Source organism: Euleptes europaea, chromosome 6 (genome assembly GCF_029931775.1).
Source record: "Euleptes europaea isolate rEulEur1 chromosome 6, rEulEur1.hap1, whole genome shotgun sequence".
Classification (NCBI taxonomy): Eukaryota; Metazoa; Chordata; class Lepidosauria; order Squamata; family Sphaerodactylidae; genus Euleptes; species Euleptes europaea.
In genome coordinates, this window is record NC_079317.1 from 90,096,573 (window position 1) to 90,168,661 (window position 72,089).

A 72,089-nucleotide genomic window follows, 5' to 3' on the forward strand; every position below is an offset into this window, starting at 1 on the left:
CATTATTGGTTGCAATGGTCATAACATATGTACTGTAAAGATGGCCAAAACATAGGTATTAAACAGTGGAAATGCCCTGACCTGGATGGCCCAGGCTAGCCTGATCTCGTCAGATCTCAGAAGCTAAGCAGGGTCAGGGAGACCACTAAGCAGGGAGACCACCAAGGAATACCAAACTTGCTGTACAAAGGAAAATTGCTCAGATCAGTCTTTCTGAAATGAATCTGTACCTACTCCTGTAATGCAGGAAGCTTGTATGGCTCACCATGGGTTAGATCTTATCACTTTATTTTATCTGTGCCCATATGTTCCTCTAACTCAAGCACCGTATTGGTGAAATACGTGGATACCAGTGAAACAAAATGGTACACTCCAACTTGCTCATTAATGTTCAGAAGGATTATTGTACTTGTGTATTAGGAAGTATGTGTTTAGTTCCCACAAAGTGTATATTCTTTTAGTGGATGTTCTGCAAAACATTTAAGAAATGTTATGTGCACTGATGTCTAATTCTGTGTACAATATGTACTACCGTATTTTTAGCTCCTTAGGATGCACCTTTCCATAAGACGCGCCTAGTTTTTAGAGGAGGAAAACAAGAAAAAATCTTGTTTTCCTCCTCTAAAAACTTGTCTCATGGAGTGAATGCCGGCTGGGCGCGTGCGCGTCCGGACGGCGCGAGCCGGCATTCCCCGCCCCGACAACCAGCTGGGAGGCGGGCGGGGCGCACAGAGCCGGCAGGGCGTGTGGGTGTCGGGACGGCACGATCCACATTTTCTGCCCCAACGGCCAGCTCTGTGCGGCCCCGCCCGCCTCCCAGCTGGCCGTCGGGGCGGGGAATGCTGGCTTGCGCCGTCCTGACGCACACACGCCCAGCTGGCATTCGCTCTATAAGACGCACTGACATTTCCCCTCACTTTTGAGGAGGAAAAAAGTGTGTCTTATGGAGCAAAAAATATGGTAATACTGTTGTTTTAAAGTTATTTTTGAGAACTCACCCTGTTAAGTAAAGAGACTACATTTCTCTAAGTTCCTTTAGAATTTTGGCATGCATTTAAAATTACTGCTCATCAGAACATATTTGTTGGAATTGTTATCCTACGTTACAAGGATGATAAATGAAACAAGCATTGTGAGTTACCATGCAATACAACTATTGTTTCTGTATTAATGAATAATGATAGACTAAAAGATTGAACCCTGAGTTCCATCTAAATTTCTTGCTTGCTAGTTTTGTAAGAGTGTGTTAGTTTTTTTTCCTGATGGTGATTTTAGGCAAAATGCCTTTTTAAAAAATTCTGGCCCATAAGGTACTTTGATGGTACAGTAAACTAAGTCTTGTGTGAGCTGTCATAGTTGCTGGAACCTGCCTGCTCTGGTAATAGCCAAAATATTCTTGTCTTCCTCATGCTTGACACCTAGGGTTACATATCATAAGATAGGGAGTAGGTATCCAGAATTGATTCAATTGTTCAAGGTGGGAACTGAGAAATTTCTATAGAAGATCTCCTGACGAAGCAAATTGCGAAACGCGTAGGGATCTAGAAGGGCTAAATAAACTCTCAGCCTTGCACCTTGTTCTTCTTTGTCTTCTCCTGCCCACTGGGGTTGCCTTTTTCTCCTGCCCAAAACAGTGATCCTATTTTAAGTATATTCTCATCACTTACGTCCTTATCCTGTGTGTGTGTGTAAAGTACCTTCAAGTCGCAGCCGACTTATGGCTACCCCTTTTGGGGTTTTCATTGCAAGAGACTAACAGAGGTGGTTTGCCGGTGCCTTCCTCTGCACAGCAACCCTGGTATTCCTTGGTGGTCTCCTATCCAAATACTAACCAGGGCTGACCCTGCTTAGCTTCTGAGATCTGATGAGATCAGGCTAGCCTGGGCTATCCAGGTCAGGGCCCTTATCCTGTAGCATTCAGTTATTACCCTGTTAGCTTTCATAGTTAGTCAGTAATGTGGGGCAAAAAATTTAAGACTATGATGACATCGTGACATGGGATAGATGATTCTGTTAGGTGCCATTTTTGATGGAAGCCCCATGAAGAGTCTTGACATGTAGTTTCAGACTGCTTGCTGCAGATATATTGTTTTTGGTTCTTTTATAAGGTTTTTTTCTGATTGTAACTTGGAAATATCTCAGTGTGTTTATGAAACTGTCAGCTAAACCCACTATTGCTGAACATTATTCTCAAAACAGAAATGTTTCCTCATTTTTTGTGTTCATTCGCTGGTCATGCTGTCAAAAATAGCAATCATTCTGCAGTTCTGTCCTCTTGGCAAACTGAAATCTTCTCGAACTTTAATTTTTTTTAAAGGCTATTATTTAAAAATTGGCTGCTATTTGTATAGCCTTATGTCTAACGTTGTGCAACCTTGCTATCTGATCAGTAAAAGAAATTTGTTTTTTAATAATATTGACTTTATTATTAGATCAACAAAAATATATCTTCGTTAACCACAGTTAATGTATCTTTAAAAATTGTAATGAGTAACTTGATGATATAGGCAGTATACCTATTCCTATACCTATTCGTGCGGGTATCACTGTTGAGTTCTTCTCTTTTGCTGATATCCTGGAACTCGGGGGGTCAGCTGATAGTTTCAGACATTTAAAAAAAACTAAACTATCATTTGCTTTATTTAACAGCAATTATTTCTAAAAAGTCTGTTGATGCAGGCAAAGTAACTGGCTGCTTCCACACACAGGAGCACAAAAAGGTGCTTCTCTCTGCTGTCCCTTCCCCATCTGTTTTTGTCACATCAGCATTGGATGTCATCACATTGTCTCCCTTTCTTCTCTCCAACTGAAACGTGGTATAAAGCTACACAGTGGCTTAGATCGGAAAGTGGAGAGGAACCTTTTAAATGGCAGAGAGGAGTAGAGTTCCACCTTGCCATTTTGAAGGAAGAGCTTAGCTCCCCCCCCCCCAATATTGGCTGCCTGCAATTCCTTGCTTGATTGGGTCAAAGGGGGAAGCCTCAGAAAAAAGCCTCTGGCTTTCTTATGTGTTCTCCTTACTTGTACATCGCAAAATAATTGTTTTCTTCCTAGTTTGGTGTTAGAGAGCCAGTGTGGCATAGTGGTTAAGACCTGCATACTGTAATCTGGAGAACCAGTTTTGATTCCCCACTACTCTACATGAAGCCTGCTGGGTGACATTGGGCCAGTCACAGTTCTCTCAGAACTCTCTCAGCCCACACGGAGGCCTGCAATGGCAAACCACTTCATCTCTTGCCGTGAAAACCCTACGGGGTCGTTATAAGTCAGCTGTGACTTGATGGTACTTTCCACCACCACAGTTTGATGTAACCATAGTAACTACTTCTGGTTAGGCAAACTATGGGGGTTACCGTATTATGTATTCCAGCAATGTATTAAGAGTTTGAAAATGTTATAAAAAATACTGTTCGCATTTTGTTTGGCCCCTTTAGCTGTGAAGACGTCTTCCAACCATTTATAAGCCGTGGTATCCAAAAACCCTTTTAAAGCGATGTTTTTTATAACATTTTCAAACTCTTAATACATCGCTGGGAATACATAATTACCCCTATGGCTTGTGCTTGCTTTACAGGCCAGGATTGCAAGTTGGGGGAAAGATCTGTAGTTTGTTCTCTTGGCCTGTAGGGCAAACATGAACTCAGAGGTTTGTCACAATCTAGTAACTGAGTTCATACTGGAGAGAGATTGCTCAAGGAAACCAACATGTTCACATTACACCAGGCCATGGCCTGTCAGAGCTAGGTCATTGACAGTGCAGTCCTCAGCCAGAATTGCACCCTTTTAAGCCCATTCAGCTTTGTATAAGATTGTACTGCAATTTCTTTATTACTGGTTCAGTTAAAGGTAAGTAATTATTCTTGCATTATTTTTTTCTGCAAAAATCCTAGTTGACTGCTTTCCCATGGAATATTTCAAACATATTCTATAACTCTAGTGTTAGTAGCTCCTATTTAGCTTGATTTGCTTTATATTCCAGAGATTTTGCTAAAGTTAGTACAGTTTTTATTTTTTGGGTTGAATTAATAGTGAAAGGGATCGAAAGAATGTTACCAGCATGCAGTTTCACCAGATAGTTATGTAATCGTAGATGATAAGTCAAGAATGTAAGAATATGAAATACAAGGAATAGATTGTAGGTAAAAAGGAAGGGGAGGTAATTTTTCATTAACTGCTTAGAACTGGAACATTCAGATAATATCTATGGGAAAAGGCTGTTAAAACCTCTTGCAAAGTTATTCAATAGTGGCTTCTGGTGCAAGTGGCTGTTAGTTGGAGAAATAATATGCAAGAGTTATTCTCCAATAATTATTTGGGTATCTTCTATCAGCATGCTTAAACTTTTTTTTCCTAATTATGGGCAATATTGTTTTACAGGTGGATAACCAGTCTTTCAGATGGCAGATAACAGGTAGGTTCTGTACAATCCATTTCTTGAAAGTTGTGTTTTTGCAAGAAGCAGTTACTTTTACAAAAAAAAACTGTTAGTGTATTTGTAGACCATGAACTGTGACTTGTCTCAGCTGAATTTCTGTTTATGTCTTCAGAGCAGTTTTGCTTTAGGACATGATCTCTTTTCCCCCCAGCTCAGAATATTTCTGTTCTGTTGACTGAATTTGCCACTTCTGAAGTGTTTGCATAAATAGTTGAGCATGTTCCAATGCAAAACTGTAGTGCATATTAAAGTGGCACTATACTTTAAACTTGCCTTGGGCATTCTTGCCAAGGAAGTTCGCTGTTACTGTTTTCAGTGTATTTAATCACATGAGGCATCTGTCTCTTCTCAGAGTTTTGAAATTGTTTAGTGAATTTCCCTGTGGAGTAATGATGTGTTGCTCTAAAACAGGCTGATTGTATCTTGTTGCTATACCACATTATGTGCTTGCAGGTAGCTTTAGGGTGTTGAACCATGCCTTTAACATGCTGATTAGTTATTGTTAACTTGGGCAGGTGTTTGCAAATAAGCTGATATGTTCAGTGCTTATATGCTTGGTCATAATTTTTCCAGTTTACATTGTGTTCCAGCTTGAAATTTTACATCTTTTATTGAATTAGAGCAAATGACTCCTGAGAGAGAGTAAATATCCTAAAAGAATAGTGACTGCTTGGAACAAGTTGAATTCAAAATGTAAAAATGCAACACTGTAGTTATGCACTGCTGTTAAATATTTAGCCCCTTTTCCCAGAAATGTTGCGTCTTTAGCTGGAGTGTATTGTACAGAATATATTGCAGAAAAGCATTAGAGAGGCAGACAGATGTGTATTTCTTACTCAATTTTAGTCAGGCTCACTATGCATTCTTGTTCCTGTCATGTTGTGCTGCAAAGTCCTCCTGTCTCTGTCACTTGCTCCATCCATTTCTCTCAATCACTGCTTAAAGAATAGAGTTTATTACAGTGGGGAATTGACAGTGCATGTTAATGTTTCATTTTCATCTGCTGGCATATTTGATCTCTACTGAAAAATTGCAGCAAATAATATTGCTGATTTGCAGAGTACTCTTGCTCTGGTGTGCTTGGAAACGCTAATATTCTTCTCCTGTTAAGTTTTTTTGTTGGAGATTAGGAATTGTGATGTTTGACAAGAAAAATTCCTTCAGCACGTAGTTTGAAAATTAATGTCATAGGAATCTTTTTGGTCAAGGAACACAGTGTAGTGGAACTGATGCTACCTTTATCTCTTTTTTTATGCACAGTGTTGGAGCAAGTAACTTTAAAAGTCAAATCCCCCTCCCTCAACACACACACACAAGAGGTCATCTGGGTGCCATTGGAGAGCCAGCGTGGTGTAGTGGTTAAGAGCGGTGGTTTGGAGTGGTGGAGTCCGATCTGGAGAACCGGGTTTGATTCCCCACTCCTCCACATGAGTGGCGGAGGCTAATCTGGTGAACTGGATTTGTTTCCCCACCCCTATACATGAAGCCAGCTGGGCAAGTCACACTCTCTCAGCCCCACCGACCTCACAGGGTGTCTGTTGTAGGGAGGGGAAGGGAAGGTGATTGTAAGCTGGTTTGGTTCTTTCTTAAGTGGCAGAGAAAGTCGACATATAAAAACCAACTGTTCTTCTTCTTCATTCTAGCAACAAGAGTTTCAGATTAGCAGCAAAATGTGTAAACCTAAATTTATTGTTAATTTTAAAATGTCACATTTATATTTACAAAAGCTTACTTGAGTTCACTAACAACATGCAGCAGTGTACATTGAATATATAATGTTATTGCAGTAAAGCAGAAGATGCTGCCTCAGATTCTGTGGAAGCTGCTAAAGGTACAGGAGACAAAAAAGGTAATTTATTTAAAATATCCTGTCTGTAGATAAAGAATTAATGTAAGTTAGGGCTGCCAGAGATTATCATTGTGTTTTTTTTAAACTATGAAGCAGTGAGAAATTATGTAGCTACTTTGCTCTTTGTACTTTTTTTGCATTTGGGCCCTTTGTGCATTTCTTTGCAGTAGGATAAAATTAAATTTCTCTTTGCTATAATGAAGAGGGAAGAGAGGGGTCAGTAAAGAGGGCTATACGTAGAACATATTGGTCAGAGAGGTGCTATGAATTTTGTTTCTGATTGCATGAAGACTTACTGAATTTTAAGATTTTGAAATAATATGTTAAGAGCCGTTTAGTTTCCTCCATGTATTGCATATGAGCTTCAAGCAGACATGCTTGTAATTTTCAGTGTCTGATTCAGCATACGTATCATATTTGTGCAAAATTGTAAAACAAATCCATGTAATACCTTTTATGAAGGGCATCCAAATTATTAAATGGCTTCTGTTGTTGGATTTTGCTGTGACCAATGCAGCAGATATTTGTATGTTTGGACAAGTATTCAGGGCTTCTTATGAGTTGGGGTATATGTTAGTCCTGGCCATGAGATCTGCTTTGATTATGTGTTTCTGGTACACAGACTCAGCTTAAAAATCTAATGCAGCTTTGATGACTCAGTAGTTTTTGATCATGGATATTTGTACCTTTGAAAACAAGCTACTCTTCAAGTTATCCTTCATAGATATACCAGTTAGAACCAGTGTATGTTGCTTTGGGAGCTCTGTACTGCAGGAATTATAGCCAAAATTATAGCCAGAATAAATGACTGTTAATGGTATAAAATTCAGGATTGTTTTGAACTATTACAGAAAAACTAGCAGACCAGGTGATGCAGAATCCACAAGTCTTGGCAGCTTTGCAGGAACGACTTGACAATGCACCTCACACTCCTTCCAGCTACATTGAAACGTAAGTTTGAGAAGCCCGGCTTGCCACAGGTGTATGTAATCAAGAGCCTTACAAAGGAACTCAGCACTAGCGAGTGAATCTTTTGATTTGAGAGAAACTCCATGTGAAGTTGAGGAGAGCCCCTTTCATCAGGCTTGAGAAGGGTGAGGCTCTCTCTGAGCATCAGAGATGCTTGGAAGACAACCTCGCTGCTTTCTGGGTGCCCAGAAACCCAATAAAATATGATAGACGAGAACCCACCCCATGTTAGGGAGGGTGGGTGAGAAGCAGAGTTTCCTGTGGGTGCTTTTGGAGATTTGTGAAAAGGTGGGGCGGGAACCACAAAGTGGCTGCCAAGGGGAGGGCAGTGACAAAATGTTGCAAGATTCCAAGTCAGACATCCTCCTGTAAAAGGGGGTGGCTCTCTCCAAATGGGTGCTCTCAGCAGATCCATAGGTGATGCTTCCTGAAGTCTTCTGAAGCAGCCCCTGCTCCAAATGAAGTGGAGAAAAGGCAGAATTGGCTGTTTGCTTTGGGGTAGAGGATGCGTTGGTGAAAAAGCAAGTGGGCAGCATAGCACCCACACGCATCACGCTGGGGATCGCTCAAGTGCAAAATCTGTGGTCTCTAGCCAAATTATAACCATAGAGAAACCATACCAAATTTAGTAAGCGATCAAAAGCTATTAGTTTTTTGGTACTGGTTAACAAGCTGTGCGTTGCTGTCTTGCGTTGAATATTTTCCATACAATTGCCCAGTTAGAAGAATGCCTTTACATGTCCTTTGCAGCAAGAACTTAAAACAAGATGGAAGGAAGGATGGAATGGAAAGGGGGGAACAATCGATGCTACTGCTACGTAAATATAAACAATTTTTCAAATTTCTAGCTTACCAAAAGCAGTAAAACGAAGAATTGATGCCTTGAAACAGCTACAGGTGAAATGTGCCCACATAGAAGCTAAATTTTATGAAGAAGTGCATGATTTAGAGAGAAAATACGCAGCCCTTTACCAGCCTCTCTTTGATAAGGTAAGGGTGTGTGTATGTGTACATTTTTCTATAAACCTCTGAGCTAATACTAGTGAAAAGAGTGCCTTATTTTCCATTGAGCTCAGTTCAAAAATCATTAACAAACCTGGTTTATTTCCAAGTTTATCTGCTCTGTCCTCTCAGAGATCTCCCAGTTAGTTGTGGTAATGTCATGTGGCTGCCTTGGTCAATGGAGGTTTGTTTCTCTCCCCCCCCACCCAAAAAAAAAACAGGGTTCCTTTTTTAACTGACCAATAGTATACTGAGAGGAACTGGGCAGAATTAAGGGGTTGTTTTCCTCAACTGTATCATTCGTATAGGCTTGTTTCTGTGGGTGCAAGGATTTCTACTCTTGGAATATGACTTTCTCACCTCCCTACTTCTGCAGCAATCCAAAATGCCCCCTGAAATCCTGTTTGTGAGGGGTAGGGACCCTTAGGACCAGGATGGCGGGGGCAGAGAGATTTTGAGCGTGGGAGGGGGATCATACTTCATGGGCAGAAATCCTTGAGCCTGCCATATTTAGCTCAGTAGCGTGCAGCTCTCTCACAATTGTAAAATTATGTCCAAGCAAGTTTAGGGGGTTTCAAGGCCAGTCCACCAATGAAAAATAAGAAAAGCAGGCAAAGCAGTACCCATATGTCTGAATAGCAAGTCTGCAGAACTGAAATAAATGTTCCTGCTGTTGGTAGTACTGAACAAGTTTTCTGGTTTAGTATTTTGTATAACTTTGCTATAGTTTTCCTGTTTAAGACTTAACAGGATAATCAAATAAAGAATAAACTCGACATATGTTTAGATTATGTATAATGGTATTAATTCATGACAGTTCTTATTCATGCTTAAACTGTTAACCAGTTATACAGCAGTGTCCTGTGATGGCTTTAATTTACACTTTTTCAGAGAGAATGGTTGAGTGAGGCTCAGCACTTCGCGGTACAGTTTTTAAAAGGGGGGGGGTTACAGGAAAAATGTTCTGCTAAGCCACCTGTGAGATTCTTGAGCCTTGGGAGCCTTGGTGACACTATTTATCCAACATGTCAAGTCAAGTCAGTTCTTTTGTCAAATATTGACATGAGAAATGAATTTTGGGATGTTGATTATGTTGCCGGTAAATACATTCTTGTTACTGTGTCTGAATAAATAGCTGATGTAATTGCTTAACCCTCTTGAACACACCTTGAGGCTCGTGCCCAGTTTCATGCAGCCCTGTACATTCCCATCAGGAGTAACTGTATGTTCTCTAATGTTCTACAATTTGTATACCATTTCCACAGAGAAGGGATTTTATCATCGGTGCTACTGAACCTACAGATGCAGAGGCAGAATGGCACAGTGAAAATGAAGAAGAGGAGAAACTAGCTGTAAGTACGAATAATTTGAAGGCTCTTAAAAAGAATTACTACTGTGACAACCTAAGTGATTGCTTAAGTTTCTTATAAACTTGTATAAAAATGATAATAAAGTGATTTGAATAAAGCAATACATCCCTAGACAAAGCATGGTAGAGCTTATGTCAGATGCCTCAAATAGTTTGTGCATGTTCCCTTTCAGAATAAACATAGTTATTTTCTGATGCTTCAGAAGCTTGCTTAATGAAACCGGATGTTTTCTATGTAGCTTTGTTCCAGTCATGTAATCTAGTTGGTAAATCGTCATTATTTGCACTGTTCGTAACCTGTTGGCAGCTTTTCCTGCAAATGGGTTCCATTCCGGTGCTACAGCAACACCCAAAATAAGAAAAAGCTGGCTATTTTTGCCTGTGTCATCTCTGTTTTGGGGAACAATGGTTGATTGTTTTTAAAAGAAACGAAATAATGGAGAGACCAATTACATGTGTAACGCATTATTTTAACCCACTTTTGCAATGGCATAGGTTTGAATCCACAGAGAATTTCTCTGGCTTGAAGGGATTTCTCATCCATCTCTAGAGCGCAACTTACCTGCCTCCCCAGCTTCTGCAATAGCAAAAAATACTCCCTGAAATACTGCTGCTCCGGAGAAGGGGACTTCACTGGGAGGGGGTTGTTAGAGGTTTGTAGTAGGAATCAGAAAATTACCCCCCTTTCTGTTTGCAGAAATCATCTGTGGGATTCAAGCCATGTTCTTTGTACTTTTGTGGCAAATACTCAGAATGTTGCATTTTATCTCTTGTTAACTTGTTGCTTGTGCCCTGATTTAACTGTTCATAAATACTATTGCCAGATCTGTTTTCACACTTCTGCTTTGGCATAAACACAGTGCTAACTCTTTGTTTAATGTTGCAGTCCATTGTTTAGAGAGTATGTGTAGGTCTTTGGTATCTTGAGATAACAGAATTCTTGGGAACAGCTGAGGGATGGACTTGGAATGCGTCTGCTGAAATAATCTTGCTTTCCCAACACTGGGCTTGATCCAAACCCCTGCAAACAAACCAAGTTGTAGAAGTAATTTTTACAGCACACCCCTTCTTCCAGCAGCCCCCTTGAAAAGGGGAAGTTGGCTGAAATATGCTCTCCGCTAGCTTTTGTTCCATTGTAGGACCTTGCTCCACTTGTGTAGTGGTGGTGGGATTTTAGTTTATGGCTCAAATTGGTCTCCTGCCAAGCGTTCTCAAAACTGAAGGATATCCTCTGCTTGACCAGATACCATTGTGGAACTGGTTCCTTCTACAGGGTCATTTGGTCCTTATTCTCCATGGCAACAGAAGAGCTGACAGCATGGGAGCAGAACACCTCTAAGCAGTCACTGACCATTTACTGAGAGCCAGGAGCTCATTACACTGAGCGCATAGCCACGACTTCTGCCTGATAGGCAAATAGCTGTGTATGATTCTGTGCAATACACTGGGAAGCTCCCATTCCCCTCCTGGCTTTCTACCTTCATAACAAGTGTTGTCTTTTAAAGGTTTTTAGCTCAAAGCTAAGGTGTTGGATCCTGTGAGCCACAAGTAGAAGGCACTTGTGGCTGCAGATCTTTCCTGCCTCTTGGAACATCTGAAAAGCTAGTGCTCAGAATCATGGGAATCCCATGGACAAAATGTCACACGATTCCCCCTTTTCAGAGTACTCCCATGCTTGTGACATCACCCCACTTCCTCCTTTCACTGAGTGCACCTTATACATCAGAAACTCCAGTGGTGGAAGAACGATGGCAATGATCCATAGCCATAATTTCCTCACTTTTGCTGATGGGGTTCCCTTGATTCACAGCATCTGCGTTTTGGAGGTTTCTGGAGATTGCTGGGGGAAGGAAGAGAGGGAAAAAGTGTGCTGTTGCAATTTATAGGATTCAACCCATGATATTTGCTTGAAATTATGTAATGGATAAAAGGGTCTGATATTCTGATTTTTCTTGCCTTCTAAACTCACACAGGTGCCAAACTTACTTGCTTCTGATCATTTCCAGATGCTTTGTCACTGGATCACTCTCTTGTTCATAGAAGGGTCCCCCTTTCAATCCATGGCATCTCCTGTTGTAAGAGTAAAAAAGAAGTGCTGATAAAGATGTCTTTGAGATCCTGGAAAGCTGCTGCCAGTCTGAGTAGCCGTGCTAAATGGACTAACTGATTTGAGTATCTCGTTTAGCTGCTCTGGGGGATTATTGCTGACTCCCCAGATGAACAGCAGTAGCACCATTAATTTAAATATTAATATTTAAAAATTCCTACCCCCTGATCTTTTCCCCCGTTTCCAGCCACATCCTTTCTTTTACTCTGTTCCATTATGAGGTACCATTTGAGAGGATAGTGTATCAGTGACATCGGAGAAATAATTGCATTGTGTTTAGTAATCAGTTGATGCTTTCTGTTCAGAATAAGTATAGAAGCATTACTGCTGCAAATGTGACAACTGTTCAGTGTTAATCAAATAAGGTTTTTATTCTGCACAAGAATGTTTTTGAAAAGTTTTTGACCTAAAATTTTATGTCTTGTTTCTAGGGAGACCTGAAAAATAAAGTAGTAATAGAAGAAAAAGAAGCAGGTGCAGCAGAAGAGACAAATCCCAAAGGAATCCCAGATTTTTGGTTCACAATATTTAGAAATGTAGATATGCTGAGTGAATTAGTACAGGTAATGCACTGAAAGGTTGTTGTGTTGGGCTAATATACATAGGCTATGCCATTTCAATTTGAATATCAAAGTGCTGTCTGAGAATAAGAGTAACTATGTTGTAGTAATTCCTTACCTGGAAATAAGTATAGTTTATGCATCTATCTAATCAGATATTATGATTTTTGTATGAGTTGTCCTCAGTTTGCTTGTGAGTTACACAATTTACAGTTTTGCTTATGCTGCTTTGTTCTGCTATATCATTTCTTACTTGACTTTCCTCCTCCTTGTCACTTTCTATTGATCCAACATTGGGTGCTCTTTTCTTGAATCACTAAAAGGCAGATACTCTTATGAAAGTATGTATAGAGCTACAGGGTGGACAAGGGCTCTGTCTGTCTAAACCTGCTGGTTCTCCTGCTTCCACTGGAGAATATCCAACTTTGCAATATCTTGTCTACCTGGTTTTAGGATGGAAAGTTTGCTTTTTGCAAGTCAGGTGAAAGAAACAAGGAAGACAATCTTTTTTTTCTTTAATCAGGATTGAGCCTTTTCTTACCCACAGTTCTAGAGTGTCAATGACTGTAAGCTGACCTCCTAGAAGAAATCATAGTAGGAATAAGTAATACTTTTGGCATTAGTCTTGGCAACTAAATCCTAGGTACCATAGTCACCCTAAGTCTTTCAGATTCCATTCTCGCTCTGAGAGAGAGGGGCATCTTCAGCTTGGGTTATTTACCAATCCATATCTGGGAGGCAGGAACTAAAAAATATCAAGACTTCCTGTCTCCCGGGGGGGGGGGGGAGAATGACCCCTCCCTTCTCAGAGAGTCAGTTTAGTTTCCTGCCTTGTTGGGGAGCAGTTTCTTTCAGTGCTCTGCTAATCCGACTGTAGGAAATTAGTTTGTTCTTTGTTTGTCTTGTTTTCTCGTTGTGCTATACCTCTGACTACTTTGTCCTCCTCTCTGTACTTGTCCTCCCTGCTCCTAGCGTCAGTCAGGCTCTCCTCGCCGCAGGCTTAGGCCAGGCTATAGCCACTGTAGTTTCCTGCCTAAAAAACATGGCGGCCGCGGCTTGTAATGACGAGTACATCTCACCTCAGGATTTAGATCCTAGCCTCTTACTTGCCGCTAATAGCAGTTCTACGGGCCAGCAGATCCAAAAGGAGCCTCAGCCTAGCACCAAACGCAAAACTAACTCTGGTAACTCGGGGAAGGACTCCAAGAAGAAAAGAAGGGAGAGGACAAGAAAAGCGGCGCGGCTCCTAGCCGATCGCAACAACGCATCAGCGCGGCTCCTAGCCATTTAACAGCGCTCCAGGCTACTTCCTCCGCCCAGTCGGAGCAGCCTGCCAATGGCAAAAACACAGCGGTGCAGCTCCTAGCCATTTAACAGCGCCCCGGGCCACTTCCGCCGCCCCCGCAGAGACTTCCACCCTGGCTTCCCTCACAGCTCCGATCGGGGATGCTGCTAAAACCGGCAATGAGGCACCAGAGGGTAACGTACAACCCCGCGCGTCTGAGATTCGGGGGGAGGGAGGTCTGGCAGCTTTAAGGAATGAACTCGATCTAGTAAGGGCTGCAGGCTTTACAGTTCTCCCCACCCGCCTCCATTCAGGGCGACCCGAACAGCAGTCAAACCCCTGGCAGCCACACTCCCTGACAGGATCCGCCCAGAGAGGCTCATTTAGACCCCAGTGTGGGTCAGAGTACGGGGAAAACTCCTTGGCTGACTAAGGCAGCTAGGAAGGCACCTGCACCAGGACCTTCTAATGTTACCATGTCCCCTGACTCGTCTGACGCAGAAGAGGAAAACAGAGAAGCAGGGAGAGTTTCCCTCCGACGAAGAGCCACCCTCCCGTGGAGGAAAAATAGATGAGGCTCTTCCTCCAGGAGGAATACCAGAATTTATTATCCAAGACGCTAGCAGCCTTGGATCTTTCAGAAGACACTGACGCTAAGTCTAAGGAAAAATTAAGGGGCTCTAAGGAGTTTTTTCACAGACACAACGTCCCTGATAGGACTGTTCCTATGCCTGACAATTTCACTTCACTCATTAAAGATGAATGGGGAAAAAAACCTATGGCTGTAAAACATTTCCTGCTGTTGCTAGGAAGTTTTATTCCCTGGCCAAGTCCTCTTCTCAACTCCTCCAACTTCCTCTGGGAGAAGCCCCTGTCATTGCACCCCACTCCTATGATCTGGTGGTGTGGGTTCTCTGAAGGATCTTTTAGATCAGGGGTGTCCAAACTTTTTTCAAAGAGAGCCAGATTTGATGAAGTGAACATGCGTGAGGGCCGACCATTTTGCCTGACATTCTTAATTAAATTAATTAAATGCAAATTAACTATTTTATGCAAAGGGGCTGCATCTCCCCCCCACCCCAGCCTTCTGCAGAGAGGAAGGAGGAGAGCCAGACGGAGCAGCCCCCCCCCACTCCCAGGCTTTTCGGTGTTTGTGTGTGTGTGGGGGGGGTGTCTTTCCTCTCCCGGATTGGGGCCGGCCTCTGACCTCCCTTGCATTTCCCTTCCCCCCCCCGCCACCTTTCCCACCCTCGAGTCCCCCCAACCCATCCTCAGGATCCCCCTTGACCCACTCGGGAGGAGCTGCTGCTGCTTTTCCATGCTTCAGAACAACAAAGGCCGTGTCCCCACTCACGGGCTCTGGGTAGGAAGGAAGTGGCCTCTCTAGGGTTTCAGACTCGCTAGCCTTCATTCCGGGGGGTGGGGCTGAGACAGCCAATCAAGGCAAACCTCCACCCAAGCGTCGCCCCCTCGGTCGGGGATGCAAAGCACAGGCGCAGCCCCCACGCGCCCCCTTTTCTCTCTCTGCAAAACAGGCTGGGGGGCCGTATTAAACCAGCCCAGGGGCCGCAATTGGCCCCCGGGCCGGACTTTGGACATGACTGTTTTAGATTGTTATAAGCACCTCTCGCTCTTCTTCTACTGCCTGTTGCCAGGCAAGAAACACCCACCCTGTAATAAGCACCTCCCTCTAGAGGGCAGTGTTTCCAGGCTAGTGTTGCATAACTTTGCAAGTGAAACAAAGCAATACACTTTTCAACATAAATACAATTTTTAAAAGGCTTACATTCTCCCCCAAGCCAAACATTTGACATCCTGGCAAATTTCTGCAATACCTCCATTTTATACCCATTGTGGTGCTTGTGGAACTTGCACTCTTCCCCTTCTAAATGTGCAGAGGTTGCCCAAAAGATTCACTAACCTATGAGCTATATGAATGGGCTGCTCACTTGCTACACCTGGAGCTGTATAAGTCAGACGTTGCACAGGTTTAATCTCCCTGTCTCTTCTGTTAAGATTGGATGCCTCAGTTCGGCTAGGTAGTGGCTTGTTTACCTCAGGAGGGTGAACTACAGAGGGGTCCTGTTCATCAACTAAAGCAACATCTTCAGTATCTGCCTGGGTTTCCATAGAAGGACTCTGTCCCTCCCCAGGACTATTAGGTGCATGAGACAAAATATCTGATGATGGAGATGGAGGCGACAGGTTTTCTGGCTCAAAAGCTAATGGTGCGAAAGGGGTCTGCTTCTGGGTTTCAGGGTGCTAGAAATCTGATTGGTTTCTCTTAGGCTCTCATTGATCTGTGAGGAATTTCCTTCATTTTCATGAGATTCACCACTACTAGCCATTGAACATTCCTCTTGCAGTCTGGGCATTTCATTTCAATATGCCCAATTATCATCCTCATCCTCTGAATCACTGTCTGAGCCAGTTATTTCAAGCTGTCCGGAAGGGTTGTTCCGTGTTGGAATTCGTTGCTTAACATTGTGGTTCACATGAGATGCTACTGTGGGTTGCATCACAACTAATTCACCAATGGGTAACAGAAGATTTCTATGTACGGTCTTTATTGGGCCCCGGCCTATTTCAGGTTTGATTTTATATACTGGCATATCCCCCATTTTTTCCACCGCATAGTAAGGCATGGCTTTCCATCGGTGTCCTATTTTGCATTTCCCTGCAACACCTACATTCCGCAACAAAACTCTTCTCCTGGCTGAGGTTCCAGGGAACGCACTCTGCCATCATAGCGAACTTTATGCCTGTCAGTATTCTTTCTAGCCGCTGCTGTAGCAATACGGTAGGCTTCCTGCAGTCTCTCACGCAGCTTAGTGGCATACTGATGGTAATTCTGCTGAAATCCCTCTGCTGAAACGCCAAAACATAAATCTATTGGTAGGTGCGGCTCACGCCCGAACATCAAAGAATATGGAGTAGCTCCAGTGGCACATTGATTATCATTCCGGGTAGCATTATATTCAGGCACCAGATATGCAACGTGTTGACTCCAGTGTGTTTTCTGCTCTGGCCGAAGTGTCCCCAGCATATTCAGAAGTGCCCTATTAAAACGCTCTGGCTGTGGGTCTCCTTGTGGATGTTAAGGTGTAGTTCTGGATTTCTTGTTGCCAGCTACTGCAAGGACCTCCTTTAACAGGTTACTCTCAAGTCCCTCCTTGGTCAGTATGTATTCTTGCTAGCAACCCGAAAACGGAAAAGTATTTCTCCCATAAAACTCTAGCAACAGTACTGGCTTTTTGGTCCTTAGTGGGATATGCCTGAGCATATCAAGTAAAATGATCACAACAAGTACATTTCCTATATGTTTTCCGATCTACTTCAAGTGAGAGGAAGTCCATGCACACAGTCCTAAAGGTTTGCTGGTGGAAATTGTTTCTAAATATGCAGACCTAGTAAGTAAAGTCTTTCTCTGAACACACCATGCGCATGTCTCACATTTCTTGTGTACATCTTCTACCTTACGGGGCCAATAAAATCTACTTCTAACAATGTCCAAAGTACGTTCTGATCCCAGATGCCCAAAATCATCATGTAAGGCCCTCATAGCAACAGTCCGATATTTCTGAGGGAGGATCAGCTGTTTTCTTGCTCGGATAATGGCCCCATTGAGATTCGGTGTAACGGACCATTGATTAGTTTAAGTCTCGCAATAATAACTTGGCTTCAGGGGTTGATAGTGAACTTGCAGTTGGAGGTTGGTTATTTCGTTTTGCAACCAGAAAATTACATATATCTTTATCCTTTATAATTTACACCACCTTGGCGCCTCCCAGATCGACACGATCTGCTCCTCCAGGGTCTGATATGCCACCCGGATCCGGCCTGGTACAAGTTGGCCATCTGACCATTGAGAGGGGAAGGCTTCTAGAACGCGGCTACGAACCAGAGGGCATTGAAACGATCCTTGCCTTGCGTCGTCCTTCCACTCTTCATATCTATAACACAACCTGGAAGGCCTTCGCCCGATGGTGCCTCGGCAAACACCTGAACCCATTTAAACCCAAGGCGGCCAACCTTCTCTCCTTCCTTTAGGACGGCCATAAAATGGGTCTTAAGTGTTCCACTAGGAACAGGCAACTGGCCACGATTGCCACTCTAGTCCCCCGCATAGCAGGCTATCCGTTAACCTATTAGGATATCGGACTCCCTCTTCATCACGCTGACAGCCCCAATAAAGGGAAGGCCATGTCTACAGCTGCTATTAGTTGCAACATTAAGAGCTGTATAGCCCAAGCATACAAATCCAGTGGCCTACCCAGGGGATCACGGCTCATTCAGTCAGAAGTGCAGCCACCTCTGAGGCCCTATACCATCAGGCCTCAGTAGAGGAGATATGTAGGGCGGCCACCTGGTCCTCTATCTCCACCTTCGTTCGCCGTTATAAACTTGATCTTATTTCCTTTGCGGATGCTGCCTTTGGCTCTTGTACGTCCCAAGCTGTGGATGCCCCTCTCTCTCAGAGCGAAAATGAGCCTTGATTTACTTACTGTGAAGGCTCCTTCTGCTCTGAAGAGACGAGGGGCATCTTCCCCTCCCGGCTTACTTGCAGCAAAAATATGCAAAAGAGTAGCCAGTGGTGGGTAAAAATATTTATAGTTACTGTCCAATATCAGTTTATTGTCCTAGAACCAAAGACTCCCCTCCGGGGGGGGGGATGCCTTTCTGGTCCACTTACCTGTTACCTTTCCTTTTCCTTTCCTTTCCTTTTATCTCTTAGAAGCTCCTTGATCAATTGATCTTGAGCAGCATATATCTAGTGTTGGAGGGATATAAGGACTGAAACAAATCTTGCCACTAACAATGTAGCCTTGGGGTCCCTGTCGCTTAGTAAAAAAGGCATTATGTCAGTCACAGAGGCATTGGATTTGTATATTAAAAGGGGGGAAATATAGTGCGATCGAAGTTCCTCGTAAAAGCGGCATTCCAAAAGGGCATGGGCTAATGTATCAATAGAGCCAGAAGAGCAAGGGCAGATCCTGTCTGAGTATGGTATATTCAGAATTCTGCCCTGCATTACCATGGAAGGATTAGCATTCAATCTAGCCAAGCAAAAAGCTCTACAGAGACGAGGAGTTGTCAGATAATATGTATAGGCAGGCAGACCACGTGGAGGGGGTATTCCGAAGAACTGGGATGAACAGACGCGACGAGCACGAAAAGTAGTGCTGTTATAATCAAGCTCTTTAATGCGCTTTTTAATTTTGGCAAAAGCTTCAGTTTTCCCAAGATCTGATAACATATCCTGCGAGAAGCCCAGCAATGCCAGTTTCTCATCTAAGATTTTTTGCCATGAGGATTTGAAAGGGTCATGCTTCAGAGAAGCAAAAATTCTTTCCAAAAATTCTTTCCAAAAATTCCTACTGTTCTCCAGTTCTCGCAGAGCCAACTCCGTTCATTTAGTTACGCACCAGTTCTAACCTGTATTTAAAAAAAAAGAAAAGAGTTTTTTCAGGTTAATTGTTATGGTGTACTGGTAAATCTTCCTGTCTAGTTCTATTTGTTTCAGCTTGAAAATTACTGACTCTCTGAGAAGGGAGGGGTCATTTCCCCCCGGGAGACAGGAAGTCTTGATATTTTTTAGTTCCTGCCTCCCAGATATGGATTGGTAAATAACCCAAACTGAAGATGCCCCTCGTCACTTCAGAGCAGAAGGGGCCTTCACGGTAAGTAAATCAAGGCTCATTTTCAAATCTCAGTTGCTGGATCAGATAGTAGAGTGAATCTTGTGGAGCATGACCTTGCCTCCCCTTACTGCTGCTACCCATTGATCCCCAAACTGGGGGTCAAGGGGCCCTCAGTAAAAGTGCAGGGAGGGGCAGTGGAGTAGTCTGCAGTGGGAGAGGGGAATTGCTAATGGAAACGTCATTCCACCAGTGTAATTGTTAACGTGGGCAGAACAGCATCTTGGAATCGAATCTGCTAAATTGGATGTAAAATGGAGATGACTTGTGGGTACTGTAACTGTGACTCACCCATTTCCAGTTGCTTTTATGACTGAAATACGCTGTGGCTGTTGACTCTTCCCAGGATGGAATTATGGAAACCTTTATGACTCATAGAGTTGTGTTGAGTACTTCTCTGAGTATGCTTATCTTGCCTTTGATGCTTAAGGCTTCTACAACAACCATATTAATCTAATTCCAAAGAAGTAGCTGTGTTGGTCTGTTACAGCCAGAGCAATGATGTTTTGTGGTGTCTTAAGTCCTAACATTTTATGGTATCATAAGCTTTTGTGGGTAAGTTGGTAGCATAACACTTCATGTATCTAATGCAGCAAGCTCTCAGTGTAACAAAAATAACACAAAAAGACAGAGAAAGCCAACAGTCACTTTCTGTAGTTGAGCTCAAGTTTGATGGTGTCAAATCTCATATGAATTTCAACTTGTCAATCAGCACCACAATCTGGGTTTGGTTAGTAAGGTAGTCATACGCAAGGCTTTGTCATTTTTGTGCAGTAGTAAATAATCATTTCTACCTCAAATAGGGCCTGTCCTCTTGACTTCCCTGACCCGGAACATTGAGCACTCTTAAAATTTATTTCCATAAGATGAGACTTTGTCGTTACACTTTTTCCCCTTTACTATAACACATGCAAAGTCTGTTACCATATATGGAATGAGAAATGCCTGATGTTCAAGCTGGTTTCAGAATAGGAAGAGGCACTAGAGATCATATTGCAAATATACGCTGGCTACTGGAGCATACGTGAGAATCAGCTTGTGTTTCATAGATTACAGCAAAGCTTTTGACTGTGTGGATCACGAAAAGCTATGGCTCGTTTTAAAGGAAATGGGTGTGCCTCTACATCTGATCGTTTTGATGCGCAACCTGTACTCTGGACAAGAGGCCACAGTTAGAACAGAATATGGAGAAACGGAATGGTTTCCAATTGGCAAAGGTTTCAGACAAGGATGTATTTTATCTCCGTCTCTTCAATCTATATGCAGAACATATAATTAGGAAAGCTGGATTAGATTTAGATGAAGGTGGAGTGAAAATTGGAGGGAGGAACATTAATAATTTGAGATATGCCGTTGACACTACATTATTGGCAGAAAATAGTGAAGATTTGAAACAACTACTGCTGAAAGTTAAAAGAGAAAGTGCCAAAGTAGGACTACAACTGAACATCAAGAAAACAAAAGTAATGACTACAGGAGAATTACACAACTTTAAGGTTGACAATGAAGACATTGAAATTGTTCAAGACTTTCTATTCCTTGGCTCCACCATCAACCAAAAGGGAGACTGTAGCCAAGAAATCAGAAGGAGATTGAGACTAGGAAGGGCAGCCATGAAGGAGCTAGAAAAGATTTTGAAGTGTAAGGATGTGTCACTGGCCACCAAGACTAGATTAATTCATGGCATCGTATTCCCTATTACTATGTATGGGTGTGAAAGCTGGACTGTGAAAAAAGCTGATAGGAAGAAAATAGATTCCTTTGAAATGTGGTGTTGGAGGAGAGTGTTACGGATTCCGTGGACTGCCAAAAAAACAAATCAGTGGGTTATAGATTAAATCAAGCCTGAACTGACCCTAGAAGCTAAAATGACTGAACTGAGGCTATCGTATTTTGGTCACATCATGAGACAACAAGAGTCACTGGAAAAGACAGTCATGCCAGGAAAAGTTGAGGGCAGCAGGAAAAGAGGAAGACCCAACAAGAGATGGACTGACTCAATAAAGGAAGCCACAGCCCTCAATTTGCAAGATCTGAGCAAGGCTAACAAAGATAGGACATTTTGGAGGACTTTCATTCATAGGGTCACCATGAGTCGGAAGCGACTTGACGGCACTTAACACACACACATAACACATGGGGCTAAGGAAGATGAGAAAAGATGAGAAGATGATTTTCCTAACTCATTAATACAAGGTGTTTCTAAAAGAGGTCTACAAAGCCTTGGGCAAGCCACACAACTCGCCAGGGACTGTTGCTTCCAGAGCAATTAGCTGCAGAACGATGAATAAGGAAGTATACTCAGCAGCCACCTTGGTCACCCCTCTCACTGTGTTGCAGAATATTGTTTGTTTTGCCTGACACAATATTTGGTCGGTTTCTTGAGGAGCTGCTGAAGCACTAAGTTCCAGCAACACTGTTGCTGCCTGAATGTGCAAGGTCCCCACCTACAAGGGACTGTTACAACCCATGGTTTTGAACTGTACGAAGTCTGCAAGCAGAAAGAACTCAGTTTGGCTCACCTAAATTCTGTTTGCATGCAGAGCAGTAGTTCACCATGTGTGTGGATCCATTGCTTTGGGTTGTTCTAGTTTTAGTACTAGTAATTTAGTTAAGGTTAGAAATATTGCTATATCAGTAATTGCTGGCTATAGGGAAAAGTGGGAGGTGCTTAGTTGTCCAAATCCTAGTTGAATTGTTCTTCAAAGAATCTGCCTCCTAGTGGTTGGAGAAGAGCACACCCAGTATTCACTAAATAACTAGGAGAAGAATTCCTGGGTAAGGTATGCTGTCTATCTCTCCCTGCCTGCCCCCATCCCCATGTTGGCGCTGCTATTTCTCCAGTTGCTCTATAAAGATAAAGGTCCCCTGTGCAAGCACCGGGTCATTCCTGACCTGTGGGGTGATGTCACATCCCGACGTTTACTAGGCAGACTTTGTTTACTGGGTGGTTTTCCAGTGCCTTCCCCAGTCTTTTTCCCTTCACCCCCAGCAAGCTGGGTACTCATTTTACCGACCTTGGAAGGATGGAAGGCTGAGTCAATTTCTAGCCGACTACCTGAAACCAACTTCCGTCGGGATCGAACTCAGGTTGTGAGCAGAGCTTGGACTGCAGTACTTCAGTTTATCACTCTGCGCCACAGGGCTCTTAGTTGCTCTATAGCAATTTCTTAACACTATCTCTCTCCCTCACCCCCCCAATACTTTATTTAGCTTCTTTTCTGTTGGACTTGTTGCTTCATCTTCAGTTTCTGATTTTCTTGTCCCACCCTCATTGTCCTTCTGCATCTTGAATGGCTGAGACCTGGCAGGGATGATGCATATTATATACTTCAGCGGGGTATAGAATAGCAGGAATTCTGATACAAATAAATTTCATTATACCAGTTCTAAGAATAGCTGTACACTTGTTATGACAGTGATTATAAAAACCAAAGCTTTCCGTTTCTGAAACAGATGCATTTTGGTCAGAATATTATTCTCAGGAGGTGTTGAGGTTAAAGTAACATGACTTGAAAACAGATGGCATACATTTAAACTTGTTCGCGGTTCTGATGAAAGAAATGGCTTATCGGTTTCCCCATTTATGTTTAGGAATATGATGAGCCAATTTTGAAGCATCTGCAGGATATTAAAGTGAAATTTTCTGAGCCAGGGCAGCCTATGGTGAGTACAATTTACATAAGGTTACAGACATGGTGGACATCAGTGGCTTCTCTCTTAGTGTTCAGTAGTACAGCCACAGTAATTGTGCCGCCTACTGACTTAACAAAGTAAACGTGTGATTCTTGCAATCTGGTTCTTGCATTTTAACTGGGGAACTTTTAACTCACTTTAAAATGTGTCCTTTCCTAAAATGTGCCTTTCCTAGCTCCTCATTTGCTGTGTTAGTGACTTTAAAGTGTGTAGTGTTTGGGGTTTTCATTTAGTTGTAATTGGTAGTGTCTTAATAGCTACTTGTAAGGTGCCAAGAGAAAAGGAGGGTATAAATATTTAACATAATAAATAGAACCTGCAGTAAATTGATCTAAAGTGGTGTCAGGTATTCTCTGGGATATATTTCTGTGGGACAGTATGCAAATGAAAGTGTGGTAGAATCATTTCAGAATAAGGGAAGCTATTCAGTAATCTCCCGTTGTTTTTAGTGGACAGGCCTTAGTCTAAAAAATCCAATGTTGTATTGGCTTCGTGTATGGGTCTGGCACACATCTCGGAGGAAATTATGCCGTTTTATCATTGGAGAGGGAATCCCACATTATATGTCTAATTCATGTATGTTTGGATATTTCTGTTAGATTTGATTTTCCTTTGTGATTCTTAAAACTCTTATACAGAAGTGTGAAAAAACCTTGTGTATATGCATTAGCCCAAGCAAAATTCCAATGCATTTTAGGGTAGTAAAATGCCACCAAATAACTATTTGTGGTGGCGGAAGAAAGCACTCATCTTTTTTCTCATATAATTGTGTGTGTTGGCAGAAGACAAAACTTGTTCCTTTTCATTTATCAGTGTATATTAAAAGCATCCCTTAAGTCTGCTCTGGAAACTTCCAGCTGATCCAGAATGCAGTGGCATGGGTCCTTACAGGGACCCCTTGGAAGGCACACATCCAACCAGTGTTTTGCCAGCTGCACTGGCTCTGGATTGAGTACTGGATCAGATGTAAGGTTTTGGTTTTAACCTTTAGAGCCCTAAATGGTCTGGGACCTTTGTACCTGTGGGACCGCCTCTCCCAATACACCCCCCCCCAAAGAGTACTTCGCTCTGCTGGAGAGAATCTACTGGTGATCCTGGCTTGAAAAGTGTTTGGCTGACCTTTTTCAGCCCTGGCCCTGCCTAGTGGAATGTTATGCCTAGTAGGATCAGGGCCCTGTGGGACCTTAAAGAGTTCCACTGGGCCTGGAAGACCGAGTGGTCCACCAGGCATATGGTTTAGGGCAGCAATGGTTTTCCATTCTGCTGGCCTCCCTCTCCCTTCCCTTCTTTTTTGATTAAGGGTTACTTTGTTGGCTGAGATCTCCCCTGGATGGCTGCCTAGACATTGCATTACTGCTGATAGTCCGGTGCCTGTTGTAATTGATGTTTTAATTGTTGCAAATTAATTTTAAATTGCATTTAATTATGTTTTTATCATGATATTTTTGTTGTGAGCCGCCCGGAACCTGACCTAATCAGGAATGGGCAGCATACAAGTCCAATAAATAAATAAATGTGCCATCAAGTCACTTCTGACTTATGGCAACCCTATGAATTAATGACCTCCGAAACCTCCTATCCAAGTCCGTGGCCTTCACATATCATTATTCACTTACTAATGTTTTTGGTATTTGAAGAGTTAATTTTACATCCGAAGCATGTATCTGTCTTTGGTAAGATAAATGTTCTTCAAGGAAGCCCATTGTTTGCAAAAGACAACTGTAACACTTCACTGCTTCCCTGGATCAGCTGTCCTCTGCAAAAACAGGACTTCTTATCTTTGTGGGGTGGGGTCTTTGAAAAATGCAACCCAAAGTCAAAATCAGTAGCTTTGTTGGGTGGTCTCATGCTGTCCGTGCTATTCTGTTTGCACAAAACTACGTGAATATGTTTTGGGGACATTGTTTACTAATGTGCGGTGACAATACTTTGAGCTATTTCTTTATGCATTTTGCCAAAATAAAGAGCAACTGGGATGACTTTTTATCCCATCATTGTTCTTAAGGAAGCCACCTTACTCAGCCCCCTGCTAATAAGTAACTTTTTATGGGTTTGTGCTTTGCTTTAAACTAGTTTTTTTTAAAAGAGGGTGAACAGGATTTCCTCTTCAGTGATAATTTACTGGAGTATTATAAACAGAAATCTGCCTGAATGAGGATGACCAGAATCACTGTATGGTTTAAACTTTATTTGGAATATCTGAGCAGTTTATAGTTAGGATTCTCACAAATTTTATTAGTTCTCTATCAGATTATCTGACAAACATACTTCGGTTATGAACTGGCTTATGGAGCTTGCTTGTATTGCATATCTAATGCAGTGGAGCCCTGCTTCAGATTATTGGTAACACGGTAAAGTTCTAAATCTCTCCTAGATATCTGAGCTGTAAATAGGCTTAAGATAGGCTTACACTAGCAGTTTTGCAATACATTAGCCTTGTAATCCATTGCTTGCCTTGAGCAAATAGGTTTTACTCCCCCTTCCTGGATGGGTACCTGGCTCACATGGGAGCTTTTGCTCTCCTTTGTAGAGGCTTGAAGGGTTAACTGAGCTGTGAAGGAGCATCATGGCAGCCGTGTAAATGGGGTATGTGCTGGGAATCATCTGACACCAACATGCCTCATTAATCTGCTTTTCCTGTTTCGTTCTGCAGCTTCTGCTGATCAAGTCACTTATATATGTCCATTACAAAGTACATAGATATGAGAGTTATATTGGAGTCTACAAAATAGGAGAGGTTTAACACTTCTTACGTAATGGATAATGTGTTCATGACCAATGAAGTGTAATGATTCCTCATCAGTCCTCCTTAAGTGAGGTGCCCATAGCTCTTGTAAAATAGTGAGACAAGCCAGGCATTTAAGTGAAAACTAATTGGTGGGTAGAAATAGGGGACAAGTTATGGTGGGCAAAAGTACTTTGTAGGGTTAGAAGTTAAACTTGGAAGAGAGGGTTTAAGAATGAGTGTGAGTGTGTGGCATGCAGTTAAAGCATATATTGACAACTGGTGATTGATAGGTAGAGTCTGGTCTGTAAAAATCTGCCAGCTGGCCCCAGGCAGGATTGAGAAATAGCAGAAGATGCATTTAAACATTATTCCATTTCCCTTCTCATGCAAATTTGTTTCTGCAGAGATATGCTGCTACTGCTGCCCCCATAAATGTGGCAGTCTGCATGCATGTTTATAAGGGGGGATGATATGTAACTTGGGCAGCTGATACCCTGTTTACCCAGTGTTTTGGGGTGGATTGATATGGCCAACCCAGTTGTGGATAGAGGGCAATAAGCATTAGCTGTTGAGTTCCACTCTTGCTTCACATGTGATGCCATTGCTACAAAAAAGGCACTTAGGAAGGAATGTAATGTAATCTCCATATCAAAACAAACAGTTTTTTTTGTGAGTATGCATTGTAAAATACTAATGTGTTCTTTCCACATGACATCATTTGCATGTAGTATGGGTGTTTTCCTGCATTCCAGTGGTGTGACTCATAAAATTAGTTTAAGATTCAACTGTATGGTCATTGATGACATAATTAGAGAAGCAAATGTAAACAGCGCTTGAATAAACTATCTAGTTCTGTTCAAGTAATATGTAACAAATGCATTGTATATAACACATTTTTCATCTATAGCAAATTGTAGGTGGAACTAATTGTAAATCCTGTTTAGTTTAGTTCTGGATAGAGGAATAACCTTATGCTGGCTAGGTCTTTTTTCTAATCTGGGTTGGATCCAAGGTCACTTTTTGTTGCTGAAAGGATGGGGGTGGGGGTCCTCCTCCTGCAAATTCCCAATGGTATTTCTGAGGATTACCTGGCTTTAATACAAAATCTGTCATGGAAACATGCACATCATAAACATTGGGATCAGCCATATCTAGTGCAGGCAAATCTGCAGTCATGAAATGTGGCAGCCTGCTATGCCATCTCACCCTGAAATCATGCCCTTGGGAATCAGTGGGTCCCCTGGAACAGTGTGTGTGTGTGGGAGGAATCAGTGAAAATCACCTCTCCCCCCCATTTCCCGCAGGCAGAAGTGTGTTCCACAAGCAGAAAATATGACATATCCTTTAGGTTTTAGATTTGTTTTTATTCTGGTTGAGTTAAAATCCAGTAGAACTGTATAAAATGAGATATTGTGGTGTTAGGTATATTGGAGCATATTTGGAAGGTTCTCTTTATACCTAATACAGATGTTCTCAAAGCGATGATAATTGAACACTTTCTTTCTGTCTTCTTATAAATTGCCAGTAACTTCAGACAGTAACGGTCGTTTTTCTTTAGTCTTTCACATTAGAATTCTACTTTGAGCCTAATGACTACTTCACTAATACACTCCTGACAAAAACCTACAAGATGAAATCAGAACCAGACAAGACGGATCCTTTTTCATTTGAAGGCCCTGAAATTGTTGACTGTGAGGGGTAAGGAAATATCCCTAAATTTATGTATTTAGTTATTTAATTTATACCCCACCCTCCCCAGTCAAAGGCCGGGCTCATGTTTCAGAATACAGTTAGAATATAAAATATGTAAATAAGGTAATTTTATGTTTTACAGTGTCAAGATACTAGGCTTCTTCCATAGTCTCTTGTTCAAACTGAAACAGTGGTTCAGGCTTAAGGCCTACTGAACATGTTGGCTACAGCTACTAAAGTAACTTGTTTCTAGAACTTATCTTGTGCGTGAACAAGGTGGTTGGTTTCTTGTTTATACGTGGAAGGGCTGGTGACTTGGTTCCTTGGCCTCTAGCTGTCTAGGTAGTCAAAGAAACTGGTGGCAGCGATTCCCTGAGGTGTGTGGATTCACAGATAGTTGATTGTTTGCTTTGCCGAGCCAGTCACACCCTTAACATGAACTCCCTGGCTTTGAGGGTTTTGAACGCAGGGCTCTTATGCAGTGGCCTAAAGACAATTCCCCTAGTTTCCTTACATTAAAGACTTGGGGGTGGGGGGACCGGAGGATGACAGTTGACCCCGTTAACCTTGAAGAATTCATGAAATGTGAAGTATAGATTTTTTACAATAGTGTCATGATTTTTTAAAAATCCTACTATTTCACAGCATCATTGGTGGACCCAAGGGTTTTTTTTTTTTTTTTGTTCGGCTAGGCTAACCTACCTTTTTTTCATATGTGGACTGGAATAGTTTGTACTACTGCAGTGGGGACAAAAAGCTCTAGTATTACTGTCTTGGGAGAGGATCTCTAGTCTGAAAAGGACCCAAAAGTGCCTTTGGCTTTTTCCTCTTAATATCATATAAACCTAATTCGTTTTCAGATGTACTATTGACTGGAAAAAAGGAAAAAATGTTACTGTTAAAACAATAAAGAAGAAACAGAAACATAAGGGGCGAGGCACTGTCAGGACAATTACAAAACAAGTACCCAATGATTCATTCTTCAACTTCTTCAGTCCAATAAAAGGTAAGCTTGTTTAAATGTCATCATTCCTTATTTGGTATACACTTACATTTCATTTATTTGTGTAGTTCATTTTTTTATCCTGCGCTTCCTCAAAGGAACTTGGGCTCCTCTGTTCTATCCTCATAACAACTCCGTGAGGTTAGGTTAGACTGAAACCATTTATGCGTGGGAGGTTTTGCCTTGGATTTGCCACTCTCTGGATGCACATTTTCCCCATCCAAATTCTCAAAACGTAACAATAAGCCCCCGTGCAGAGTTTTGAGAATTCGAATGGGGGAAATGTGCATCTAGAGAGCAGCAAATCCAAGGCAAAACCTTCCCTTACATAAATGGCCTGAGAGAGAGTGACTGGCTCAAGATCACCCAGCGAGTTTCCATGGCAGAGTGGGGATTTGAACCTAGGTCTCTCAGATCCAGGTTGGGCATTCTGATCACTAGTATGCACCGCTCATTTGTAAGACTTTATCTGAAGTCAGAGTACTTCTGCCTAGTAGACCACAGAAAGTTTACATTCATACAGTTAAAATCTGTTAAATATCTTCCCTCACCTACCTATTAGACAGAGTGATTTTCTTCAATGATGAGAATTAATAGGTCTTTTCCTCACCTTCTTTTCGGTCCCCATTGGGCAGACTGGCAAGGAAAGAATTAACCTATCCTCAGTGTAGGTAACTGGTAATAGAGGGTAAACTTCCTCCTCCTGATTGTCATTCAAAAGTCAGCAGTATTGTAACTAAACTAAATGGGTTCATCTGGTGGAGGTGGCCTTTCAGGTATTTTGGGTCTGATCGGTTTATGGCTTTAATGGTTACATCAGAAAGATAGTGATCACATTGTAATTTTGATACACCTTTGCAGCATTATTGAATGAAATGCTGCGTCCTCTCCATTTCCATTATGCAAGGTAAATGTAGGCATAAAATGGCTTTCCGGTGACAAACACATTTTCCTTTTGGGCTTCAGTTCTAGCATTGCATAAATACAGCATTTAAGTCTTTTGTGTTAGAACATGCAGCAGGGGTATATTTCCCAAACTTCATTTGTCCATGTGCAGTTTTCCTTGCTTGTAGGTTTGGCTTTAAGATGTGTGCCAGTTGCTTTTAGTCCAAGATGCAAATAAAGGGAACAAATTGATATGTTCTTTGAAAATTGATATGCTCTAGCTCTGCCCAAGCAGTAATACACACTCGAGACTAAGAATGTTTCCTGGTCTCAGACCCTTCACTTGGAGAGTTTTCACCCTGGAATATGCAGGAGGATTGGGACTGGCTGTTTAATATCTCTCTCTCTCTCTCTCTTCCCCCCCCCCATCAGTTTCAGGAGATGGAGAATCACTGGTACGTCTGTTTTGTTTTTTAACTTTTTATATCCAGTGCCAGCCTTTACTATTAGGCAGGTTAAGATTAGGGTTGCCAGCTCTGGGTTGGGAATTACCTGGAGATTTTGGGGGTGGAGCCTGAGGAGGGTGGGGTTTGGGGAGGAGAGGGACTTCAATGGGGCATACTTTGGAGTCTACCCTCCAAAGTGGCTGTTTTATCCAGGGGAAATGATCTCTGTTGTGTGGAAATCAGTTGTAATAGCAGGAGATCTCCAGCCACCACCTGGAGGTTGGCAACCCTAGTTAAGATGGATTGCTTCAGGTAGCAATTTGGGGGGGGTATGTCATTAAAGGGCATCAATTTGACTATTTAGTTTTGGATATAATATCCCCATAGGGATTTTTCTGCCTCAAGTACCAAAATACCTTAGATGTTTATGCCTGCGTTATTTGTACCCTTTAGCTTCTGAGCCAGTGCTGCATGCTGGCAGAGACAGTCCCACATGTGGGAGTGCATGCAGACAATTTTTCATTAGAAAAGTTTCTGGTAATGCCTCATTCTGCACATTGGCTCCAAACGCAGGACATGGCAGTAAAAGAAGAGTTAGCCTTTAACAGAGGAAATGCAGGTGCAGAATTTGACTGTTTGGTCGGCATGTCTGGATATACATGAACTGAATATAAACCGTAGTTTATATAAGCTTTTTTATAAACATGCAAGCATACTTTCTCTTCTTATTGTCAGGATGAGTATGCTTGAGGGATGCTAGAGGCAAATGCCTGAGACTGACACTTATCTCCTTTGTTGAGGCAACTGTACAGGCTGGAGAGAGTGTGAATGGAAAGTTTAGATTTGGGGATCAAGTTCCCTTGTAATGTAAACACCTTATTTTGTTTTTAAACATAGTTTTGTTTAACTGAGGATTTAATAAACCTCTGTCCAATGCCAATGTTAGCTTAATTTTCTCTTTTTGTGCTGTCTCCAAGTTTCACTCAAGCTTGTATTTTCTAATGTTCACAATTTAGTGTCAATCAATCATCATTTATCGCGGTCAAAAGACCAATTCAGCACAGACTTTAAAACTCTACGACAGTTTTCCCACCCCCACATAAAATGTACAAATCCAGTAATGTTTAAAATTCACACACTACGTAACAAACAAGCAGATATGAGTCCTAAAAGTAAACTAACTAATAATCTCATGTGTTCCCGTCCTGCTCTGGGGTAAAAGTATGGCTCAGTTTGTCCATTTAGTGTCTAAAAGGGATAGATTCTTAATACAAAGCTTATATTGATGCCCCATTGCAAAATTAATATTTACAGATCTGGAAAAAGCTTTATACCTCAGTGCGTTTGTTTTCTAGCAATGTTTAAATATAAATACAAACTCATGGCCTTGTAAGGACATAGGCTTGAAAACGCTTGTTCTAAAATTCCTTTGCAGTGATTTTCTTATCTTTTTTTTTGCTTTTAACTATGCAGGATGAAGATTCAGAATGTACTTTAGCTATAGACTTTGAAGTTGGGCACTTCTTCCGTGAAAGAATAGTGCCTCGTGCTGTACTCTATTTCACCGGAGAAGCTATAGAAGATGATGATAACGTATGTATGCTTAAAATGCTCTTAACTAACCAGTGGATTCCTCAAACTTGTCTTCTTTTATTTCTAGTAATAGTAAATTTCTGTTAATATAAAAGAGAATTTGATGCCTTTTTAACGGCAGCATAGTTTGTATTCATAAATTGTTGGGTTCTAAGTGGATAATTGGTTCTCCCATTGTATTTGGGCCTTCCTTTGTACTTTGGGGGTGGGGAGAGAATTAGAATTTATGTTATGAAAATTCAAGGGGCTCCCTTAATCATAGTACTTAGGATTTAACAATTCAGAGCCCCTTATTTTGGTGAGCCTTACAGCAACCCTGAAAGATAAGTCTGTTATCCAGGTACTATAGCAAAGAAGGGGAAGCTGGGGCAATAGCGCTAACCATTGAACCTAGAAAGGCTAAAATGAGGTTTGGACTAGAGATTGCACAGCTCAATCCCATAGTCATTATGCCATACCAGCTTTAAGGCAACCATATCCTGTGAGCTCTTTCCTCTGCTTACATATTTGCCCTCTTATTGAATCATAAAGAACAAATAGAGATGGGGCAAATTACGTTAATACTGTGGTTTTGAACCGCAGTGTAATTTTGCACTCCAATGAAAACTTGTAAAAATGGTGGGGAGTCCACAGAAAGGTTTGCTATAAGCAGCTCTGATTTATGCCTTCTTTAATTCTTTGTTAAACAAATGAAATAGTTCAAATTAACCATTGGTCATTATCTTATGGCTTTTATCAAATAAACATAACAAGATCTATTTTGTAAATGTATAGGATTTTATCTATTATAGGTTGAGTATCCCTTATCCGGACATCCAGTATCTGGACTGATCCAAAAACCAGACCGTTTGAGCCGGCATGCTGGCAGATCTGTGCTTCCTGGCCTCTCCTGACTTTCGAGAGGCCAGGCTGCGCGGATCTGACTCACATCCATGCTGCCCAGCCTCTCCGAAGTCTGGTGAGATAGTTACACCTTTGCTTTCTGATGGTTCAATGTACACAAAATTATTTAAAATATTGTTTAACATTACATTCAGGCTATGTGTATAAAGTATATATTTAAACATATATAAAACATAAATGAATTTGGGTCCCATTCCCAAGATACCTCTTTACGTATATGCAAAAATTCCAAAATATAGAAATATCCAAAATATGGACCACTTCTAGTCCCAAGCAGTCTGAATAAGGGATACTTAACCTGTAGTTACATCTTGCTGAAACCAAGCAAGAGCATATATGTTCCTTCTTTCTTGAGCCTGATAAGTAACACATGAAGAATCTGGGCTTTGTTAATTATAAACTATTATTGATGGAGTATAGACACTTCATTGACAATCCAGTCTAACATCAGCAAACCTGTTTGCAGAACAGAGCCACGCTGCCCAACAAAACACCGCTGCTTCTGGGGTTCAGGAGGTTGCCTATGGCCAGTGCAGGATGTGATGTAGGGGTCTACAGCGGGAAGAGGGTATTTACAAAAATTACCCTTTCCTGTGCTGGTAGAAGTGATCTTCTGCTGGCAGGAAAATAGCATCGGGTCCAATTCTGTATTTCAGTGTTTTGGCATTGTGTACATAAAGAGACCCTGAAAGGGAAAAAAGTGCAAAGAAAACATAGAATGCACATATGCATCATATAAATGATAATGTTTTCTAAGTGTAATAGGACCTAAACAAATTCTTTTTCTTTTAGTTTGAAGAAGGAGAGGAAGGCGAAGAAGAGGTAAGTGTGTAGAACACTGAACCAAATGTTTTTTCAAGTAAGACTGATTAAATGTAATGGCTTCTTGAAAACACATGCTGATGAAAAGACAATGAACTTACCAGGCTGTGTTCCATTCTTAAGAAGTCAGTCTCTTCATACAAAATATTTGTTTTGACATTTTATTTAGTTATAGCCCTCCTTTTCTCACTAATACTCAAAGTGGATTGCATAGTGTAAAACAATGCAATCAAATAGCATGAGACAACAGTGCAATAAGAGCAAGATAACACATATAAGAAACAATGGCATAACTTATAATCCCATTCCCTTTATAAAAGCGCCTTTCAGATCTCTATTATACTATTGCTGTATTCCCTTTTCAAAATGCCCTTTTGAGCAATCCTGTTTTACACAGTTTGCAAAATAACAGAAGTGTGAGAACCTTTCTGACTGCCTCACGCAGTCCATTCCTCAAGAAATGGGCTACAACAGAGAATGCACATATATTGAAAAGCTGTCAATCTCTACCTAAGACTTCAGCCCCAACCAGTGTTAACCTTCTTGCCTGGACTCAGTTTCAACTTGTTCACTGGTAGCTATTTAAGCACAGTAGATATGCAGTGGCTCAAGATCTCTGCTGCATCACCAGGTGATTTGGATAAAGAAATATAGAGCTGGGTGTCATCAGCATTATTGATGATAACCAACTCCAAAATCAGGAATGATTTTTCCTGATGTCTATAAATGCAAATACAATCAGAGACTGTTGCTTTTTCAATGCTGTTTGGTGAAGATTGTAAGCAAGTAGCATTGGTTTTATATGATGAGCATGTGATGTTTCTTCATATCAAAAAATCATTTTGGATTTTTTACAAAAAACGAATCAGTTAAAAATGGTTAGCTGGTTAATACAGCCTTTATGCAACAAGAAAACAGTAAAGGCCTATGATTTCTCCTGCACTCTTCTAGTGTTTCAGAACAACCATATTAGCAAAGAAAGGAAGCATGCTAGATGACATGGAAAGACAAGAGTTCAGAATTAGAAGTAATGGGAGACAAAACTAGAATTTTGTTTTTAGAACTTAAATGCTAAATTCTGATTTAATATCAGTTCATATGAACTTCAACCAGTCCTCAGTCCTTTGCACCTAGAGAAAATCTAGTGAATTCTAAAGAACCCTGCAGTTGAATTACTTCCTATACTAAATCATTTCATATCACTAAAACTCCACTCAGTACAAGTACTAAATGCTTCATGAGTTGAGTCCCTAAATATAGTCTTACTTCTTGTCGTTAACTATAGGAATTAGAAGGTGAAGAAGAAGGAGAGGAGGAGGAAGATGCGGAAAGTGAGCCCAAGGTGGGTTTTAATAAAGCATGTAGGCTAAGGCTTATTACAGTATATTACAAGTAGCTTATCAGTTTTATTTATTTTTGTAATCTTAATTTGTTTTGATTTGATGTTGCTCAATTCAGTATCTCACCTTTGTTAAGTCACAGCTGTGATTAACTATCTTCACATGTATATGCTTAATAAAGCATGTACCGTCTTCTGAAGGACTACCTGTGTGTATTTTAGGAGCTTAGAAGTTGTTGCAGAATAAGTGTGTGTAACTAACTTTGACATTATATTGTATCTGCATTAATACTAAATTTTCTGTTTGCTTTGCTGTGTCTGTGACTTTTAAAAAAAATTCTAAGGACTGTTTCACACATGACATTTTTCCTATATAAGGGGGGAAAAATAACCTCCAATCATGTAATTCTCCCGAAACAGGTGCTAGCATGCTTTGGCAAACTACATGATTTTTCCTAAATGAATATTACAGTCATGTGTCACGTGTCCCTAGGATGGACAGCTAATGCTCTGTCAATGTTTCTGTCTCCCACCACTGCATAGTATTATTCTAAAATTTCTTCAAGGTTAGGATTTGCTCTAGGTTCTTAAATACCTCTTTTTGGTAACATGGGCAGTCTATGTTAGGTCAGGGTGTGCGCACCCACACAAATACAGTCTCTAAGCCTTGTTCTGTGTTCAGAGTAAATGTAAAAGCAGGGAATAATTCATAAAATGAACTTAAAATTTTGGACTTTATGTTGATCAAGGCACATGTGCTTAGACTTGCATAATGTCAACCCAGTCTGTACTATATTGTCATGCCTCCTGATGGGATTCTGCTTCTCGTTAACAGATTTCATTACTGTTACAGAATTTTTGTGGTGGTGTGGTAGCGACTGAATTTGGTGAATCACATCAGTGGTTGTTGTAAAAGACTTAGGGGTGGGAAGAAGAGTATTATGCCTCTAGCTGTGATTGTGGTTATTTTGTACAGTGGTAGCATATGTTAGTTTCTTGTATCTTTTCAAACACTAGTTATTGCTGTCTGCATTTTTTTCCGGTTGGTTTCACTGTTCTTTCATGCTGACAGTTCCTTTCAATTTTTCCCCATTTAGGTGTAATTTAAGTCTGTTTATCATTCATTCATTTCTAGGTAAGGTTGAATTCCATTAATACATAACTTCCAGGATTCCATTTTTGTAGCCCATGCAATGTGGTTCTCTTAATTGCCTGTTTGGTCTATTTTATTTGGTAAATAGAAAGTTAGGCACCTAACTTGGATACCTTCTAGACTTAATTTCAGTTTAGAGCAATACAGAGAATATTTGCAACTGTAAAATTGTTGTGGTAGTATTTAGAGGAACATCCTTTCCTTCCTGATGTACTTTGTGTTCTTTTTGCCTTGACTATGTGCTTTCAGCCTAGTATGTATAAGAGATATATTTCTGTTATGATGGTATTGCTGCTATGCATTATTTTGTGTAGGGCTTATTGATAATGTCTAAACTTGATAGCTAAAACTTCTCTGCGTCTTCAAAGTGTTGTCGTTTTCATCAAGACAAGCTCCAAGTTTCTCCTTGGCTTGACAAATGGAAGAGCAGCTTTCTGTCAGATTAGTCATTCTGTTCTTATTTACTCCTGTTTTCTTGAATTTAAATTCTTCTGAACTGGTGAGTTCCCTTTTTCTTCTCCAGAGGATTATTTAGTTAGCACTTTCTTTTGTCATTTACATCCTACTGCATCTCTGCTGCTTCATCCAGGCTTGCAGTTTATCACTGTTCGGTACAATGTTGAGAAAGTTGAGCTCTTTTATATCCTGAAGTGATACATGCACATTTCTAAATTGAGTGTGACTTTCAGGTTTCTGAATTAGGCTCTTTGCAAGCATTGTCTTCCAGTAAAACATAGATATCTGACTTCTGCTTTGAGGACAAAAGTACATTCATACTCTTTACCTTACTTACTGTGTTACTGTAACCAGCCCTTCATGCACCCTACTGGCATTCATTTTACTGTAGTTTCTCAGAGATTGCAATTAAAGCTATTCTGTAAAATGCCACTATAATAGTTGAATTTCCTAGTCTGTCTTGCTGCCTTCTCATTTGTGCCTTTTCCCTAGAATAAACTGTTCTAGGCTCTTTAAAATCTAATTTTCTACCTCAACCCGTTGTATTTCTTCTATATTGCTTCTCTGCAGCCTTTAATTTGAGTTTCAAAAAATCCTGAGACAATTACTCAAGCTAAAGTACGGTTACTGTTGCAGATCTTGCTGAGCATGCAACTAGTGATGATCCAGTGCGAGGAGAAGCTTCAGTAATAAGGAATTCATAATTCCTTCAGCTACATTGCATGTCCTAGTCTTAGCTGAACCTCATGGCACTTATAGTGCCATGATAATTAACCCCACATGTATGAAATCCATGAATCAGTAGATTTGTAGGAATGTAGTCCATCATAGCTGCTGTTTATGCACCTATGGTGGGGTGGTAAGAAACACAGAGGAATGAGCTAAGGCACTGGAGTTGAGATTCCTCCCCCCATTGATGAGATACTCGTTATGGTTATAAAGATATTTATGTTTCTGTGGTGAGGCAGCTAAATGAATCAGCTACTGAAAATCATTGTGTTGATGGTTCTACTCTCTAGTTATGTTGTTTATCTTAACTATTGACGGGGAAAATAATTTGTTCTGAGTATAGCCTTTCTTTTCTTCTAGTGTCCTTTTAAATCTGTTTAACCTAGCTACTCATGAACAATTCATTCTTCCTGCATTTCTCTGTAAATATCAGAATTGACATTCACTTTCTCTAAGCACTTCTAAATTCATATTTCTTGTACATTCTCATTGATGGGGAGAACTGGTCAGGTTTGGCACAGTCGTTCCTTTAACAATATGCAGACTATACATTACTACTTAACTCTGGGAAAACATGCTACGAAAATACTTTCAATTGGCATATATTATGCTTTAGAAGGAGCATAGCTGATACATTGATTACATGCTGTCTTGGTACCTGTTCTCTTACCTATGACAGTAGTTGGCATGTGGAAGCAGTGCCTTCTAAGAAATACCTCCAAATTTCCAGCTTGCTTTTAAAAATGAATGTCTTTAGCGCTTGTCCTTACAGGGATACAAGGGAAGATCTAGAACCAGTTTTTCAGAGGGGATGGGTAAGCCAGAAGTGTGAAACAGCTCTGTAGCTCTTGTCCAAAGTCAGCCCATACCTTTCTGAGTTCATCTGCCAGTGCTGTAGTCTTTCCCCACATATTCTTTTCTTTCTCGTTTCTTTCTCTTTAATATCTGCAGTGACAATTGAGAGGAGGAAATAGAAAAGTTTTGAGCATGATACTGTTTCAGGTTGCTTTCTGAGGCAGATTTTCCCACTGTCAATAGAAGAATAGGTGGGACTGTTGGTGTGAGCAAAAGGAGAAAAGCCAGCATGGGTTTCTCAAGAATAAGTCATGTCAGACTAATCTTATCTCCTTTTTTGAGAAAGCTACTACCTTGCTGGATCAGGGGAATGCTATAGACATAGTTTATCTAGATTTCAGTAAGGCTTTTGATAAGGTTCAACATAGTATTCTAGTTGACAAATTGGACTTGATGGCCCTGGTGATCCCTTCCAACTCTATGATTCTATAAAACTAAGTGCCTGTTTTTACTCTTACTCAACTAAGTGCCTGTTTTTACTGTTTTTACTGTTCTTACTTATCATTCATTGCAAGTGACCATGTTGTAATTTGCCTTGGTGAAAGAATATGTTTCTGAGCCAGACAGAATTCCTTTTATACATCAGTAGATTGCCATTCCTAACTTCTCTCAAAATTTGGGATTATTAAACAGTAAAAGAGGCATAATTTCCAACCAAGGCTTGGTGAACTAAGGCTTCACCATGGTTGGGTGAATCAGCCCCCCCAGTTGTACTTTTCGGCAGAATGCACAGCGAAGTGTCTGTACAAAAAACTGAAGATAGAAAAAAGGTTAGAAATTGCTAATTTAAGATGTTTTCCTTTAAATTTCATGAAAGTTTTTAGATAAGACCTTCAGGAAGCTGCTGGAATAGATTCACTCCTGTGCTGACAGCTCATTTGCTGTTGTGGAGATTGAGGGTCTTGAGGTTGGAGGGAGTCGGGCTGAGAAGGAAGGGACATGGTCCTTAGATGGGACCCTTCCTCGGATGATGGACCAATATCCTCTCGTACCGAGGATTCGCCTTGGGGTTTGGAGGGATGTGGGCTTTTGGTAGTGAGTGATTCGACCGTTTGGAATTTAGAGAGCAATGTCAGCAACAGGCAGTTTGACCACATGGTGACCTGGCTGCTTGGTGTGAAGGCTGTGGACATCACACACTGTCTGGAGAGGCTGATAGCACAGATAATTATATGTGCGGCACTCACTGCAAAACACTGGATAGCCCCCACTCCCCTGCTGGCTTTCTAAATTCTTAACTGGGTTGGTTGTTTAAAGGTTTTAGGGTTGCAATAGGGTGCTTAGCTATTCCCCAGAGGGGTGCTATTTGCATTTACTGGCTAAAGATGGCTTTCAGAGTTCATGGCAAAATTTAGTTGAGAAGAGATTGCAGAGTCTGAATTTGTCCCTTGAGGTTTTAAAGCAAATGGAATTATCCCTCTGCATGTAAACTAGTTAGATCTAGAGTGTTGCAACTTGACAAGTGGAGCACTGGCTGCAGAGCGCGCAGGGTATGCTCCTTGTACCATCTAGGCCTCCCCATTCCAAAGATTCTACCTGCTTATTGTAAATTTTTAACTGTCCCCAAGTAAAGAGTGCTTTTCTCCAAGGCCAGACTAAATGCACTGCCATTGGGGGAGTTAGCAGGCAGATTTTCAGGGGTCCCCTTTTCCAAGCGACTTTGTGATTGTGGATCAGGGAGTTTGGACACTGTTCTGCATTTTTTTTTGTAGATTGTAAAAAGCATGATCTTGCCAGAGACAAATGGATCACAATATACATTCAGAGGTGGGGAACTGCCCTAAAGCAAGATATAGTTGCAAAGTTATTGGCTGATACTGACCCAAATGTAACCCTCGCTGTGGCAAAATTTTTATCTATGGTTTTTAATGATACCTCTTTTTAACTGTACTGTTTAGATATTATATTTTTGTATGTATGGTTATTTATGTATTATGGAATGTACTGAATTTGTTTTGCTTATGACCAGTTGGTCCACAAGCATAAAGAATGGAATAAAGGAAATAAAGGAAAGGGTGCTTAGCTGTATCTGTGCAGATATCTGTAGCAGGAATGATAATGTGTTACACCTTGCTGATGTAGAGCTTGAATGTCCTTTTTCGGGAAACTCAGACTGCAGGGGTTCTCTCCTGCTCCCCCTCAAACTCCCTCACTGATTTCCCAAGCTCAACTCCCCTGTTAGAAGTCTCTGTTCAAAAGCCCCAGGATGCAGACCACCAGGAAACCTGCGTACCTTCTTACCGTGTTTCACGTATAATGAACTCCGATTTACAACTGTGAGCTGTGGCTCAGCCCTCAGGAGTTATATAGTAGCAGTCAGCTAGCCTCACTCAGCAGAAAGCCCTTCCAGGAGGACCATGTGCTACTGGAGCATACACCAAAAGCTAGAAGGATATTTTCAGATGGCTCTGATGCTCTACTATGATGTAGGCATAGTCTCCAAAAGTAGTGCTTTAGAGTCTGCTTTTGGAGACTGTGTGTGTGTGTGAAGTGCCGTCAAGTTGCAGCCGACTTATGGCGACCCCTTTTGGGGTTTTCATGGCAAGAGACTCACAGAGGTGGTTTGCCAGTGCCTGCCTCTGCACAGCAACCCTGGCACAGCAACCCTTGGTGGTCTCCCATCCAAATACTAACCAGGGCTGACCCTGCTTAGCTTCTGAGATCTGACGAGATCAGGCTAGCCTGAGCCATCCAGGTCAGGGGAAACTCAGGTTTGGAGACTACACCTGCTTAACAGAGGATGATCACAGCCAATGCAAAACAGTGCTCCTGACTTTAGAGACTGTTGTCTTATCTCTTAGTTGTTTGCTTATGGAATGTCCCAAGATTTTCTCTTGGGTGTCTACATTAAAATGCTGGGGGAGGCCATTGAGAGACTTGGTGTACAACATCATCATTATGCATACAACACTCAACTGTATCCTTTCCATCTAATTACAGGGAGCACTGGAAACCCTGAATCAGTAACTGGAGGGCTGAATACATGCAATCAAACTTAAGATGATGGAAGTAATGTGAGTTAGGGTACAGCTGACTTGAGATAAGACACGTGACCTATTCTGCATAAGGTTGCTCTCATTCCTGAAGGATCAGGCTTACGATTTTGGGGGACATTCCTGGTTCTGCCACTGCTGCTGGAGAAGCAGATTGCAGAAGTAGCTAGGAGTGCTTTTCGTCAGGTCAGCATAGTTCACCAACTGCAGCCGTTCTAAGCACATTGGGCCACAGTTACAAGTGCGGTTGTAACATTCAGATTAGTCTGTTGTAATGATCTTTGCATGGCAGCTGCCTTTGATGCCTGGAAACTTCAGTTGCTTTTAAGTGTGATTATTAGAATCTTAATGGGAAACCACTGTGGTCAGTATGCAAGACCAATACTGTGTCAACTTCACTAGCTTCTGGTTTGGTTTTGGTACCAGCTCAAGATGTTAGTTTTGATCTGTTAAGTCATAAATGTACTAAAGTCTTAAAAGGTAATTTAAGAACTGTTCCCATGTGTATGAACATGGAACTCAGGATCAACTAATGGGTCCCTGTTTTGTGAAAGTTATCTCTTGGGTAAGATCGGTGGGCATGCAGGACTGGACCTTCTTAATCATTGCCTCCAGAATATAGAATACTTTGGCTGATTCTCTCCTGGTGTGCTGTTACAATCTGCCTGTTATAGAGAACCTTAGAACTGTGTTGTTTGCTCTGGCACTGTGCTGCTGCCTTGGTCTATCTGCAATGTAATTTGTTGGTTTTATTTACCTGGTGGGTTTTTACTGACAATTCGTTTCATGTTTTTTTGGCCATTTTGAATACTAAATAGAGTGGAAGGTAGAGTATAAATACTCTAAATAATACTTTTTTAAAAAAATTATGATTGCTCCTGATTCAGGATCTTTTGGCCTGATATTGACAAAGGCATGGCTTACATGTTAAGTAAGAGGAGTTGTGGTTGAGTGCAAAATGAAGGAATCCCAGCTTATACATTGTAATATTAATATAGAGCCTAAAGCATTGGTATTGGAGCAGTTGAAGTCCTTCACATAGATACATGTGGGATCTTGTGATCCATTCAGTTAACAGCAGGGCTTTCTTCACGTAAAAGGACCACCCAACTGACCTGAGAGGCTCTTCATTACAACATTCTTGAGTTCTTGAAATATATAGAGCTGTAAAATTAAATCCAGAAGTCTTCTAGACAACTTTTTAAACTTAGTATTGGTATTTCTCATAGTTTGTGGTGATTATAGGACAGTGATGGTGAACCTTTTAGAGACCGAGTGCCCAAACTGCAACCCAAAACCCACTTATTTATCGCAAAGTGCCAACACTGCAATTTAACCTGAATGCTGATGTTTTAGTTTAGAAAAAACAACTCTTACATTAACATCTTTTGTCTTAAAAGAAAAACACAATAACAGAGCTTTCAATGATACAGCTATGCCACTCTGTGAGCTATGCTCCCCTCCAACCTAGCTCCTCTCCAGCCCCACCACGGGAATCACCGCCACAGACTCAACAGGCTGCCATCTGCGCTGCACCCTCACGCCGCATGTGAGCCGCCCTGCCGCATGTGACGGGAGGGAGGAAGCGCTCCCCTTGGGCTGCTGGGCAGAGGGGTGGGTGATGTGAGAAATGCCCTCAGGTGCGCGTGGAGAGGGAGAGGGGAGCAGCCCGGCCCCACGTCCCTCTGGCTTTCTAGTAACGAACTCAGGCAAACTCTGTGCTGGGGCGACGGCGCACGTGCCCACAGAGAGGGCTCTGAGTTCCCCCTCTGGCACACGTTCCATAGGTTCGCCACCACTGTTATAGGACATGTTGATCCATCGGGATGGGCACCTTGCCCAGAAGAAGTGTCGCTTTTAGGATAGATCTGTTGTATCCGACCTGAGAAGTGGGAAAGGATGGAAAGACTTTTGAAAATTTGTTATGCTTTTCCATTAAGGTTGAACTCTACTCATATTGTCTGTCTTTTTTTTTTGTTACAAGGATATGCCAATAAAGGTATCTGAACTGAACTGAATGTAGAGTGTTATGGAAGAGATCTGTGAGTGCAGAAGTGCTGGCTTTGGTGTTAGTTTCCATTTGTTTAGGGACATCAGTGTATTTGATGCATAACTTCTGAAAGTGTAGTTACTGAACAAGGAAATGTTAGGCCAGTGATACCTGATGCATGCTGTCTCATGTCATATGGTGGAAAGTCTTTCAACTTGATTTTGGATATGCTTTTTAATAAGGAAAGTATGACTTAAAAACAGTACATACTTTTTGCATAGATGGATGTTCTTATTGTAGGGCATAATTGCCTCTTGAAACATATAAACGTGCAAATTGTCACTTACTCATACTGCACTGAAAATTGGAGACAGTAGACTGTTTCCTTTATCTGTACTATTTTAGGTTGTAATACATTGTGCAACACTTTTTTGTATTATTGTACATTAGACAGAGTATTACCCTGAAATCACCTTCTTACTGCATGGGCATTCAATTGTCCTACTATGGAAGCAGCCCAGTAATAGTGGCATAACTCTGGTGTAGCTTAGTTCCTACTCTGCTCTCAGCGGAGAGATCAAGAAAAAATATACCTTTAAGGAACTGAGCTCTGCTCACGACTTGAATTCGATTCCGACAGAAGTTGGTTTCAGGTAGCCGGCTCAAGGTTGACTCAGCCTTCCATCCTTCCGAGGTCAGTAAAATGAGTACCCAGCTTGCTGGGGGTAAAAGGGAAGATGACTGGGGAAGGCACTGGCAAACCACCCGTAAACAAAGTCTGCTTAGGAAACGTCGGGATGTGTCGTCACCCCATGGGTCAGGAATGACCCAGTTCTTGCACAGGGGACCTTTTTTACCTTTAAGGAACTGAGCAAAGAACATGCTGTCAGAAGGAACTGATTACTACAGCCACCGTAGGTAGGCATCAGCAGTATGTAAGTTGGGTGGGGTGGGAGAAGAAACTGCAATTGCTACCCACTTCTGGCACCTGTGCTGGTAGAGTTATGTCAGCCGCTTGCTTTCTCCCAGATTGCAGATATATGGCCTATAAGCTAATGTAGGAGTATAAATGTATACCGTATTTTCCGGCGTACAAGACGACTGGGCGTATAAGACGACCCCCCATTTTTACAGTTAAAATATCAGCCCCGGCCAGCCGGCCAGCCAGCCGCCTGCCTGCCTTGCACTGCTGCTGGAGCGCAGCCGAGCACTTCCCTCCGTGCACCCCGGCCGCCTGGCTCCGACTCCGAGCCGGGCAGTGAGCGCCCTCGCCGGGCTCGCCTCCCCTCCCTCCTCCGGTGGACATGGACAGAGCGGAGGCGGCTCCCCAGGCAGATTCTCCAGTCTGGCTCAGAATTCAGCATCCGGCGTATAAGACGACACCTGGCGTATAAGACGACCCCTGACTTTTGAGAAGATTTTCCTGGGTTAAAAAGTAGTCTTATACGCCAGAAAATACAGTACATATATAATGTAATATATTATGGATAGAAGTGAATTGTGATGGTTGCACAGGTATTGCAGAGTGGGACACTAATTCTGGTGTCAGTCTTTCTGGGGACTTGGGAATAGCATAGCAATCAAGCAGTGGGTTCGATCTAGCAATGTGTCAGTGGAAGATGCTAATGGTTGGGGATTTTATCAGCTGTCTCCTCCCCCAGCAGTCTTTTCTGTCCCAAAGAATGAACTTTCCTGTGGTCAGAAAAGACTACTGGGAGGAGGGGGAAACTACAAAGATCTGTGATCCTTGTGCAGGATACAACCTATTGATTCTGTATTGGTGGTAGTATCGGACAATTGGATGTGGGGTGCTGGCAACTGGAGATAGCATGTTTATTTTCTATCAAAAAGCCTTTTGGGAACCAAGAAGTTATTTAACTCTGTGTGTGTGTGTGTGTGTGTAAAGTGCCGTCAAGTTGCAGCCGACTTACGGCGACCCCTTTTGGGGTTTTCATGGCAAGAGAGGTGGTTTTCCAGTGCCTTCCTCTGCACAGCAACCCTGGTATTCCTTGGTGGTCTCCCATCCAAATACTTTTTAGCCTTGCAAAATAGTCCCCGTCTGTTAATTCCAACAGTCATCTCCTTTACACAGAAGAGAAATCTGTATAGGAGTGGCTCATGGCCAAAGTAGGCAAAACACTGTCCTCAGGTTCACCCCAGTGACATGACTCCATTTTGGAGCACCAAGGAAAGCTGTTTAAGAGTGCTCTGGGGCTTGATTCTGATTGGGACCACTGCACTGCAGGGAGAGGGGGGGCTCCTGTTTTCCCCCATGCCATTTTTCTAACCTCATCCAGCATCAGGTGTGTGTTGGAAAGCATGTGCCCTCAGCGCCATTTGAGGTCAGGAAAACAGTATCGGGGGCAGAAGCCCCTCCTCCATCCACACTACAGATATCCAAACCAGAATTGGGCCCTCATAGCACTCTTAAACAGCTTTCCCCGGTGCTACAAAACAGAGGTGTGTTCCCCAGGGAGAACCTGGAGACGTGTTTCTAGTTTGGTATATAGTTGAGGAGTAGGAAGGCACAGCAGTTTTAAAAAGGTAAAGTCCCCTGTGCAAGCACCGGGTCATTCCTGACCCATGGGGTGACATCACATTCCAACATTTACAAGGCAGACTTTGTTTACGTGGTGGTTTGCCAGTGTTGGGAAGCAGGCTAGCATAGTATATGCTCTGGGAATAGACTGTCCATTTAATCTTTGTCTAAGAGACTGACCTGTTTGTCCAATGTAGATTGTGGAAGGGCATTGTTGGCATGTGATGGCATAAATCACATTAGAAGATGAGCAGGAGTATGAACCTGAGATAGTGTGGCTGACATTGGTGGGTCCAGAGATGATGTTCCTAGAATCTATATGAGGGCAAAGTTGGCACCTTGGTTTGTTGCAGGCCTTGGTGCCAGAGTCCATGTTCCTGTTAAGTAGTTTATCATCATGGGTGAGAAGTTGTTTTAGGTTAGCCGGCTGTCTGTAAGCAAGAAAGGGCTTCCCCAGTGCTTTAGCAAGGGAAGTGTCACAATCCAGCATTGGTTGTAGGTCCTTAATAATATGTTGGACTGGTTTTAGTTGGGAGCTATAAGTGACAACCAGAGGTGTTCTGTTGTCATTCTCTCTGGGCTTATCTTGTAGTAAGTTGTGCCTGGGTATCATTCTGGCCTTCTCAATCATCTTTCTCACCATATCAGCAGGATATTGTAGTTGCAAAAATGTTTGCTGTAGGTCTCAAGGGTGTATCTCTGTCTGAAGGATTGGAGCAGATGCGACTATAGCATAGGGCTTGGCTATAGACAATGGATTGTCTGATATGGTTGGGGTGGTGGCTGGACGCATGTAGATACTTGCCGATCAGTCGGTTTCCAGTACAATGTGGTGTTTATGTGTCCCCCGTGGATCCGTACTGTGGTGTCTAGGAAGTTGATTTCTTGTTTGGAGTAATTCATAGTTAGATTGATGGTGGGGTGGAAGTCGTTGAAAGCCTGGTGAAATCTTTCAAGGGCTTCTTTGCCATCAGACAAAGAAAATGTCATCAATGAATCTCAAGTAAAGGAGAGGTGCCAGTGGGTATGAGTTCAGAAAACGTTGTTTTAGATCCGCCATTAAAATGTTGGCATATTGTGGAGCCATGCAAGTGCCCATGGCAGTGCCACTGATTTGAAGGTATAAGTCCTTACCAAACCGGAAGTAGTTGTGAGTGAGAACAAACCTGCAGAGTTGTGTAGCCAGATCTGCTGTGTTGTTGTCAGGGATGGTATTTCTAATAGCTTGTAGCCCGTCGTCATGGGGGATGTTGGTGTATAGAGACACCACATCCATGGTGACTAGAATGCTGTTTTCTGGGAGACGGTTGATGGACTGCAGTTTCCTTAGGAAGTCTGTGGTGTCTCGGACATAGCTGGGGGTATTAATGACATATGGTCTCAGAAGGGAGTCCATATATCCTGATACTCCTACGGTGATGGTTCCAATGCTCGAAACAATGGGGCGTCCAGGGTTGCCAGGTTTGTGTATCTTAGGCAGGAGGTAGAAAGTGCCTGGTCGAGGTTCTTGAGTTGAATCCATAACAATTCGTTCCTGTATGTGTTTTGGTAATTTCTTCATGATTTTGTTGAGTTCTCGCTGGTATTCCTGAGTGGGGTCTGTAGATATCAGCCTGTAGAAACTGGTGTTTGAGAGCTGTCGTTCAGTGGTTAGAGTTGCATACCAGGATGTGGGAGACCCAGGTTCAAATCCCCACTCTGCTGTGGGGAAACTGGCTAACGACTTGTTGTTTGGCAAGGAGATCACAGTTACATTGTGAGAATCCTGAGGTTGAGAAAATCTTGGTCTTTTTACCTCAAGAATAAAAGCTGGGAGCTAATCATGCAACTTTATTTTTTATTTTTTACTGTTCTCATGCCTTTGTCTCTTGCTGACCACTCCCTGGTCCTAAAACATGTTATAGTACCAAGCTGCCCAGAGCTGGATAGAATATCAGCAGGTTCATATGTTGCTGAGCTATTTTGAATACAAGTGGAATATAAATGTCAGGAAAGAAATGGATAACTTAACAGTTGCAAGCCTGTCAGTTTTGAGAAGTGTTCAACGTTCTGCTCTGTGCGTAAGCGGGTTTTATCATGCCTTTCCACTGAGTTATGAGGTTTTACTCATGATTCAAGTGTGGAAACATGGCTGATTGTTAACACAGTGTTTGTTCATACTAAATCAATGTCAGCTTCTTATCCTAATTGGGAATATTAGCTTTTGTGGTACTACTTTACACTTCCATGTAGTCTGGCTGTGCCTTGAGAATGTGGAAGTAAGCATTTTGTCACAACTGGGTATCTGTTATGTAAACTTCCTCTTTCTTTTCTTTTCCAAACAGAAAGATGCCAGCCAGCCTGCTGAGTGCAAACAACAATAAGGAAATACCACTCCAGAGTGATATTTGAACAACCTGTAACAAATATTTGGATACCTGGCCTGCAGTTCAGGATATTCCATTGCTGCAGCACAATCTTATTAACAATGCTTAAAATTAAATTGTTTTCAAATGCATGATTTTCACTAACTTTTTTTCCCTTATTTTTGCTTAACTTGTACAGTGGCAACTTAATGCATTTGAGAAATATGAGGTTTAATTAAAGCGCACTCTACAGCCTTTGGTACACTGTAGCTTAATTGTCTCAATAGGCTTTCCAAAATTAAAAAACAACATCGCTACTTTACCATTCAGAAAACTTGCCCTTGCTTCAAAGTACTTTTTTTCTAAATGTTGTGGAATGGTGCACATGAGAATATATTAAATGAATGAAATACTGTCTCTGAAATAAGGCAATATGATTTCTGCTAGCCCCAAATCCCTTTAAAATAACACTTCCTGCAACGTATCAAATTGGACAAGTGCTTGCAAGCAGCTTAAAATATTGCCATCTCCGGGCAATTAAATCTGAAGTCACGTTTCCTTTATCTTCTGCAAAGGAGGTGGTGGTATTTGAGATACTTTATTGTTCACTTTATTTATTCATTTTTGTAAGTACTTTGAAGTAGGTTTTTAATAGTTTTAAATATACTTGAAAAATATTTTTTCCTGTTTATAAAATATGAATAATTGTGCAAAGAAAACTCAGAATCTGCTCAAAGAACGGTTGCTTTATTTCAACATTTCATAATATCAAAATGCGAAAGGACTGGTCCTAGGACAGGCCTTGTGGCTCAGAGATGGACGGTGGGTTGCAGAGCAAGATTTTATCACTAGTCTAGTGTAGCCTTTGTGATGAGGAAGTCATTGAATTGGAGAAAAATATAAATTCAGATCTTGGTGAGTTCATAGCCATATTATTTGCAATAATCAATTTGCTCTGTTGCACACGTCCATGGTTTCTACAGCTCAGAAATCCTTCAAAAGTCTGTTCAAAATTGCAGGTTTGCATTTCTTTAAGCATACAGTGCCAGCTTCTGGTAAAAGTTCAGTACTAGCAACTGTGTGAATGCTGTTACCAGGCATGTAGAGAGTGCTCTAGCCTTACCTTATACATTTGTAACTTAATACAGTGTTTTCAATTTGTACAGAATAGTTAGAATATTCTATTAAAGTTGTGAAACATGAATTGCTTTGTCAGTTTCTGTGTTGTTGCAGCGCTTTGCAGCAGCTCTTCTGGTCTGCACACTTTAGTGGAGGGAGGGGCAGATGGAGGCATGGCAAGCCCAGTGGATCCTTTTGAAATTTAATTTATGCAGTTAAAAATCTACTGTACCAATGTGCACAGGCATTCAAAATTTGCAGAAAGAATTATATAATGCAAGAAAATCCTGGATATTTGGGGCACAGCTGATTAAGAGGGTCAAAAACATACTGCAGAATGATGAATGCTCACCCTCTGGATCGCTAGAAGTCTTACACACCTTCTTGTACTCCTGAGTCTTGATACATTGCCAGCAAATGTAGGGGTAGATATTTTGTCCTTTGCCCATCCTATCATGATTAGGCTTTTCAGAGCACACGAGACGTCGCTTCTCTGTGTACATTTTTTTAATCAATAGCTGACAGTTTCTCCCTGTTACTGTTCAGCTAATGTGTGAACATTCCATGACAGTGGTGACGTCCAGCGACAGGCCTGTATGCAGGGGATTGCCGGTGTTAAAGATGTGTAGTTATGATGGGCTTATTTAATGTATATATCACTTTTGTTTATTGTTGTTGTTACGGTCATCGACCAGCACAGTATATTGCTTTTGACAGACTCACAAAACAGTTTGTAAGTGGGGGGGGGGGGGGTCTCAAATATAGAAATGCTTCACAATCCCTATATTACTAAAAATACAGAAAGCACTCACGTTGGTTTTAAATGCTGCTGCAAAGTTCTTCATAGCCTATCGTTAACAGTGTTCTCTGTGTATTTGATGAACAAATCTTGGAAAGGACTCTTTCAGCTGTCTTCTAAAGGCTGGTTGATTGTTTGTGCCCTTGGATAGAGAAATTTATAACTGCATAACTGGATGGCCACCACTCAGCCCTTGTACTTGTGGTCACAGTTGACAGTGGAGGAACTTGCAGCAGGACTTGAAAGAACTCAACTCATGTGAAAATCCTATTGGGAGGAGGCATTTCTTCACTACACAGGTTGAAAAAAACTTTTGAACTGCATCTACAAAAAACTATTAGGTGTCAAGTGTGTTAATTGCTTCCCACTATGTGTGTTAAGTGCTTTCAGCTTATGAATTAATGATCTCCAAAAGGTCTTGTGAACTGAGGGCTGTAGCTTCCACCTCCATCCATCTCATGTTGGGTGTTCCTCTTTTCCTGCTTCCTTCAACTTTTTCTAGCATTATTGTCTTTTCCATGACTTGTCATCTCATAATACGACCAAAGTATGACAGCTTCAGTTTGGTTTGATTTGATCTAGACCCCACTTTTTTTTCTTTTGTTCTTTTTTTGGCGGTCTATAATATCCATAAACCTTGCACCCTGTTAGTTCACTCGCTCCCAGGATTGTAGTGTCTAAACATTCCATTTCAAGTTTTGATTCATACTTCCTCCTCTCCATGTTCCTATTATATGCATTGAACAGATTTGAACTTTCCTTTTGCATCCATTCACAGCAACAACTGAATGTCCTTTCAGCTTTAATCCAGTTGTATCATTAAAAATATCCCTACTCGTATTTGTCCTCTTCTCTTCCGACCTGGCAGAGCCTGTCTCCCAGCACTGTATCTTTTTTCATTTTGGATTGTGTCATCATAGGGTTTACAAGGTATGAGATTATTAGAGGTGGTTTACTACATCTACACCTTCCATGCAGTACTAACCAAGACGAGAATCACAGAGTTGGAAAAAAGCCACACAGGCCATCTAGTCCAACCCCCTGCTCAATACAGGATCAGCCTAAAGCATCCCTGACAAATGTCCGTAAATAAATAAAGCACAACTACACATACACTGAACACAGCTCATTTTAAATAGCAAAGAAATCAGTTCAAGAGTATGGGTTCCTTAATAAGAAAATAGGGCGTTTCATTCTCTCCCCCCCAGTATGTTTGTATAGACTAGCACCTATCACCTATTTCATAGTCCCATATTGTGTGAGCTGAATCCAGACTAAGGTAGTCTTGGCCCCATACAAAACAGTAGTGGCTGGCCCGCAACATTAGCAGTGAATTGGGTAGGTGCTGATTCACAGTTGTGTTCATTTGAAGAAGACCTGGTTTTTATACCTTTTAAAGAGTCTCAAAAAAGCTTACAATCACCTTCCGTTCCTCTCCGCACAACAGACACCTTGTGAGGTAGGTGGGGCTGAGAGAGTTCAGAGAACTGTGACTAGCCCAAGTTCACCCAGCAGGCTGCATGTGTAGGAGTGGGGAAACCAACCCTGTTCACCAAATTAGAATCCGTCGCTCGTGGATGAGTGAGGAATCAAACCTGGTTCTCTAGATTAGAGTCCACCGCTCTTAACCACTACACCATGCTGGCTCTTTAAAAATAAAGGTCCTCTGTACAAGCACCGGGTCATTCCTGACCCATGGGGTGATGTCACATCCCGACGTTTCCTAGGCAGGCTTTGTTTACCTGTTTGGGGTGGTTTGCCAGTGCCTTCTCCAGTCATCTTCCCTTTACACCCAGCAAGCTGGGTACTCATTTGACCGACCTCGGAAGGATGGAAGGCTGAGTCAACCTGGAGCCGGCTACCTGAAACCAGCTTGCGTTGGCATCGAACTCAGGTCGTGAGCAGAGCTTGGACTGCAGTACTGCAGCTTACCACTCTGCACTATGGGGCTCCTTTGCACTTCCCAAAAAGGAAAAAATTAGATAGTTTTATGGTCAGTGGGATAGTCAATGCTGTGTGTCGAAAAAGAATTCTGCTTTTGACATTCTTAAGAAAAATACAGTCCTTTTAAACATTGATACAGTCATCCCTTCCACCAGGAGGGCGAGTTTCTTCCTGGCTGGCTTTCATCAGCTTGAGTAAGGATGGTATCTGGTTGCGTAGACTGTACAGAATACACTGTGTGTGGTTGTGTGGCCCTCCCACAAATCAGCCTTAAGGTGGTTCTAACACATCTGGGCATTCAGAGAGTGGTGAAACTCACACAAGCAACCATGACAAAAGGCAGTGAATGTAGCTCCAGCCGGGTTATGACCTCCAATTCGGATTGGGTGGCGGGGTGTGCGTGTTTCGTAGCCATGATGAGTTAATCTTCAGGTACAATGAAAAGTGAGGTGGTAACTAACAACCTTGTATTGTTTCAAATTGGTCCAGTAAGTAACACTGTAATGGTGACAGACAAATAAATGCATAGCCTGTTGTGTGTGTGTGTGTGTGTGTGTGTGAAGTGCCGTCAAGTCGCTTCCAACTCATGGCGACCCTATGAATGAAAGTCCTCCAAAATGTCCTGTCTTTGACAGCCTTGCTCAGATCCTGCAAATTGAAGGCCGTGGCTTCCTTTATTGAGTCAATCCATCTCTTGCTGGGTCTTCCTCTTTTCCTGCTGCCCATAACTTTTAGGTGAGTACTATCCATTAAGTGGCTGGATTACTCATGTTTTTGGAACTTCCGGCAAGATGGCGGGTCTGATCACAACTTCTCTCAAGAGCTCTTGAGAGAACTTGGAGACGCTCCGAAAACGGGACACTTTTAGTGCCCCGATCCACGTTCCTAAAAGGTGGAACGTGGAGCAGGAAATTCCTTCTGCCGAAGACTGTGGTTTTGACTCCCAAACTTTCCCCCGGGAATGAAACCCGGGGGGGTTTGGATGCTTGTCCCGCCCGGCTGAGGAAGTAACCATCGCCGTGAGCGCCTCTAATGGATCCAGGAACAGATCTCCTCTACCAAACACCAGCTATTGAACCATTTTAACTACAGAAACCCCGACATCCGAGACCTGTAAGTGCTAAGAACTCCTTTTGTCTGCCTTTCAATCAGAAAAAGACTGAGGAGATTTTTCAACTAGCTACAAACCCACACCACCCCCACAAGACCAAGAGATAATTTGATAAAATAAGAAAAATCACCAACCAGACTGAGGAATTATAAATCTTTTTTGCTGGTAGATATAACAACAGACGATTTGAGTGACATTGTACGCAGCAACTGAAGATTCCGAGTTGGAAGGGGGAGGGATGAAGTTCTATTTCCGATTTTAAATACTTTCGCTTTAGAGTCTTCCTGCCACGTTTTGCTGTGAGAACGAGGAGACTTTGTGGGAAGGACCGGATGTCTTTAAAGGCTTAACTAGAGGACTCCTGAAACTTGATGGTTTGTGTTACACTAATACTGCCCGCCTATACAACCAGCTCCACAGGGAACCATGGATTGCAAAAGACTGGAGGAAATGTTGATGCAGCACACTGAAACACTCAATAAACAAATTCAACAACAGACAAAACAAATGACTCAACTAATTGACCAGAAACTTGACAACCTTTTGATCGAGATTAAGACAATTAAAGACCAGGTGAAGATATTAAAAACAGACATGAAAAAGATGGAAATTACCATAACAAAAGTGGAGGAGGAACAAAAGGATATTTGCATGGAAACTAAGGATAATGAGAAACAAATTGGAAATTTACAAACACAAGGAGAGATTTTAAAGGACCAGATTGCACTTTTGGATATGAAATCGAGAGAATCCAATCTACGAATACGCAATCTCGTGGAAAAATATGGAGATACTATAGGGTCTATGATAAAGTCACTTGCTGATATTTTCCATTTAAATGAACAAAAATTAAATTATGCAATAGACAAAATATACAGAGTTCCCTTGTCACCAAAAATGAAGAAATCAACACCTAGAGAGATTGTGATTGCCTTTCATGATCTCAGAATGAAGAATACAGTCATGCAAATCCAATATGATAGTCCTCTTTTGGTAGATGGATTATCATTAATATTGCTAAAAGATATACCTTGTCACTTGGTCGCAAAGAGAAATGCTTATAAAGATTTCACAATGATATTGAGGAAAAATGGAATAAAATACGCTTGGTTAACACCACAAGGACTTACTTTCATCTACAAACAGATCAGATGTGCGGTCAACTCATTAGCAGAGGCTGAAAGATTTTTATTAAGAAATACAGAACTGACAGATCCCATCCAAGGAAGAGACAAGGAAGAAACACGACGGGATGAAAATTCATCTGGGCAAGATGCAGTAACTGGTCACCATGGACGCCAAGAGACTACATTAAGAAAGCAAGAAAAAACCAATAGAAACCCCCGACAGAAAAAGTCATTGAAAAAGAAGGGATAGAGGGTCGGAGGGTATTGAAATGTTGGGAGTAAGGGGAGGTGCAGGGAAATAACAATGAGGTTTTTTTTTTACTTGATAATGTAAAGAATATATAGTTCTATCCTTGTTTTTAGAGTAATTATGTATCCTAATAGTATTTTAAAATCTCTTTAATGCTAATTGAATTTATTAGAGATTGGGTTACTAAGTTGAGTATATATGGACACTAGAAAGAAATAGGCAATTTTAAATAAATATATACTAGCTCAGAAGGAATAGATAAATAGTAATATAAAGGAGTAACTTGATTAAGAATAGGTTGGAGGAAGTTGGGAGGGAAGTTCAAATTATATGTATTTGATTAAGAAGGTATGCATTAAGCTATACAATATTATTCATAAATATATGGAAAGATAAGCTATATGGAATACCGAATAAGAAGTATTATATTTATGGAAAAAGCAATAAAAAGTATTTTTTAAAAAAAGATTGCTCATGTTTTCCACCACTTGCACTCAACGTGTCTCCACACTGGCATGTATACAACCACACCGTTCCTCAGGTAGAATGGCATTTCGGTTTGTGGAAGAGGGGGCAGAGGTTTCTGCTGATTTCCCCCTCCCACTGTAGGGTCCTGTTTTTAAGAACATAAAAGCCATGCTGGATCAGACCAAGGCCCATCAAGTCCAGCAGTCTGTTCACACAGTGGCCAACCAGGTGCCTCTAGGAAGCCCCCAAACATGATGACTACAGCAGCATCCTGCCTGTGTTCCACAGCACCTAATATAATAGGCATGCTCCTCTGAAACTAGAGAGAATAGGTATGCATCATGACTAGTATCCATTTTTACTAGTAGCCTTGAATAGCCCAATCCTCCATGAACATGTTTGTGTGTGTGTAAGGTGCCATCAAGTCGCAGCTGACTTATGGCGACCCCTTTTGGGGTTTTCATGGCAAGAGACTAACAGAGGTGATTTGCCAGTGCCTTCCTCTGCACAGCAACGCTGGTATTCCTTGGTGATCTCCCATCCAAATACTAACCAGCGCTGACCCTGCTTAGCTTCTGAGATCTGACGAGATCAGGCTAGCCTGGGCCATCCAGATCGGGGTTATGAACATGTTTGTGTGTGTAAAGTGCCGTCAAGTCAGCCTTCCAAGTTGGCAGCCATCACCACATCCTGGAGCAGGGAGTTCCACCATGCATTGTGTGAAGAAATGCTTCCTTTTATCTGTTTCAAATCTCTCGCCCTCCAGCTTCAGCATATGACTCCACATTCTGGTATTATGAGAGAGGGAGAAAAGCTTCTCCCTGTCCACTCTCTCTGTACCATGCATAATTTTATAGGCCTCTATCATATCTCCCCTTAACTTAATTTTACCCCTTATGCTTTCCTTTCGAATCCACTTACTTGCAGAAACTGAATTTGAGGGGGCTCAGTGGGGCTACAGCAGGAGAGGGAAATTGAAAGTCCTACTCCACAAAGCCTGCACATTATTTGATAGAATGGCTCAGGAAAAGCACCCCATAAATTTTCTGAATAAATAAAGTTGGAACTTTCTTATAGCAGCGGCATAACTCTTCAAGTACATGCATTCATCTTCTAGCCAGCTCTGCTGTTCTGTTCTACTTCTTTCTAGGGGCCATAGGATGCTAATCTTCCTTGTAGCCTAGTGAAGGCTTTCAGATGTAGGAGTATGTTCCTTCAGTGCCCATAACACTATAGTTTTCCACAATGCATATTAGGAAGCAGGCCAGTGTAGCACAACTAGAACAACCTGTCACTGCTATATATCTAGTCTCTGTGAAATGCTATGGTCGCCATAGCAGCCATGAAATTCTGTGCTGACCCCATTCAGGAGCTACTAATAGAAATGTTGAGATTTCCTGCTATTGTTGAGAAGGGGACCACAAACCCGGCTCCAAGACCACCACTGTTCACTCAGCTAGGGAGACAGCGTCATCTAGTCATGCCTTATGACTTACTGGCAGCTGTATGACATTGAAGGTAAAGGTAGTCCCCTGTGCAAGCACCGGGTCATTCCTGACCCATGGGGTGACGTCACATCCCGACGTTTACTAGGCAGATTTTGTTTATGGGGTGGTTTGCCAGTGCCTTCCCCAGTCATCTTCCCTTTACCCCCAGCAAACTGGGTACTCATTTGACCGGCCTCGGAAGGCTGGAAGGCTGAGTCAACCTTGAGCCGGCTACCTGAACCCAACTTCCGTCGGGATTGAACTCAGGTCGTGAGCAGAGCTTGGACTGTAGTACGGCAGCTTACCACTCTGCGCCATGGGGCTCCTTATGACATTAGCAAGCCCTAATTGTTGGTGCTTTTGATATTTGCATAATTGAGCATTGGGGGAAGGGATAAAAAGACCACATCTGTCTCTTAAAAAATCCACCACCATACTACTTTCCCCTCAACACCATTTTTATTGTTGTGTCTAATCTTTCTCCTGTCATAACTAGTTGCTAATCCCTGGCACAAACTGTAAATTCTAGGACTAAAGTTCGGTGCCTCCTGGTTCAAATTCTGTACCAGCTAATGAAAAGAGGCATGAGAACTGTAAATGTATTAGATAGTGGGCAAAAAAGCAGCTATAACAGCAGATGATCTCTGTAGTTGGGAGATCCGTTGTGATTCCAGGAGATCTCCAGGCCCCACCTGGAGCTGGCAAAGCTAAAAGGGAACCAGGAAAAGGGAAGAGGCTATGGGGGCTTTCAGGAAAGGGAAAGGAAATAGTGGGGTAAGGAAAAAAGAGGTGCCTCCCACAAGTCCTTGCAGATTCCCACTTGTTATTTATAATTTAATGTAATAGAGAATATCCTTTTTGTTGGATAGCGTTGTGGCCAGAAGGACAGAGAGGTTATTGTGATCAGTTAGCTGGTCAGTTTCCCTCAAACTGAAGAAGGGAGGACATAAACCTGTGCTGATCAAATGTTTAATCCAGCATGTTACAAATCATACCTCATTTTCTGCCACAGTACAAGCGCAAATGTCACTTGAAATAGAAACATGTTTGTATTCAGCATCTTGTTTTAATTCACTGGGCCTTACAGAGGAAATGGGTTCTCCAATTCATCTCTGGTTTTCCTCATGTTTGTGGTGATGCAAAGATTTACTTAACCTGTAGCCACTTGGCTGATTTAGAGAGATTACATCTTAGTTGAGAAAGCCCAGAAAAGCAAGTGATGTGTTTGATATTTGTGGTATTAGAAGCCAGTTAGAATAAATAGTGGGGATGAGCAGGGACAATACTGGGCGGGCCTTGTATAGAGGTAAAGGTAAAGGTCCCCTGTGCAAGCACCGGGTCATTCCTGACCCATGGGGTGACATCACATCCCGACGTTTACTAGGCAGACTTTTGTTTATGGGGTGGTTTGCCAGTGCCTTCCCCAGTCAACTTCCCTTTACCCCCAGCAAGCTGGGTACTCATTTGACCAACCTCGGAAGGATGGAAGGCTGAGTCAACCTTGAGCCAGCTACCTGAAACCGACTTCCGCCGGGATCGAACTCAGGTCGTGAGCAGAGCTTGGACTGCAGTACTGCAGCTTACCACTCTGCGCCATGGGGCTCCTACTGGCCTTGTATACATAACCAAAAAACCAACAGTAGTGTAGTTTTTTTTTGTTAAGACAACTAAGTTCTTCAGAGATCTTCACAAGGAGGATGAATGATAACAAAAGGGGAGGGGAATGTTTGGGGCATGATAGGAAAGTTCAATGTTGGTCATTTTCTTAAAATGCAGACCAGGATATCTTGCGGACTAGACTAGACGGTGATGGCTGCAAATCAGATTTCAAACTGCACTGAAGTTTGTGGGGTGAAGATGCAAATACCTGAAAGTTTCCATTTGAAAATATGAACAGCAGTAGTTCACCAGATTCCTCCCTAGTCTAGTTCGTAACAGCAAGATCCCTGGTAAGGCAAAGGAAATATGGCAATGCTGATAAAATAGCAGTTTATAGCCTGTTTGTCCGCTAGTTGTCACTGTTTGCCTTTAGTATTTTCATAATGGTAATTTCTGTATCTCCATGATTTCAGAGGAGGCATGAGGTATGTTGCCTGTTTTGTCACCCTTTGATGGCTACTTCCCATTGTTTTACTGTAGTAAGGCTTCCCCTGCCCTCTACCATTAAGTAGAATAAGAAAAATAGTAGACAGGATTGGAGTTCTGGTGATATCCCTTAAATTGTGCAGGAGAACAAAGGAAGAATTCTCATAAAGCAAGAAGAAGAAGAGTTGGGTTTTATACCCTGCTTTTCTCTACCTTGAAGGAAGAATCAAACTGGCTTACAATCACCTTCCCTTCCCCTCCCCACAACAGACACCCTGTGAGGTAGGTGAGGCTGAGAGAGTTCTGAGAGAACTGTGACTAGCCCAAGGTTGCCCAGCAGGCTGCATGTGAAGGAGTGGGGAAACCAACCCCGTTCTCCAGCTTAAAGTCCTCTGCTCATAACCACTACACCACGCTGGCTCTCAGTGACAGTACTGACCCTAATTACATGATACCCAGTTCTTGAGCTGGGCCCAGGTCCATCATGTGCGCAGTCAGCCAGACGTGCACTTGTGAGGGTATTCAATTTCCAGTCATACAGATTCAAACTGGGACCATGATTCTCGAGGAGCTTCTTCCTATCCCCCATGGTATTTTCCTGCTCCAAAATATGGTTGTGTTATTTGCCCTGCTAGGGAAACCTTTGTGTACCCTATCAGTATTCATGGAGATCTCAATCAGGTACAAAGCTACTCCCCCCAGGACCATTTCAGGAAAAGTCACATTTTCCCCACTACCCGATTGACACCTCTATCTTGTCTGCAGATGGCCTGCTTTGCCATTTTGAAACATTGGCATGGAAACCATCCATGTTCCGATCAAACATAGTGAGTCCTTGCATTCCTGTGCCTCATAATCAGCCCCCTTTACCACAAATGGACTTGTTCCTTTGTTTTACATCAAGGCTGTTACGGAGCAGCATAGAGATAGAAATCAACTCTTGTGATTTGCAAAATCTGCTTTAAATGAACATTATAAGTATTTTTCTAGGTAATGTGCCTAGTTATCTACTGTGACATTTTTTTTCTTAAAAGGTAATGCCAGTAATCTAGTTGGAGTAGCATTTAAACTCCTTTCACTCATGGCTGAAACTTGTGGAGTGGCTAGGAACCACTTCTGCCCCAAGATGGTTCAGATTCAATGTAATAATATAAGGCACCTTTGTTCCCAAAGTTCCTGATGTCATAATTCAGTTATGCAAATGTCAGCCCCATAGAAGGGCACAGAAGAAAGGCCTTTCACATCATTGCTTCTTTCTGGAATATTTTCTCTCAAATTGTTCATTGCCAGCCACATTCTCATCCATACATGCACGTCCTAAGTGCCAAATAATAGAGGAGTTAGGGGAGGTACTCCTCCATTTCTAGGCTGTTTTGTGTGGTCGGCTGTTCATACACCAGGAACACCCTGCCTTTTATATAAGGGATTACAGAATGTCATAGCATAGTTCACATGGAGCAGCAGCTGCCAAGAGGCGGGTGATGGGGGGGGGGACGAAATTCCAGGGCCCCATGTGTATCAGGTTCTCTGAATTCCAACTTTCATTTTTTTTTTGAAATTTTTTAATTAGATTTTTAGGGTACAAAATAAAACAGGAGGGGGTAGGGAGGGAAAAGTAAAAATAAACATATATTCTTGTGACAATCCACCACATCTGGTATCTAAATCTAAATTAAAATTAAAACGTTCATTACAATTCTTCTAAAGTCAATATTCATAATAACCCCCACAATTTCTATTTATCTAAAATGTTAATCTCTATTTTTTCTTATCTTCTATTACAGAATTTTATAGTACTGTATTGTATATTATAATCAGACTACATTAAGTTTCATTATCAACCATTGAGTATCTTATTCATTCAGTATAGCCAATTCATTTTATTAAAAATTCTATATTGTACCACAAAACATAATATTAATTTAACTACAAATTGCTTCTCTATCCGAATTTGTCATAAAAGGGTTGCCACTTGTCCCAGAAAACTTCCAGAGATCGTTTCTTTATTAAACAGGTTAGTTTGGACATAGAGGTGTCATGGCCCAGACTAGCCTGATCTCGTCAGATCTCAGAAGCTAAGCAGGGTCAGCCCTAGTTAGTATTTGGATGGGTGACTGTAAAGGAAGGCGAGGAGAGAGGCCCTCCTTGGTCAAGAGTCCATCTGTCAGCCATCCAGCTGACTAAGATTAAATTCATGGACATTGTCAATGTTTGCATAGATTGTGTTTCAAACTAAAACAGCAAATTGCTGTTTGGTAAAATAGAGAACCGATCAACAGATGAGGAAAGCACTTGATTTAATTTAGAAAAGGATGGCAGTTTGCATTCTCCTGCCTTGCCTGTCATCTGAAACTCCAGCCGGCTGATGCTGGGTTGTGGGTCAAATGTGCACATCCTCCCACACAGCAGTCAAGCGTAACTGATGTGCGTCTCTTCCTGTCATTAAGCCCGAGTTTGTCAGAAAATTGCTGCTTTCAATTCAAGCAGTGAGAAAGAGCTGGGGGGTGTCCTGCTGCTCTCAGCTGCCTGGGGGAACAGCAGGCACCCTCAGCAGGCCGAAACAACGTAATGGGTCCAGCGGGGGATGTGTTGTGCTGGGATTGCACTTCCTGAAAAGGGCATTCAGCTGGATCACCATTTGTTGTTTCGATTTCCCCTCCAGCCAAAGACAGCCCTCTTTCTCCAACCCATTGGTATTCTCCATCAGTTAAAAAGATTATCATCCTACTCGCCAATGAGAGGCCCTGGCTTCTGAGCCGAATTGGAACTTGATAAATGGTGCGCTGTCTGCCCACCTGGGGACATTCTCAGACAACCAAAGTGTGAGTTATGGTTGTGCAGCGAAGAAGCTCCCTCATTAATAGTCCTTTTTCAAACAAGCATAAGAGTTCAATCATGGTCTGAAAGGGACACCACATATAGAGTTGCCAGCCTCCCCCCCCTCGACCACCATTGGGATTTGGTGTGTGGGGGGGTAGGGTTACCAGATCCAGATTTGGAATAGGGTGGCCAGGTCCCTTTTCACCTCCAGCAGGAGGTTTTTGGGGTGGAGCCTGAGGAGGGCAGGGTTTGGAGAGGGGACCTCAATGCCATAGAGTCCAATTGCCAAAGCCGCCATTTTCTCCAGGTGAACTGATCTCTATCGGCTGGAGATCAGTTGTAATAGGGAGATCTCAAGCTAGTACCTGGAGGTTGGCAACCCTGGTTCTGAAACTCCTGGAGATTTAGGGATGGAGCCTGGGGAGGACAGGGACCTCCATGGGGTACAGGACTTCATGGCAGGTGTCAATTCTGCAAGGCTCCTCTTGTCACCTTTGGGTCTTCCTCCCTTCACATCCTTTGACTCTGAGGAATATACTTTGAGTACATGACGAAGGCCTCCAGAGTTATAGAAACTGTTTTCCTCCTCATTTCCCCTTTGTCGAGATCCTGTATCTCCACGAATATTAATTTGGGCCAAAGCATCGCATTCAGATTCAAATTCCCTTTCCTCGTCTTCGGCCCTTTTCATAGCATGTAGCACCATGGTGTGTACAGACTGGGGCACCGGGGCATGCTTTGTTTTCCTAACACAACATCTGACACAACACTAACTGGTAGGGTTACCAAGTCCCCTCTTCGCCACCAGGGAGAGGTTTTTGGGGCAGAGCCTGAGGAGGGCGGGGTTTGGGGAGGGGAAGGACTTCAATGCCATAGAGTCCAATGGCCAAAGCAGCCATTTTCTCCAGGGGAACTGATCTCTTTTGGCTGGAGATCCATTGTAATAGCAGGAGACCTCCAGATACTACATAGAGGTTGGCAACCGTATTAACTGGGTTACAACATTGATTACTGCTATAACTATAAGAGCTAGTAGGCCATATTTAATTAGAGAGCGAAGAAGAGGTAACCAGGACCACAAATCAAGCTCCTTTTCTTTAGCAATCTTGTGGAAGGATAGGAGTGCATGCTGTATCTTAGAGGTCTCCAAGTTTCCAAGTTTCCTGAATGATCTATGTATGAGCAGCTGGTCTGATTAATAAGAGCACAAGTTAGCCCAAGTCAGAATATTTAAACCCTTAAATTACTATTTTGGACAGAGAACTAACTTGTTCTTGTAGCATATTTAAACTGGCAGTGGGATCACTGAAAGCTATCTCACTTTCAGCTGACATGTTTGCTGTGATAGAACTTATGTGTGTGGGTGTAAAGTGCCGCCAAGCCACAGCCAACTTATGGCGACCCCTTTTTGGGGTTTTCATGGCAAGAGACTAACAGAGGTGGTTTGCCAGTGCCTTCCTCTGCACAGCAACCCTGGTATTCCTTGGTGGTCTCCCATCCAAATACTAACCAGGGCTGACCCTGCTTAGCTTCTGAGATCTGATGAGATCAGGCTAGCCTGGGCCATCCAGGTCAGGGCGATAGAACTTATACTTTCAGTATATTCCCTTATATTGGTCTAGTGTGTTAATTTGAAGATCTTCCCTAAGGTAGGCAGTTCAATTAGTTGAGAGTGCTTGCATGAACCTGTTGGAGTTGCTCCTTAGATTAAAGCTGTTTGAAATACTCCTCATTCTTTTGGTCTCCATTTTGGAATCCAGATACATTACAATGTTTAATATGACTTTCCATAAAAATTTGTACCCAGTCAGCCTGCACAAAAGCTGTGGGGGGTATTGAAATAGGGATAACCCAGGGGTTTTTAGACTCAGGTGCACATTGAGAGACTGGCATAGCAAACAATCTGTGAGATTTGAGGGTTTATTAATGGACTGATGGATTTTGTGCATTATTTCCCAGGGCTGAGTAGGAAACAAAAGGCCAGCAACTAAAAACACTACTAAGGTTAACTGCATTTTCCAAGCATCCACTACAAAGAATAAATAGGATAAACAAAGCCAATATGATGGAAATTTTAAGTTTTTCTCACCAGCCCAGACCAGGATTGCCATACTGTTCAGGTTCCTTCCGTAGGTGCTGGACCGGGGTCCTGTAGGTGGATGTCGACAACTGTGCAAATCTCTTGGTCTGTTTGTTCCTGAGGACTATGTTGAGGGGTCCCCCTTCTTCAGAGCCAAAATCACCCTTTGCAACTTCCCATCTTCAGACAGCACAGGGTTAAAATTTCATACTGGTTCCCTCTTACACTACTAACACAGACTGAATTAGAAGCCGGGAAGGAGGCGCGGGGGGGGGGGGGGAATTGAGCTATTTCCTCTATGTTGGGTACTTCTGTTAGTGCACTACCAGCAGAAGTTGAGTTGCCAACCTCCAGGTAGTAGCTGGAGATCTCCTGCAATTACAACTGATCTCCAGGTGATAGAGATCAGTTCACCTGGAGAAAATGGCCGCTTTGGCAATTGGACTCTATGACATTGAAGTCCCTCCCTCCCCAAACCCTGCCCTCCTCATGCTCTGCCCCAAAAACCTCCCACTGGTGGCGACGAGGGACCTGGCAACCCTAAGCAGAAGACATCTCAAGTGTTGGGGGGCAGTGGTGGGAAAACCTCTAAAACCTGAGGGGCTGTTGGTGCTGGTGCTGTTGGTGGTGCTGATAGTTGGCTGACGATAGAGCACCTTGGGGCTATAGCATCGTACTCTGGGGAACATATGTGGGGTTGCAGATCCGCTACATTGTAGGAGTGCCACTTTGCCTCTACGTGGTCAACTTGTATATTTGTAGACAACGAAAATATTACAAAAATGTCATTTTTCTCCAGTACTTTCATCCAAAAAGAACCAAATCTGGTGGTACTACTCGTGGATTCCCTCCACCCCTTACCCAGGGAAGCAGGGAGCATAAAATAGCATTCTGGATTTGTCTAGGCATGTCCCAGTCCAACAGTTTATTTGGCCTCAGACAAATCATACTCTAACTGAGGTTTTTGGGAGTAATGTGTTTTAAATAAAGTAAATATCAATGTGGTTTCCGGACTTCTTCCAGGTAATGTTTAATCCCTCTTTTACGAGTGCAGTGACATTTTAAATAACAAGATCTCCAGTTAGATAGGGTTGTTTTTCATGGCTTGCTGAAGGCCTTTTGGGCTCAATCTCTAAAAAGGAGAAAAAAATGTGTTTAGCAGAAAGCCAAAAGCTCACTGAATCCTCCTGTTCAAGCTGACATGACCACAGTGGGGGAGGAATAGACAAATGAGGAATGTCCAAGGCAGCATCAAATTCTGATTTGAGCATCGGTCTCACCACACATGATAAATAGGGGGAAATGTCCTGGTGTTCATCTGTCAGAAGCCCCAGTTTCATTTGAAAGCTTGTTCATCCAAAAATGGATTTCCCCCATATTTAAAAAAACATTTTATATCCCTTAGTTCAATTAACACTCATTTTAAATAGTTTCATCTTGTAATTTTCTTTCACTGGACAGTGCAATTTCTATTTATTATTTATGAAGTCATTGGTCTTTTATGCATGGGAGTTTTTCCTTGGGTTCCTCGCTCTCTTGACCCACACTTTTCTGGTCTGAATTCTAAAAATGCTATGCATGGTGTTGTTTGTCCTGAAGAAAGTCCTGGAGTATCATGAGCAGTGCAGAATCACCAGCAAATATCCAGAAGCGGCTGAGTCCTTGCCCCTTGAAAACGCTGCTTTGCAATGCTTACTGTCACACTTACTGTGATAACATCACTACCACCACCCTGGTCCCTTCTCCCCCAGGTGAGTGGCCATTTTACAACCCAATCTCTTTAAAGGGGATGGGGTGAGTGGGAGAAACCCAAGTAATGTTTTACCCCCACTTCTGGCTGCCTCCTTCTTTGGCTGCCCTCCACCGTTTTTTTCTCCTGGTGTGATGATATATTGATATATTATTAAAAATATGAATAAAATTGAAGAGAGAAGTAGCCGAGGCTAAGACAGGGTGCTCGCTCACCCCACTGGGTAACTTATCACCAAAATGCGGGGGGGGGGGAGTGCCCAAATTTTGAGAACAGGTAATAGGTGCCACAACAAAATGGCTGCCATGGGGCTGGTATAGGACTGCCAACCTTCAGCTGGCAGCACTGAGAAGATTAGGGGAGACTAAAGGGGCAAAGATTCAAGAAAACAGCATTCCACAGTAATGCTACTTCACTTACAGCTAAGTAACCAGTTATTGCTACGCCCTCTGAAAGGATGTGTTGAACATCTTACCATCCGTTCTGCCTCCATGAAGTTATCAGAAAAGCAAGCCTGCACATTAAATAGCTTTTATTTAGGAAGATGTTATTTAGATGTAACAACGTCCCCTTCCCCTGTCTCATTTCAGGGCCAGGAATAGGGTTGCCGACCTCCAGGTACTCGCTGGAGATCTCCTGCTATTACAACGGATCTCCAGCTGATAGAGATCAGATCCCCTAGAGAAAATGGCCGTTTTGGCAATTGTATTCTATGGCATTGAAGACCCTCCCCCCCAAATCACGGCCTCCTCAGGTTCCGCCCCCAAAACCTCCTACCGGTGGCAAAGAAAGACCTGGAAACCCTATCCAGGAACCTGTCCTCCTGTAGTCCTTCATGTCCTGGTTCCATTTTTTCTCTTCTCCTCAGTTACCTCCAGCCCATCCTCTTCCATCCGCTGTCTCCTCTTTCTCACTTTCTCCCTCTTGCACTTCTACATTCATCTCCCCCTCTCTGCCCTTGACCTGCTTGGTCTTTCCCTCTTTTATATCCATGGGCCCAGCCCCATTGCTCCAGTTGTTGGGTCAGGTTGACACCCTACCATCTGGCTGACACAAGCAGTCAGTGGCACCAGAGGTCAGCAACGTAGGCCCTGGTCAGTCTGGCTGAAACAGCTCCCCTCACCCAAGTGTTGAGTCCGGACAGGCATACTCCTGCCTTGCATCCAGGTGCCAAGGGCCCTGCACTCATCCATGGTACAGCTTGAGCGAGTCAACCTGGAATTGAGGATGGGTGCCACCACCTAGAAAGTGTGTGTGCGGGATGCAAACTGCATCTCTTTCTTCAATGGCAGGGCCACCCAGTCAGTCACTGAGCAGACATCTACAGTTCTAAGAACACAAAAGCTTCTGCTGTGGTCTATAGCTAACCTCAATTTTCCCCTGTCCACACTGGAATGTGTGTGGGTTAAGTGCCATCAAGTGGCTTCCGACTCATGGCAACCCTATGAATCAAAGCCCTCCAAAATGTTCTGTCTTTGACAGCCTTGCTCAGATCTTGCAAACTGAGGGCTGTGGCTTCCTTTATAGAGTCAATCCATCTCTTGTTGGGTCTTCCTCTTTCTCTGCTGCCCTCCACTTTTCCTAGCATGACTGTCTTTTCCAGGGACTCTTGTCTTCTCATAATGTGACCAAAATACGACAGCCCCAGTTTAGTCATTTTAGCTTCTAGGGTTAGTTCAGGCTTGATTCGATCTATAACCCACTGATTTTTTTTTTGGCAGTCCACGGTATCCGTAACACTAAAATACTAAGTCTTTATCCCAAAGGGTAGGGTGCAACTTACTAGATCTTAAAGCGCCTCTTTTCTGGCACCTTCTTTTATTTTTATTTTTTGAAATTTTTTTATTGGTTTTTATAATATAAATTTTCCATGTTAACAAACAACAATATACGTAGTATTAAAAACTAAATCATAGGTAATGTTGTTATAAAAATAAAAAATAAAGGAAAATTTATTGACTTCCCCATCACCTCCGTCCGCCTCTTAATAAAGTATTCTATCCCATCGTGATATGGTCTGATCTTAATTATTCTTATATCTCAATTAGGTTTCAATCACATTATACTATCAATATAATTGATTACGTTTCTTTATGTTAACAATGTCATCTAGATCAGATTAAAAGGTATTCTTCCATTTCCCCCAGTCCTAGTTCATATTCACAATATTTCATCCACGCCTCCCATTCCCCCATAAATTGAACATTGTCTTTTTGATTTAAAATAGCTGTAAGTTTTGCCATTTCCACCAGTTCAAACATTTTCATAGTCCAGTCTTTTTTCCCAGGAGTGTCTGCCCCTTTCCATTTTGCTGCATAAAGCAGTCTTGCAGCTGTAGTCGCGTAGATCAAAAAAGTCCTGTGTTTTAACAAATCATCAGGTATCATACTTAATAGCATCATTTCTGGTGTTTTGGGTATGTTTTTTTGTACTATTAGTCTTAATTCGTTGTAAATCATATCCCAAAAATCCTTAGCTTTGTCACAAGTCCACCACATATGATAAAAAGAACCAACTTCTTTATTACATTTCCAACATTTAGGGGATGTCACTTTGTAGATCTTTGCAATCTTCTTAGGCGTTAAATGCCATCTATACATCATTTTATAGATATTTTCTCGAATTGACTGCGCATTTATTCCTTTCAGGTCTTTCGCCCATAGTCTTTCCCATTTGTTTAGGGCAATATCATGTCCCACAGTTTGAGCCCAATTAATCATTGTTGGTTTGATTATTTCCTGCTCACAATAAATTGTTAAAAGAAGATTATACATTTTAGAAATCAGTTGAGTATTATTATCTAATAGCATCCTGTGAAAAGATGATTTTTCTTTAGAGAATCCATTCTTCATATCTTGTGTAAATACTGATTTAATTTGATGATATTGAAGCCATTGTAAATCGTCTTTAAGTAACTGAAAGTCTTTTAGTGAGCTTTTCTTTCCTTCCCAGTTAATTAACTCTTGGTAGGTAATAAATTTGTCCAATCTAAGTGGGCGTAATGTCAACATTTCTTGAGGTGATATCCACATCGGTGTTACTGGTTCAAGAATATGTTTATATCTCATCCATATATGAAATAAGGAGGACCTGATTATATGGTTACGAAATGATGCTTGTATCTTAATTTTACCATACCATAAATAGCCATGCCATCCACTTATATTGTTAAAACCTTCAAGATCTAACAAACGCGAATTGGATAAGTTCATCCAGTCCTTTAGCCATACTGAAGCGGCCGCTTCAGCATAAAGTTGAAAGTTAGGTAGTGCTAAACCTCCTCTAACTTTAGAGTCCACCAGATGTTTATAAGCAATCCTCGGTTTTTTCCCTTGCCAGATGAAATTTGATACGTCTTTCCTCCAGGTATCAAAGTATTTAACATGTGATATTATAGGCAAATTTTGGAATAAGAAAAGCATCCTTGGTAAAATGTTCATTTGGATTGTTGATATACGTCCCAAAAGTGACAATTTTTTATTTGACCAAATGATCATATCAGTTTTTATTTTGTCCCATAGTTTAAGATAGTTATTGGTTATCAAGTCTTTATTCTTTGCAGAGATCCAGATTCCCAAATATTTGATCTTATTAGCCTTCTCCCAACCTGTGTATGATATAAATTCCTGTTGTTCTGTTTCTGATAAATTCTTAAATATTGTCTTTGTTTTTTCTTGGTTAACTTTAAATCCCGATACATTTCCAAAATCGTCCAAAGTTTCCAACAGTATCTTCATTGATTGTGTTGGATTCTCCAAGATTAACAGAAGATCATCCGCGAACGCTCTCAATTTGAATTCATGTTTTTTAATTTTTAATCCGCGAATGTCCTCCATACTCCTTAGCTTACAGCATAGTGATTCCAACACCAACAAAAATAATAATGGAGACAGAGGACATCCTTGTCTGGTTCCTTTCTTGATTGCGCAGTTGTCGGACATCGATTCATTCACCAGAATTTTTGCCTGTTGGGATGTATATATGGCCGATATACCTCTCAAGAAACGGTCTCCAAAATTTAATTTTTCCAATATCTTTTTCATAAAGTCCCATGAGACCATATCAAAAGCTTTCTCTGCATCCAAAAATACAAAGGCCGCCGTTTGTTGAATATTCTGGTCATAATATTCCAATTATAATTTGAATTTTTTTCTGGATCTCTTCCTTCCTTAGGTATCAACGATATAAATGCATGTGACCAAGTCTCTGGGGATGCTCCCTTATCCAAAATTGTATTACAAAGTAATACAAAAAAGTTCACTAAATTGTCACTAAATGTTTTATAAAATAGTGCAGTAATTCCATCTGGTCCTGGTGTCTTGTCCGTTTTTTGTTTCATTATTGCTTCTTGTATTTCATCCTTTGTAATTGGTGCATCTATCCATTCTTGTTGGGGCTTTGAAAGGACATTCATCTGTATTGAATTTAAAAACTTGTCTATTTTCTTTTTTGAGATATTTTCTTTCTGATATAACTTAGTATAGAATGAAACAAATTCTTTTTGTATATCCGTAGTTGTATAAACTGGTCCTTTAGCGGATTGAATTTTTGTTATAATCTTCTTTTGAAATGAGTCTTTCAGTTGGGTCACCAAAAATTTTCCAGGTTTATTAGCATGTTCAAAGTATTTTTGTTTAGCAGATTTTAAATTTTTGTTCATTTCCTCCATTATTATCAAATTTAGTTGGTGTTTAGATACAGAAATCTTCATTTGTATGTCATTTTTCTCTTCTTCATGTAAGGCCATAACCAGTTTTTGCTCCAAATTTTGTAGCTCCCAAAGTATATTATTGGTAAATTGTAGTTGAGTTTTCTTCCAGGCCGTGTGTTTCTGTATCATAAATCCTCTTAGAACAGCTTTAAATGCATCCCAAACTGTATTCAGCGAAGTTTCCCCATTAAGGTTAATTTCAAAGAAATCTTTAATTAAGTCCTGTAGTTCTTTTTGAATCTTGTTATCCTTTAAAAGTTTATCATTTAGTCGCCATCTAAATGCTTGTTTATTGTTCCATTCAAATGTAACTGGATTATGATCAGAAAAAGTTCTTGGTACAATTTGGATTTTACGTAGTTGCGTGAAAATAGATTTACTAGCCCATATCATGTCTATTCTGGAGTGTGAGTCGTGTCTCGCTGAATAAAAAGTATATTCTTTAGCCGTTGTATTCATTGTTCTCCAGATGTCTTGTATTTCCAATTCTAAAGCCATGGTGAAGAAAGTTTTAGGTAAACATCCTTCGTTTTCGTCTTTTGCTTTTGATTTTTTATCCAAAATTGGGAGAGTAACACCATTGAAATCGCCCATCAAAAGAATCTGATCCTTTGCATACTGAGAAATCAGTTCATGTAGTTGTCCATAAAATTTAGCTTTTCCTTCGTTAGGTGCATATATTCCTACTACAATCGTCTTTTGCCCCAATATTTTGGTCTTGATAATTACAATTCTGCCTTCATTGTCTTTGTACAGTAGTTCAGGACTAAGGCTAGAATGAGCATATATCACAACTCCCTTTGTTTTTGTTTTAGCCGATGCAACAAATGCTTGTCCAAGCATTTGCCTATCCAGGTATTTTTTGTGTTTTGTTGCTATATGAGTCTCTTGCAGACAAATTAGGGAGTATTTGTATTTCTGTAGATATTTAAAAATTCTAGCCCGTTTGGTTTTTTCATTCAAACCATTCACATTCCAAGAAATTACTTTTGCCATGATGTAGTAATTATTGAAGCAAAATATTCAGTCTATAACACAGTGCCTCCTTCTGCTCCCTGTGGTTCTTCTTCTTCTTCTTCTTCTTCCTCTTCCTTTTGTTCCAGGGTTAGTCCTTTAAGCTCTGTCTTGTATTTCCTCAGAAATTTTCCCACATCCGATGGAGATAAGATTGTCATTTTCATTTCTTTGTAGGTAAAAGCCAAGCCTTGTGGCATAATCCAACGATATTTGATACCATTAGCTTTCAAAACAGACACAAATTCTTTGTAATTATTCCTCTGTGAGAGTAAATGTCTTGGTATGTCCTTTAATAATATTAGAGGAATATCTCCTGCTGAAACCGGACTGTCGTAGTGGATCTTCATGATCCTGTCCTTGATCCTAGTGTCATAAAAAACAATCATGAGATCTCTTGGTTTAGATCTTTTCATTCTAGCAGGTAATGGTATTCTGTAAACTCTGTTGATGGCTTGGTTCAATTCTTGTTCTTCTGTTTGAAATAAATGAGCCAGATTTGGGACTACAGTTTCTTTGTTGTCTCCCATCATGTCTGGAAAATTGCGCAGACGAAGGTTGGTTTCTCTAACTCTCATCTCCATCATTGCTATCTGATCTTTAACAGCTGTCTGATTAGTTTGTATTGTTTCAATCTGCTTCTCTTGGCTTGCTAATTTTTTCTTTGTATCCTTGTGTTCTTCCATCACTTTCTTAACTGATGAATCCATTGCTTGCATGTCCGTCTTCATAGTATTCATTTGGGTCTTTACAACTTTAAGGTCTTCTGTAACCCCATCTAGCTTTTGGTTAATAGCTTGAGATGCTTGGCCAAGATTTGTCATCATAGCAGTCAGCTGTGTCATTTGTGTAGACATCTGTTCAAACTGTTTAGTTGTTGCCTCTGTTTGCTTGGCTAACATGTCTTGCAATTTCTTTTCCATGGTTAAGGTTTGTGTCGCTTCTTTTAGTTTTGTATAGGCAGGGCTATGTAATGAGCCAGAACGGGGTCGGGATGCAGACATTTACATTGAAGTAAGGCTGGTAAAATACATGTCCTCAATCAGGACCCTCTGATTAGTTGTTGATAGAAAATGTTTCAATGATCAGCTTAATACTTTTTTCGCTTTAAAAAGACCCCTATTTCACTTTAAAACAGCTTTTTAAAGTTTTGAAATACCAGCGAGTTTTGCCAGCCACTCTAGGTCGGGTCAATCAGGAAGTATTCCGGAAGTTGGTTTCACCGTGGACCTTCTACCGCCTCTTCTCGATGGTTGTTCCCTTCAGGAACTATTTCTATGTTACTCGAGTGCGACGTGTATCCGGTCCTACGAGTTGCTTCCTGTTGTTGTAAGCCAGATGATAGAGAGGATGATATAGAGGGTCTTCCGGATTAAGGAGTTCCTTGCTGCAAACGTGGCTGGTGGACCCCTTTTTTTCCTTTTCTTCTTCCACCAGAAGAAAGAAGTTCACCCTCCCCTTCCCTCAAAAGTACTTCTCATTGGTGGAAATTTTAGTCCATCTTATAGGCGTCTTTCTAGCTCTTTGTTTTAGTTTAAGCTGATCAACTTGATAAGGCTCCTGCCTCTAATCCTGATGGATTTTATAGGTCAAACTTATCCAGTTCGATTAAGGGAGGGACAAGGATGCTGGGAATGTCTTCATCTACCCCCCAGTTATTCAGTAACATCAGTAAAAGACGAAGGGTTCTTGCGTACTCACTTGAGCGTCTAGAGGTGAGGTTCTTATCTTAAAGTAGTCCTTATGGTGGTTATAAGGTGGTGGAGGGTAGAGTCTTATGCCGAAGTTGCGTTTTGGCGATTTCTTCCCTAGGTGCCCTCGCAGGACCGGCGTCCAAAACTCCGAGGGACTTAAAGAAGCTCCCTCAGAGTATTTGGGAGGT

The 72,089-nt window shown here is 41.7% G+C and overlaps 1 protein-coding gene and 1 non-coding gene across 3 annotated transcripts; both read left to right on the forward strand.

Moving 5' to 3' along the window:
- Positions 1-4,368: 4,368 nt before the first annotated feature.
- NAP1L4 (nucleosome assembly protein 1 like 4) lies at positions 4,369-47,751 on the forward strand. Of its 2 annotated transcripts, XM_056850727.1 has the most exons (15): positions 4,375-4,411; positions 6,223-6,284; positions 7,136-7,235; positions 8,102-8,243; positions 9,521-9,607; positions 12,163-12,294; positions 22,870-22,941; positions 27,258-27,397; positions 28,252-28,397; positions 29,712-29,734; positions 31,199-31,318; positions 33,014-33,043; positions 34,329-34,385; positions 35,480-35,517; positions 47,422-47,751. In XM_056850727.1, the coding sequence occupies exons 1-14, from the start codon at positions 4,398-4,400 to the stop codon at positions 35,483-35,485; spliced, it is 1,131 nt and encodes a 376-aa protein (XP_056706705.1). In that variant the 5' UTR covers positions 4,375-4,397; the 3' UTR covers positions 35,486-35,517; positions 47,422-47,751. The 2 variants fall into 2 exon arrangements, with proteins under 2 accessions (XP_056706704.1, XP_056706705.1); XM_056850726.1 differs by lacking the exon at positions 35,480-35,517 and having other exon boundaries at positions 4,369-4,411.
- On the forward strand, positions 9,906-10,032 carry LOC130479849 (small nucleolar RNA SNORA54). The gene has a single exon (XR_008933396.1). It is a non-coding gene; the product is annotated as a small nucleolar RNA SNORA54 (small nucleolar RNA).
- Positions 47,752-72,089: the final 24,338 nt, after the last annotated feature.

What these genes read in the sequence shown, in the direction of transcription:
- NAP1L4 (XM_056850726.1), top strand. An exon ending in GAAATTGTTGACTGTGAGGG is followed by an intron (nt 27,398 to 28,251) that starts GTAAGGAAATAT and finishes ATTCGTTTTCAG; the next exon opens with ATGTACTATTGACTGGAAAA. An exon ending in CAGGAGATGGAGAATCACTG is followed by an intron (nt 29,735 to 31,198) that starts GTACGTCTGTTT and finishes TTAACTATGCAG; the next exon opens with GATGAAGATTCAGAATGTAC.